The 70,552-nt window shown below is 37.8% G+C and overlaps 6 protein-coding genes across 10 annotated transcripts; 1 reads left to right on the forward strand and 5 right to left on the reverse strand.

Moving 5' to 3' along the window:
- Positions 1-16,033: 16,033 nt before the first annotated feature.
- LOC149962971 (protein maelstrom homolog) lies at positions 16,034-17,311 on the reverse strand. Its single transcript, XM_090164481.1, has one exon. It carries the CDS (start codon positions 17,309-17,311, stop codon positions 16,034-16,036), a length of 1,278 nt encoding a protein of 425 aa, XP_090020607.1.
- A 2,887-nt stretch (positions 17,312-20,198) lies between these two features.
- LOC149962972 (uncharacterized) lies at positions 20,199-25,754 on the reverse strand. Of its 2 annotated transcripts, none has more exons than XM_090170411.1 (14): positions 25,603-25,754; positions 25,495-25,526; positions 25,329-25,422; positions 25,162-25,259; positions 24,999-25,086; positions 24,857-24,931; positions 24,708-24,789; positions 24,556-24,641; positions 23,862-23,900; positions 23,596-23,648; positions 23,432-23,531; positions 23,190-23,363; positions 22,615-22,938; positions 20,199-20,354 (listed from the first exon to the last, which is right to left on the reverse strand). In XM_090170411.1, exons 1-14 carry the CDS (start codon positions 25,664-25,666, stop codon positions 20,239-20,241), a joined length of 1,425 nt encoding a protein of 474 aa, XP_090026537.1. In that variant the 5' UTR covers positions 25,667-25,754; the 3' UTR covers positions 20,199-20,238. The 2 variants fall into 2 exon arrangements, with proteins under 2 accessions (XP_090026537.1, XP_090026538.1); XM_090170412.1 differs by having other exon boundaries at positions 25,329-25,413; positions 25,485-25,526; positions 25,603-25,650.
- Positions 25,755-25,862: 108 nt separating this feature from the next.
- LOC149962973 (exocyst complex component 7-like) lies at positions 25,863-30,667 on the forward strand. Of its 2 annotated transcripts, XM_090180284.1 has the most exons (19): positions 25,863-25,997; positions 26,080-26,245; positions 26,478-26,562; positions 26,633-26,738; positions 26,803-26,920; positions 26,982-27,026; positions 27,089-27,212; positions 27,285-27,354; positions 27,424-27,660; positions 27,740-27,964; positions 28,032-28,091; positions 28,218-28,449; positions 28,514-28,634; positions 28,702-28,797; positions 28,861-28,960; positions 29,021-29,062; positions 29,136-29,180; positions 30,274-30,407; positions 30,464-30,667. In XM_090180284.1, the coding sequence occupies exons 1-19, from the start codon at positions 25,968-25,970 to the stop codon at positions 30,564-30,566; spliced, it is 2,139 nt and encodes a 712-aa protein (XP_090036410.1). In that variant the 5' UTR covers positions 25,863-25,967; the 3' UTR covers positions 30,567-30,667. The 2 variants fall into 2 exon arrangements, with proteins under 2 accessions (XP_090036410.1, XP_090036411.1); XM_090180285.1 differs by lacking the exon at positions 29,136-29,180.
- LOC149962974 (solute carrier family 38 member 10-like) lies at positions 30,635-38,568 on the reverse strand. Of its 3 annotated transcripts, none has more exons than XM_090180282.1 (14): positions 38,411-38,568; positions 37,392-37,509; positions 37,210-37,327; positions 37,010-37,055; positions 35,733-35,826; positions 35,198-35,338; positions 34,209-34,330; positions 34,038-34,140; positions 33,551-33,733; positions 33,258-33,488; positions 33,006-33,189; positions 32,846-32,941; positions 32,709-32,764; positions 30,635-31,946 (listed from the first exon to the last, which is right to left on the reverse strand). In XM_090180282.1, the coding sequence occupies exons 2-14, from the start codon at positions 37,482-37,484 to the stop codon at positions 30,693-30,695; spliced, it is 2,721 nt and encodes a 906-aa protein (XP_090036408.1). In that variant the 5' UTR covers positions 37,485-37,509; positions 38,411-38,568; the 3' UTR covers positions 30,635-30,692. The 3 variants fall into 3 exon arrangements, with proteins under 3 accessions (XP_090036408.1, XP_090036407.1, XP_090036409.1); XM_090180281.1 differs by having other exon boundaries at positions 37,392-37,559; XM_090180283.1 differs by lacking the exon at positions 32,846-32,941 and having other exon boundaries at positions 37,392-37,559.
- Positions 38,569-40,926: 2,358 nt separating this feature from the next.
- On the reverse strand, positions 40,927-48,147 carry LOC149962975 (uncharacterized). Its single transcript, XM_090170413.1, has 4 exons — positions 48,057-48,147; positions 44,073-44,286; positions 43,861-44,006; positions 40,927-41,057 (listed from the first exon to the last, which is right to left on the reverse strand). The coding sequence occupies exons 1-3, from the start codon at positions 48,075-48,077 to the stop codon at positions 43,885-43,887; spliced, it is 357 nt and encodes a 118-aa protein (XP_090026539.1). The 5' UTR covers positions 48,078-48,147; the 3' UTR covers positions 40,927-41,057; positions 43,861-43,884.
- Positions 48,148-56,678: 8,531 nt separating this feature from the next.
- Positions 56,679-61,478, reverse strand: LOC149962976 (uncharacterized). The gene is made up of 2 exons (XM_090170414.1): positions 61,380-61,478; positions 56,679-57,524 (listed from the first exon to the last, which is right to left on the reverse strand). The coding sequence occupies exons 1-2, from the start codon at positions 61,395-61,397 to the stop codon at positions 56,835-56,837; spliced, it is 708 nt and encodes a 235-aa protein (XP_090026540.1). The 5' UTR covers positions 61,398-61,478; the 3' UTR covers positions 56,679-56,834.
- Positions 61,479-70,552: the final 9,074 nt, after the last annotated feature.

A 70,552-nucleotide genomic window follows, 5' to 3' on the forward strand; every position in this document is an offset into this window, starting at 1 on the left:
AACTTGGTATTGGAGGAATCATTGGGGAGTATCGATTTAACATGATTTTAGGGGTTTATAGACTCAATATATAACTTGTCGGGGATTGGCGTGTATGCTTAAACGTAGTTTTCCGTCTCAGGGAATAGTGAGGGGGGGGGGGGGGTTAAGGAGATTTTCACTGTCAGGGGATGTTGTCTTCCTTCTGCTTGCTCTGTTTCTTGGTGTCTCGAATATCGGGTTATTGCAAAGTGACGTGGACGACTTTATTTCTCGATAAAGAAGGGGACGGTGCCCAGGAATGTCCTTTGCCAGTGGGATGATACTTCGACGACAGGTGGATTTGGAGGGATATAGTTGACTCGATCTGCCGATAGTTTTTTCCATAACGGGGAAAACGTTCTTTCATTTAGGTATTCATTTGAAAATTATACGCGATGGGCATTTCGCCTCTTGTGGATTGCCCGTTAATTTTGTGCATTACGCTGCTTTTATGCATCTTTTATTTTACTACGTTCTTGGGACATCGCGGCCTGAGCCCGGACTGGGTTGGGGGTTCCGTTCCTTAGATCTCTCCTAGTTCCGATTCTGTTCGAACTCTTCTGTTTCCTTTGCGCTCTCTGGTTTTGTTGTTCTTCCGTCTGAAGGGGGGGGGGGGGTAGGAGTCGGGTGTCGGAAGTGTATGGTTGGTAGTGGATTTTACTTGCGGTTATACTTTCTCGGGGGTTTGGAAGGCGGCGCTATTTTCTATTGGAGGGGTCTCTGTTTCTACCCATTTGGATGATTTTCTCGTTTTCGTCCTTGGCAACGAAGTTTGAGGGATTTTTCCAGAGCCGAAAAAATGACCTTTCACACTGTGTAAGGCAGGGGTTAGGTCAGCCGTCACATATTTTGCGTGGAAAAGGGGGGGAAATTCGGACGCTCTTTCTTATTTAGAACTGTCGCCTCATGGTGCAATCCGGGTGGATTTTCTATTTTTTCTTGGCACCGGATTGTCTATCAGGGGGAAGGTAACACTAAGGTGGGACACTGAATAGATTCGCTAAATTATGGTTTTAAATACACTTTTCAATTTTATGGGTTTTTTTATTTAATTTTAATATTTAGAATTTTAAAATTATATCCATCTTCTGGGATTTTTCTGGGGCTTTCTAACCATACCACGCATGACATACCAAGTATCGTAGGGGTTAATTTAAGTGTATTGAAGGATTTTTAATTAGTTGGAGATCTTTGATTAGATTTGATGTACATTATAAGAAAATACCAAATATATGATTATGGAATACACAAAACGAATGATTTTTAAAAATACAAAAAAATATAAACCAAAAAACTTATTTATTTTTTTATCTCGCCATAGGGGTAACACAACTTGCCAAGGCGTCTAGGCCTTTGTCAGGTTTATTTACTTCTTTACCTATATCGTATGAAGTGCTAATGTCGGACTCGCGACGCATTAACGATAACGTTGTCGAAGATTGTAGTACGTCACACTCGAAATTGGTGGGGATTTTGCACCCTCCTGTGAATCTAAAACCTTCCTGAGACTGGTGGTTCTCAATCCTTTTTGATCGCGGAATCCTCTTCTATCTGAACGAATCCACGGAAAACCAATGTTCAGGATTTGTGGACCCAAAAGATTATTAACGTTAATAAAGCCATGGGACCCATTTTACTTACCCCCACCCCCGAGCAAGACGGGAGAAAGGGCGTCCGTGGTGGACGTGAATTGTCGCAACATAATTATTTTCTCTAAGTATAAATAAAAACATTCTTGGTTTTACTAAGTGTTTGAAAATTTCAGGAGTTGTTTTTCAGAAATTTTAGGGGGCGCTTCGGAAACTTTTCAGGTGGCTCAAGCGCCGCTTAAAACTCGCTTAAAACACCCTGGCGAGGACACTGTTCAGAATTGACTCACGGATGTAATATTTATTATGATATAGGCATAATAACAATTGAATTTTGGTTTATGACTGTCACTCAGACCCCTCTTTGATTTTGGTAAAAGACATAGCTCTTGATCAGTCCGAAGACAACCAATCTGAAACTGTTGAACATAACACTGTTTCAGCCTACAAATCCTATCCCCTTGACAGCCTACAAATCCTACCCCCTTGATAGATCTTCACCCACTCGCCGTTCAGTTGGTGCCGGGCTCTGGGCGGCCCAGTCACGCATCCTTCAAAATAACTCTTCCTGCCCAGGAAGTGAAACTAGCCTACAGACCAGAAAATTGGGTCAAGGGCATAACGATAGGCCCATTTCGTCCTTCTATCACCCTACAGCACGCCGACAATCCTCCTGAGGCGCCAACGCCCAGTTGTTGACGCGACATGAGGAACCATCCAATCCTCTATACTAACTTGAATTCCATATGTAACAAATTCTACGGTCTAAGAGCATATATTGACGCCCACCAACCCTTCGTCGTTGCAGCTACTGAGACCAAGGCGGATTACTCCGTCTCATCCCTTAAAATGTTTGGTCCTTCCTTTACGGTTTACCGGAAGGACAGGAAAAGACATGGTGGAGGTGTCTGCTTAGCCATCGACACAGCCTACAAATCCTATCCCCTTGATCTCAAGACTACAGTGGAAGCTGTGGCCGCGAGAATTAACATTGGCCCGTCGTGTCTCTGCATTTGCTGCGTTTATCGCCCACCATCTGCTAAACCTACATACACAAAGCGCCTGAACGACCTGATAACTCGCTTGGCTACCATCTCCTCAGACCTCCTTGTTATCGGCGATTTTAACTTCCCATCAATCAACTGGAGTACCCTCTGGAGCTCTTCCTCTGAAGCTACTAGCTTCATTCACACCACCCTCGCAGCTAATCTCTCACAGAGTGTTATGGAGCCCACCAGAAACAATGATTCTGGAGGTAACCTTCTAGACTGGTATCGGATCCCGATCTCATAGACCGGGTCGACCATCTCCCCGGTATCGCGGATCACGACTTCCTTTTGTTTAATGTCAGGAAAGTGAGCCCACCTCCCCGCAAGCCACCACGTAGCGTTCCCGACTTCAACAAGGCCGACTACCCTGCCATCTCGGCGACCTTATCACAAGTGACTGTAACTCAAGCCACCTCGGTTCATGACGCTTGGGCCACTATCAAGGCGGCCCTTCACTCTGCTGTACTCTCTCACGTCCCTTTGAAGAAACTATCCTCACGGCATAACCTGCCTTGGGTAGGTCAGTCTCTCCGCCGACTCATTCGCATCACGAAGCGTCGCTATAATAGGGCTCGAAAATACCCTTCCGCTTGTAACCAGCAGAAATTCTCCCATCACCACTCCATTGTCAAATTCGCTCTTCGTGCTGCACGTACCCATCACATGGACCGAGTGGCATCAGATCTCACTAACAACAGGCGACAGTTTTACCAGCTTGTTTCCCAAAAAGCCAAGCACTCTGGTATCCCTGATCTTAATGGCCCGGAGGGTGCTATCACCTGCGCAGAGTCTAAAGCCAAACTACTGGCCGAAACATTTCAACGCACTTTTCCTGTTCACACATTTGAAACTGTCTCCCTTCTGCCGCCGCGATGTCCTGTAATGCCTCCGATCATCTTCACGGAGCAAGGCGTACAACGTCTGCTGCAGAGAGGCAGGTCTTTTAAGGCTGCGGGCCCTGACAAAATTCCCGCTGCTGTCTTGAAGAACTGTGCCTGGCTGCTCCCCTAACGCGGCTTTTCCAACTCTCGTACGATTCTGGGAGTATTCCGGCTGATTGGAGTACAGCTAATGTGACTCCCGTTCCAAAGGGCGGTGACAAATCAAATCCGTCTGAATACCGCCCGATTGCACTACTTTCCCTGGTGCTCAAGGCTGATGAACATATCGTGGCTTCGGACATAACCTCCCACCTTCAAGCCCATGATGTTCTGCAGCCTTACCAACATGGTTTTCGCAGCGGCTTTAGTACGGAAACCCAACTACTTTGCTGCGTTGAAGATTGGTTCGACGGGCTGGAACGCACTGGACGTGTTGACATTATCTTCCTCGATTTCCGTAAAGCATTTGACTCTGTGTCTCACGAACTCTTAAAAGCCAAGCTCCATTCCTATGGCATTAGGGGCCAGACCTTGCTTTGGCTGGCTGCCTACCTTCAAAACCGGCGTTTCCGTGTTGTTATTCCAGGGGCTGCGTCCGACTGGCTTCCCGCGGCCTCTGGTGTTCCACAGGGCTCAGTTCTTGGCCCCCTTTTATTCGTCATTTTCATAAACGACATAGGGGACCATGTTATCTCCCGACTGTATATCTTCGCCGACGATTTGGCGCTCTCTAGAACCGTTTTCGCCCCCTCCGATGTTATTACCCTACAAGAGGATCTCAATCGTATTCTGTCTTGGAGTGACTCGAACAGGCTACCTCTAAATGCCTTTAAATGCTCAGTCCTCTCCCTTCACCGCTCAGGGCAACCAGCTCACTCTCCCCACTACACTTTGGGGGATGTCGAACTTAAGTCCGTCACCTCCCAAAAATACCTCGGGGTAACGCTATCCTGTACCCTTGATTGGAATCCCCATATCTTGACCGTCACTTCCAAAGCCGCCCGTGCCCTAGGTTTTGCGCGCCGACACCTCTCACATTGCTCCTTCCAGACAAAAACCCTCGCTATAAAAACATATGTCCTCCCCATTCTGGAGTATTGTTCCCCAGTCTGGTCCCCCAACACCGCCAGCGGTATGCGTACCATTGAAACCATCCAACGTAAAGCCTTCCGTTTTGTTGCCAACATCGGTTTCTCTTGGAGTACAAGCATGACGCGAGTCTTGAAAAACTTTAAATGGGATTCCCTCTCGGACCGTCGCCGCGTCAAACGCCTCGCAATAGTAAACAGTGTTATTCACCGCTGCAACGAACCCTGGCCCCGCTTACGTCCGCCATCTCGTCTTGGCGTCGTGCTCCGCGCGGGATGAAATCCGCGGCTCTCATTCTTCCTGGCTTTCGACTCTCCGTCCGCAGGCACTCCTTCCTCCCCTCTTCGGTCCGTGACTGGAACTCTCTCCCGGACTTCCTAAAGTCCATTCCCAACCCCAAACAGTTCCGCAAGGAGCTAACTGAGTTCCTAGAACTTCATATTTAACTCGTTTACATGTAATAATGTAATATAACTCCTTTATTTTGTTTTATTTCCCTTGTATCTCCTTCACATTGTACTGTTTTCCTGTACATTCAAACTGTATATATTTTTTCTCTGTATATGTATAATTTGTATTGTCCACTGTCTTAACGTGATGGGTCTTAGACCTCTTGTTGAGCAATAAAAGAACTAAAGAACTAAAGAACTAAAGAATACGCTGCTGCTGCAACTGGTAGCAGTAGTAATAGGCTAGTTTCCAAAGATTCTGTCTCACCAGTAGAGGATAATTCGCTTCCGGAAAAACCATTACATCCACATCCTTCTATTATACCCCTGCAAGAGTGGAAGTCAAGGGTTTTCAGATTTCAAGAAAAATGGTTTTTCGATTATCCCTGGCTTCATTTTGCCAATTTGAAAGGCCGTTTTTCGTGTTTAGCGTGCCTGTTAGCCGTTAAAAGAAACTAGTATCTGAAAATTTTAGATCTATTAAGGAATCAGATATCGTAAACGGAACACGCTTTAAAAATTGGAGAAAAGATTCTGAAAAATTGTAGTTACACGCGAAAAGTCCTCTTCACCTCGATGCAGTTCTCAAAATAGAAGCTAGTAGAAACACAACCCCAGTTGTAAGGCAGTTATCGAAAGAGTAAGTTAGATCGACAACAGAAAGCGTCGCGAATAGCGTTAAAAGCTCTTCTGGATTCGATTGGATATTTGTCGCGCCAAGGCATTCCTTTCATAGGCCACGAAGAAGGAAAATGGAATTTTTCCCAACTAAACCTTTTACGAAGCGAAGACAATCCCGAACTAAAAGAGTGGCTTAAACGGAAAAAGCATTTTACATCCCACGATATTCAAAATGAAATGGCACATCAAGTTTTGCCAGAGATTGTCTCGGAGATTCAAGAGTGTAAATATTATAGTCTCATCGTTGACGAGACTCGCGTTATTAGTGGGCATGAGCAAGTCGCAATTTGTGTGCGAATTGTGAAAGATTATGAGCCAACGTAGTTGTTTCTCGGTTTATACGAAACGTCCTCTACAACCGTAAACACATTATACAACATCATAAAAGACGCCTTAACTCGTTTTAATTTGTCTATTTCTAACCTCTGTGGTCAAGGTTATGATTATATACGTAAACAACGTGGGAGTGCTCATAAAAGCTTCACCTAAAAGGCAAAATAGGTTCACTGACATAGTCTCAGATCTATCTTCTGGTGAACAAGGCGTCGATATTGGTTTGTCGAAACGCACCTCGCCAAGACCTCTTTGTCCAACGAGATGGACTGTTCGCGTAACTTCGTTGAAAGGCTGGACAATTATCGCGCAAATCTTTCATTTCTTGAAGAACTGATGGCTTCGAATGATGATATTTCTGCGAAAGCTCGCGGTCTTGATGAAAACTTGGTAAAGGGATCAGTTTATTTTTCAAAAAAGCGAAAAATTAGCAACTCTTCTGCAAAACCGAAATATTTCTTAATATATATATATATACAGTAGGCCCCGCTTAATGTAAATCCGTTTAATGTCATCACCCGTTTTTTATGATCAAAACGGCGGGAACCGATTCACTCCTATCTTTGAACATTGGAATCCGCCCACTTACTGTGATCATCGTCCCGCCTATTGTTATCTCGCGATTTTTTTATCAAATGAAATTTTTAACAGTCCGTCGTCCGAATCAGTTCGAGTCTTGTCCGAAATGAGTAAACGTCGGGACCTAAGTGTGGCTGATAAATGTGAGTTGTTTAAATCATACGATGTTTTACCGACGATGAGCCAACGTGAGGCTGCCGTTCAACTTCAGATTTCCCAGCCGTTGTTGAACCGAATCCTTAAAAACAGGTACGAAATTGAGATTGCGGGCTTAGAAAATGTAAACAAGGACAGAAAAAGAAAGAGAGGTGGGAAAAACATAGACGTACATGGTGCGCTAAAAGAATGGTTTATAAACATAAGAGAAAAAGATGGTCGGGTTAACGGACCGATGTTGAAGCAAAAAGCTGAAGATTTTGCAAAACGGACGGGGAAAGAAGACTTTTGCGCGACTAACGGGTGGCTTTACAGGTGGCAAAAGCGACATAATCTAACTTACTGTAAACCACACGGAGAGAAGGGGAAGCTGATCAACCCGCCGCAGATCGTTGGATGCGAGAGGAATGGCCACTTTAAATGTCTGAATTTTCTCCTGCTGATGTCTATAACGCGGATGAAACTGGACTGTATTACCGCACGTTACCCGAGCATACTTACATTTTAAAACATGAAAGCGCAAGTGGAACAAAATCGTGCAAAGAGCGTATCACTGTGCTGTAAAAACCCACTCTGTTTCAAAGGAGTGAAACGTCTACCTGTCGACTACATTTCAAATCAAAACGCGTGGATGACATCCGCTATTTTTTCAGAGTGGCTTAAGTCGTGGGATAGAGAATTAAAACAGCCTACACTACTTTTGGTGGACAACTGCACTGCTTATTTTTCAATCCCATATACTGTTATCACCCGCCTATTCTTATCATTTTTACCTGTTCCCAAGTGATCACAAAAAGCGGGGTCTACTGTATACAGGGTCTTTTTTTGCTCGGAAAAGTGTTTTTTTTTCAAAAACTATTTATAGTACCGATTTCAAATTTGGAAGGTCAATTCTCTATACCGGGGGACATCAGTTTGAGAAATTTGAGCGTTTTCGGTAATGTTTTTCACCAATTTTGAAAAATTATTTTTCGACCACTAGGTGCGAGATAAAAAATTTCTATTATAAAGTTGTAGGCCGTCATCGAAAACCCTTAAAAATTGTTCACTCGACGAAAAACAACTTATTTATCAGTGAAAATTCGAGCTTGAAAAATTTACAAGTTGGTGAAGCCAAATTACGATTGTTTGAAACGATAATTGAAAAGGGAACAAGTCTAATACAAACGTAGTAGAGGTTTCACACTTGAAAAAATGTACACGTTTGGTTTTTAAATGCAGATATTTTATTCACATAAATTCTTACAAAACATTTTCAATAATATCACCATTGGCTGCAACACAGGTTTGTGCGCGGACAATTAAGTTCTCAAACGCTTTCTCTACCATTTCTGGTGTGACGTCTCGGCAAGCACTGATTATTCGTCTAATGAGTTCCTCCCTAGTTTCAATGGGCGTGGCGTATACCTTTGCTTTAACGAATCCCCAGAGAAAATAATCCAGCGGTGTTAGGTCAGGTGACCTTGCTGGCCAATGCACTGGACCATTTCTCCCTATCCACCTTTCAGGAAACTCGTTGTTGAGGTGCTCAGTTACTTGCCGGGAAAAATGCGGAGGGGCGCCATCTTGCTGAATACACAACTGACGTCTTTCAGCCAATGGAAGGTCGTCGATTGCGTCACTCAGTTCGTTCTGTAGAAAATGTAAATACCTTTGGCCGTTGAGGTTCGTCGGCAGGAAAAAGGGACCAATCAAACGGTTTCCAACAAGTCCAACCCAAACATTGACCCGTTCAAATTGAACCTGGTGATGATATTCAAAACCCCAATGTGGGTTGATGTCAGACCAAAGATGGCTGTTTTGATGATTAAAGGGCCCATCTCTAGAAAATGACGCTTCGTCGGAGAACAAAACATGGCGCAAAAATTGTCTATCTTCTTGGACAGCATTTAGTAACCAGTTGCTAAATTCATAACGTCTTTGATGGTCTCCGTCAATTAGTCCTTGGTGGAGCGTAGCTCTGTATGGGTGATAGCGATTCTTACGAAGAATTTTCCACACACGATTTGCAGAACAACCCAAATCAGCAGCGGCGTTAGCGCAACTGTGACGAGGATATGCCACAAAGTACGCGAGTACATTGTTCTCGAAGTCTAAATCCGGTTGACCCAATCCGCGAAACCTAGGTTGCAAGTGACCAAATTGATTGAAATCGTGGATTGCTCGTCTTACTGTATTTACAGATGGTGCTCCATTTGGATGTCTTTCTGCGAAGATTTCAGTCACTCTTCTAAGGTTTTGCGCTGCTTCTCCATAGTAAATGGCAACTATCTCGGTACGCTCAGCTACTGAATAACGAGGCATTGTTCGAAATATTATCAAACACTGATAATAATCTCCCAAAGTTTTCCTTTAAATACCCAATGCATGTTTAGGATTGACCTATAGCCTCGTGTTTTTTAAACTGGATTAGGTAATTCGGTTTCAATTATCGTTTCAAACAATCGTAATTTGGCTTCACCAACTTGTAAATTTTTCAAGCTCGAATTTTCACTGATAAATAAATTGTTTTTCGTCGAGTGAACAATTTTTAAGGGTTTTCGATGACGGCCTACAACTTTATAATAGAAATTTTTTATCTCGCACCTAGTGGTCGAAAAATAATTTTTCAAAATTGGTGAAAAACATTACCGAAAACGCTCAAATTTCTCAAACTGATGTCCCCCGGTATAGAGAATTGACCTTCCAAATTTGAAATCGGTACTATAAATAGTTTTTGAAAAAAAAACACTTTTCCGAGCAAAAAAAAAGACCCTGTATATAAACAGGGTGTTTTTTTTTTGCTTGAAAAAGTCATTTTTTTCAAAGACTGTTTTCTAGAGAGTTGAAATTTGCACTGTACATTATACGTGCCGGGGGACACTCTCTACCAAAATTGCATCTAAATCGAAAACTATTTTCACGTTTTTTGAAAATTTAAATTTTAACCGCTAAGAAAATTGTCAATGAGAAAATTGCAGAGTGTCACCGAAAACGTACAAATAGCGTTGGCGCGAAAAAAATAGACGTCTTTTTCACTGAAAAATACGACTTGAAAAAGTGACAAGTTGGGCAAGCTAAAATAACTTTTTTGAATTCCATTGGGAGAGTAGTATAACTTTATGAAAGTCAGAAATTTGTTAATCTGGTTTTTAATGCAATAAACACCGCTGAAAAATCGAGGAGACAATGGCGAAGAAATTAAATTAATTAATTAAATTATTAATGGCGATTTAAATTACGTAAGATCTGGCGACTTTGCTGGCCAATGTGCCGAACCATTTCACCCTATTCATCGTTTTGAAATACAGTATTTCACATTTCGGGGGTCATGAGGCGTGGCACTCTATTTACCTCTCCGAGGGGACAAAGTCCCCTAGGAGGGGTTATACAATCACCGTGTCTGTCTGTCTGTCAGTGTCTGTCAGGCCTGCGAAAGCGTTCGCATTTTCGGGGCAAAGGGTAAAAACTGCGTTCGCAGTTTCTTGAAGGGTTGGCAAAACCACCGTGTGACGGTGAGCGTTATCGGATTGATTTGCGATGGGGTACGGTTTCGTTGGTCTTTTTCGTCAACGCTCACCGTCGCGACAGTTTTCATTATTGTAATGTTTATGTGTAGGTTGTGAATGTTGAGTTCGTTTCATGACAGTTGTGGGTGTTGAGTTTGTTGCGTTTGTGCTATGATGGTTGTGGATGTTGAGTCTGTTGTGTTTGTATAGGTGTTTTCTCTCCAACTTCTTCTTAATGACTTTGGGACGGACCGAGTGCTGAGTGTTATGCAACCTCTCAACGCCCAATGGCAGGGTTTCCACCAATTGTACACGGTATTCGTCTTAATATCAATTTGCGATTTTTTTGCGCCGGCCGGGAATCGAATCCGGGTCTGCCTCGTGCAAGAGATGTACTCTAACCACTCAGCCACCGACGCTTGTTAAGCTTCGGTGTTTTTCTAAAAAACAGCTTTGGCGAATGTCCTTTACAAAGTTATAACGTTAGGTACTATAATTTATTCTACATCGTTTTAAATATTTATAAATTAAATTAATATTTATAGATTATATTAATCTTATATTTAATTAAATATTTATAAATTATATTAATCTTATATTTAATTAAATATTTATAGATTATATTAATCTTATATTTAATTAAATATTTCAGTATTTTAATGTAAAATTTAATCGTGATCAGGAATTGAACTCGGGTCGCATTGTAACAATGTGGATAGTTCACCGCCGAGCCATTGACTTCCTTAGGGAAAATATTAAAGTAAAGGAACAATTATGATAAGGCGGTTTTTTTTACTAAACGGATGAATACAATATCTGTATATATTGTTTATTGAACTTTGTTTGTTTATTCTTTGGTACGGTTTTTGGTTTTGTTTTAAATTTTTGTTAAATTCTTAACAAAATTTCGTTAAAACACAAAAAGTAGTTCATTGTTACCTTTTAATAACGCTTAGAAAAAAGATAATTATTCAAAACTCCCGCGGAAACTATATCAAAGTAATAATATAGCGCCACCGTGTGGAGAACTATCAATCAAACCGGGTAAAAAATATAATCTCTTCAATTTTTCGAACTTTAGTCAAATCTCGACGGGCCAAAAATAAACACAAAATAAACGTATATAAGGCCGTTGCCGTCAATATAGAAGATTTAGTCTTTCTTAGTTCTTGGCTGTCAGACGAACTACTACAGGACGGGGTCCTGGTGTCAGTCCAAAATTTTGAGGTAACTTTCCGGTTTTAATTAGTATGTTCGGTCTTCGGTCAAGAAAAAGAGTTAAATTGTGTTTCGCGTTTGGAACGTGAGTGAATGGACTTAAGTGTGTATGAACAGTGCGTGTTTAAGACTGAAAGTGTCAAAGTAATTGTTAACTAACTCAAGTCAGCTGTAAGATAAACTTGATTGTTTTTATTTTTTGAATTGGAATAACCTAATTATACCCTTGAAATTATCAACTCAACCTGGGAGGCTAATTAAGTAGATTGGAAGTAATTAGTAGCGAACAGCTCTCAGCTGTTAATTAAGACAGAGTTTATAGTTAGGTAGTTTCAATTTAGTTAAAATTACTCAGTATAATTTATGATATTTACTTAAGTGTAAGTGTGTTTTGGTTTATTTTTCAATTACGATGAACTAAGACAAATCTCGTCTTAGACACTTGAGTACCAGTTCTGTACAATTACGTAGAAGGGATATATATTGTTGGGTTATTGATGAAAGTTAAATCTAGAACGTTCCATAGACTGTTCTGAATAAAAATAAACATTTATAATTTTGTATAATTCTGGTTGCCATTTTATTTTCTAATCACTCGCCCCCAACATTACAGTTCTGGCAATCCCGAATCAAATAAATTTTCGATATAACGGCGACGGGAAATTATTCTCGTAAATTTATTGCGCGGCCTTAGGGAAAATTATTTTAACAAAATTTCGATAAACTACCGTTTAATTAAAATATGCCCGATTCCGTTAAAAATATAAACCAACAAGTGGGTCAAGCCCCAAATATAACCTCTCCTCGGTGGAATTGTAAACCTCCTGCGACGGATTAAATGACTCAGACGAAACAAGCGAGTTTAATTTAAAATATTTAATAAAATATTTCGAGAGCAACTAACGCTATTATACTTTGAAATCGCGTAACGTAAAACTTAAATTCGTGACATCTAAGTAACTGAATAACTGCACAGTGGAAGGAGCGTCGTCGGTTCCGTGGTTTAACGCCTGTCTTTCATGCGGAAGGAGTCGAGTTCGAACCCCGCTCGATACTACCGCAATTTTTAATATTCAAATATATAATACTAACTTAATCAATTAGGCTTCAAAACAAAGGTAACCAATAGAAAAAATAAACAACACAATCAACAAATTAACTTACAATTTAAGCAAAAGTCAATCCAAACACCCACACTAATAGCATACATACAATTCTAATAGCAAGAAACGAACACACCCTACAAAGCACGAAAAAGCGACTTGTCTAAATATTGAAGACACGTCAAACCGGTATCACCCGATTAATATAATTATATCACACATTTTAAGCCGTTAAAAGAATTCGTTAAATAAATTCCGAATGTGACTAAGTTAATCAAACATTAGACAACGACGTACATGCCGACAACTTAAAGGTTCCTAGAAAAATTCTCACAAACCTTGACAATACCAAAAAGTTATTACTCTTAAAAAATAATAGATAACAGCGTACTATGGACGTGAAAAAACCTACCAACACCAATAATACCAAATAAAAGTAAATAAAAACACTCGTTATCTCAACCAGAAAATAAAGAGATTAAACAAATTAAAATAAATCAGAAATATAGTTATTTTTACGCAGTAAATAAAACTAAGTGACCCGGGATCGATTTCTGCTACCGATCGCATTTTACATAAAAATAATTAATTTTAAATTCAATATAATTCACAAAAGCGTAAAATGTTGTTGAAAAAAAATTTACAAAAGTGTAAAATGTTGTAGGAAAAAAATTGACGTCAATAACTTTATAACAGCGTAAAGGACTAGGCCTATCGCTTAGCTGTTTTTGAAAAACACCGAAGCTTAACAAGCGTCGGTGGCTGAGGTGTTAGAGTAAATCTCTCCACGCCGCAGACCCGTGTTCGAATCGGTAATTTACCCTGGTAATTTACGCGGTAAATTACCCTGGTAACAGTAATTTACCATTTTCTCAGGTAAATTACGAAAATGGTAATTACCCTGGTAAATATCAGGGTAATTTACTGTGGTAAATTACCATCGTATTCGTGATTCACTGTTTCTCAATTTCTTTGATCTTTCGGTCTAAAATGTACGTAAAATACGTCGCACAAGATTACAAAACTCAAAACCTAACGTTATTCGCGTTTAAGTGTATTTTTGCATCGTTTAATAAAGTAATTTCACTCCAGCAAACACTAGATCGTAGGCGTAACGCACTAGCTCTAAGAGCTAGGCACCGATGCGCCACCTAGATTCGTTTTGGTAGCGAATTTCCAAGAAGTCGAAGGCCGTGTTAGAATAGTTTGATACGTTTAATAGGAAGAATACTTAATTACTTATGTCTAGCCCTGTTTAAGAAAAATCACATTCATGATTCATCTGTCTTCTGCTAAAATGTTAGTTTTATTTTCACTTGGTTATTCCGAACATCTGAGTTAGTTTAGCGTTGCTTCGAAGTAGTCTAGCGAAAGAATATAGTATTCTTTCTATAAAGTTTTATTTGGTAAAAATGGGTAAAAGAGAGAAAGTAGACCTACAGTAGTTATTCAGAAATATTTTGAGCAACAAACGGTAAAGCCCGGTAAATGCGATTTGTTTACCCAATAAAAGCGTTTCTTCTTTGTATTCCTTGTTTTAATCGTAAAAAAAATAAAATTACGGTAATTTACCGCAACACGGTAAATTACGCTGTAAATCACCGCGTAATTTACTGATTTCCTAAATTACGGTAATTTAAGAACTCTAGGTAGTACCAACTTGTTATTTTTCCTGACCTATTATTTCAGTGACAAAATGTACGATTTTGACCATACCAACTCCATTAAAGGTTTTAGAGTATGCTCTACAACTTACTCATTGAAATTTTTCGTCTACCACCTAGCGTTCAAAAACTACAAATTCTAAACCGTGAAAAATTTCACGATTTTTCTGAAATTCACAAATAACAACGATCTCCACCGAGAGAGTACATAATGAAAATTTCACATTTCTAGAAGGTATAGTGTTTGAGAAAAATGCCTGGGCCGATCAAATGAAGACATCCTGTATATTAACATTCATTACACATATGAACGTTAACGATGGTACATATAGCATCCCCTCGAAACTTTTTGGGGTAAATGACCCCTTAAATACGCCGTTGCTCTAAGTTTGTACCCCCCCCCCCCCATTAAAAAGCTTCCGCCGCCACTGCTTGATGCTGACAGCTAAATTTTTTGAACATCTATGAATCAGTAATGCTTTTCTAATTATTTATATGGGTGCCTACATATATAAAGAAGGCCTGAACATTAAAGAAAATGAACTTCCAAGGAACGACAGAGATGGCGATACTTTCGTCATCCGCCAAACAAAACGAACGGTCAATTGCTTCTAATCTGCGCGCTTCCCGCCATTCGAATGAGCGTTCTAGTTATTTCTCAGATTTCTATACACTCTTTTTCGCGGTATTTTCCTGGGCGCGTCCATGTTTGGTTTTACCAGCTGTATTGTATTGTTATGTATTTTATCTTATTTCATTTTAATTTTGCTGCGCTCCCTAGGGAGCCGCTCTGTTACAAAAGAGTGTACTAGTACGGCAATAAAATAACCTCTAACCCCTTTCAGCCCCATCCTCCATTACAGCTACCCAAAGAGTGGATGCTAGACTCCCCGCTGACGGCAGAGGCAATGGCCGACGATCGGGAGGAAAGTAAGAGGGGTCAAATAAAGGCGCGAAAAAGAGTGTATAATAGGCGCTTAAATAAATCATCCTCCAAGGAAATCACCTAGTATTATTTCCGACAGCCAGGACCCACAAGGTACTGTTTTGTGTTTATATAGTGCTTGTTGAAATAATGGGAACTTTTCACCTGTGAAAAGAACGTCGTGTTTTACGTAAGCTTTAATATGTCAAAAAAAGCTACCTGGTTAAAAGGGAATGATTGTTGCTGCCGTCTAGGAGCAACAAAAACGGCACCCCACACAAGGGGAACGCTACCCGTCAAAAGTCTTGCATTTTCTTGTGTACAGTTTTCATTGGTTAGACACTTTAATGCCTGATGCCGTCGGAAGGGGAAAATTCTGAAATGGTCTTCCCCCCGCCCGTAAAACGCTCAGCGAAAAGGCTCGTCCAATGAAATTTGTACACAACACTGCGTTAGCGTGTTTTAAGGCTAGCTGCGTTCTCCTTGTGTTTGCCGCTCCTAGCTGCTGTAAAGGTGAAAAATTTCCATTATATTAACAAGCACTATATAAACAGTGACTTACAGGTCCTGGCTCCCAGAGATATAACTTCTTGGCGATTTCCTTGGTTGATTAATAACGCAGCAAATTTTGTTATAGCAAGTTTTAATAAATTCAAACTGTACCAAGTGTACTCATGACACTTAAAAAATAAAAATTATTACTGATTTGAAACATATTATTTGCATAAAACAGAAACAATATTTTTGTAAAACCTTTTTACAAAAGTACCAAGCTATCTTGGCTAGGAATGTATAACAAAACACGTCCCTAAATAAAATTAGGAATGATACCTCTGCCACGCCCATATCCCACAACTCGAGAGCCACCATCAATTTGATCAAGGAGAACCCAAGTTGGAAGTGTAAGATCTTGGTTATCTCTTACATCTGCGTTTGCTGCGGCAACCTGCTCTTCAGGGTCAGATAATTCGTCTTCTTCTTCGTTTCCAATTTCACAGGCCTCTTCTTGGGATACTGATGTTGGGCATAAATTTGGAGCATTGGGATTTGATTGCAGCTTTTCCGCCTCTATGCCACTATCTCTTTGCGGCAAATGAGCCTTTGTTAGTTCCAGTTGATATAGCTGGACAAAAGCGTCGGACAGAATGAAACACATTTTTCTGGCAAAGCCCAATGCGCAGTAGCGACTGTCAAGATCTTCGTGAAATGAGCAACGGGTGTTAATGGCAAAATCAAACATATTTTGTTGCAAAATGTCATCTGCGGCTGTACGTGTAGGTAATGGTGAACCAATCAGATTGTGCAAATGAATTACAAGTTGGGCGATATCGGCAAAGACAATGTTGCTTTGGCTGAACCTTTCGCTATTCCCTTGTTCCTCTGCATTCGCTATCAGCCACTTAAAACAACCCTTTGTCTGCTCAATATGGCTTTCATGAGTAAAAATTATGGTTTCTCGCACTCTCGCATTGGTAAAAGATAAAATATTTTTCAGTATCTTTCCATAGTTGCTTTCGACAATCTCACCATCCAACTCGTTTTCAAAGATCGGTATCATGTGAGATTCTTCACTATGTTTTTTGGCATCAGCCAAGTACCCCATTGGAATTTTTCCTGGGTTGATTAAAACGTGGTACGACGCTTTCATACCTTTTTTCAATGAATATTCCACAATCGCAAGTTCATTTGGAAGAAAATCATCTTCTCTTGTAGCGACTAAAACATTAAAGGTAATTACGTAGATTGAAGTATCCAATATCTGGCTAGCATTATCATACACAAAACTTTCAACTTTCTTAATCATAATTTTTTCCATTTGCTGCTTTTCCTCTTCTTGGGCAAGGAGTGTAGTCAGTGGAATACCGTCAGAGCTGTATCTACCTACGTTTAATTCCTTCCTAACCTTCTTATAATCTTCCTCCATTCTCTGGTAAAACAACTTCTCCTCTCTAGACAATTCTTTATACCTCGGAATAGCAATGGGAGCGACAGCTCGCATGGATAAGGTTTTCCCACTTTCAAGAAATTCTTCTTGAACATCTTTCATGAAAAAGTATAAAGCATTTTTGGGTGTTTTCTTCGGCATTACTAAGATTTCTAACAGTAGCTATTTCACGCTTTTAAAAATAAAGGCTACACGTTAAATCTCCCCGATAACGAACAAAGAAATGAAAAAGACAACAAAAATGGATAAACAAAAACAAAATTTGGACGTTGGTCGCAGTTCTAGTTACAACTGGAAACATGGTTGCCATCTTACAATCAGTTTCTGTCACTTTCTGTTAAGGGGATCACGGCCAACTTTGATTACGCGCTATAGCGGCCAACCCATTCGCCGAAATTCTGTGAGCAAGTAATATTCCGCTAGGGGCGCTTAACTCATACAGATACCTTTTGCTCGTCGTTTAACATAAAAACTTCAACGGATGGGTTGGCCGCTATAGCGCGAGATCAAAGTTGGCCGTGAGGGGACTCACTAGTCACTACACAATAGTTTTGGGCCACAGTATGCATGGACTATATCAGAATGTTTCCGCCTGTACTTTTCAAGTCAAATCAAGAAGCAATTAAAGAATTCCTTTTAAATATCGCTACGCAGCGAAACAAATTTTATCAGAATTGGAAAAAAATTCGTCATGATTTACCCACTTAACTGAGCTGTTCTACGATTTTTGGTCCATGCATCTTTTCAGAACTTTAAGTGCCCGACTTACTACCAATAAAATTTGTAGACACACACTACTCTATAATAACAATAATATATTTATTCAAGAATGCCTTGCGGTAACTAAAAATATGGGTGTATAGGCTTCGAACATAGGAAATATAGTGTTATCTGCCTCAATATCAGTCAACTAATTATGTGAAGAAATAGCAGACGACTTTTCAATTTCTATGTTTTTAGGTGGAAACTTTCAGCTGTTGTGCAGATAAAAATTTTAACGAGCAGACGGCGATACTTAAAATTTAGCGATTTTTAAAACTTTAAATATGCACGAAGCCTATAGAGTGTTGTCGTCTGAAACCCTGCGACGTCACCATTGTAATTTGCCTATTGATAAAAAACGGTAACTGTCATGGCGGCCACTATTAACACTACAGCTGTGACGTTCCAAGTTTTCAAAATCGTATCAGACGACAACACTCTATAGCATTTAGCCTCCGTTACCATCCTCGCCATTGAATTGGGAATTATACTGCTAGAATTACAATTACTATTTCGGTTGCCATGGTTACGCGGACTTGTTCTGATAAGACTGTACGAAATTCATCTTTATAATTATGCGGTAGCGCCATCTATATTTTGTAAAGTTATATGGATAAAAATAAATAATTATTAGCTAACTCACCGTAACTTGAGTTAAAAAGGATCGTGTTGACAGAATAAAATTATTTTTAAGCAACTTCAAAGGTTTGTGTGTTACGAGTAATCATACATTTCAATTTCGCATCAGATTCGCGAAAAAATTCAATTGCAATATAGTTGCCACCACTAGAGACAGATGCCGCCACGGTAGATCGATAAAGTGGATAAAGTCTCCTTTATTGAACGAAATTGGTCCCACGCTAGCCAGATTTAGTTGTACCTCTATTTTTTCCCAACTCAATGATTCTCCCATACTTACTAGAACCAGTTTCGAAGTTCGTTTGCATTTTTGTTAAAGAAAATATGCTTTTGATCACAAAACGTAACATATAGATGGCGATCGTCTGTGCGAAAAATTACCAAGAAAAATCTAAAGGCGACGAAATTACGCTGCGAGTATGAATATAGAATCCTGCCTTCCCAAATTCTTGCTACCTCAAATAATTCTTGTTTTTATTACGGATAATGGTTGTTGTGGAAACGATCCGCTGACACCTCGTCCTACTCCCCCCTCCAGCCCGAGAGAGGAGAGGGGGTAGGATCAAAGATAATATAAACTTCCTACCCTAGATTCGAATTAACTGCCTCGCACGTAGTCAGTAGCGTTTACCCACTTCCTGCCGGAACTCCGAAAAAATTGGCTCCATAGTTAACAATAGGTGGTTTCATTTCGCTTGTTCCGGGATTACAAAAATTAAGGCTATGACGTCATTTTACTCCGATTCTGTGGTGGCGAATAGTCTGAGTTGGAGTAACAACGTTTTTCCAAAATGGCTGCCTGTGCCTTTTTAGCAGATAAATTCTGGCTAGCAGACGACAAAAACCTATTTACTCCCTTAACACCTCCTTTTCAGAAGGAGTAAAAAGAGTTATTCTCATCCCCGGAACAGGAGAAGAAAACGTTTTAAGGTAAAAAGAGTACACTTTTACAAAAAGTTTACTCTTTTTACCCTAAAACGTTTTATACGCCTCTAACTTTTAGTACGAGAACAGGCGAAAAGAAACCACCTATTGTAACCCACTATAGATGACCACGGCCAGCTTTGAACAACGCGTCATCAAAGTTGGCCGTGATAGTATAATACAGCGACCAATGGAAGTCGATTTTCGGAGGTCACGAGCTGGAAGTGGGTAAACGCTTCGTTACCAAACTATCAATCAGAAAGTTCTCAGAATTCGAATCTAGAGTACGGAGTTTTATGTTATTTTTGGTATGATAAATGTCAAACACACCTTTCAATTGCGCCGATTTGAATTTCTTTAAAGGGTATGATCATACTTGCAAACTATGATTCCGAGCAACTAAAATAGTCGCAACATTTAAGGGCAATGCAAGTGGCCTGGCACAGGTTTTCGAGAAAAATGTTTGGGGGAGCGAATTCAGTTACAGGCTGCTTTCCTATTCTACCCCTCTACACAACTTTGGAGTTTTCCTACTTCTTATGATGGATAAATGGCGCCAAGTTTCGGAGTATAATAAATTTATCTCTTTTCTTGTTTCTACCATGGTCTTCTCAACCATTTCGGCTCGTAACTGAAATATCGAATTTAAGTAGCCACTATGTTTGTAGGTTTTAATTGAAAGAAAATCATTGAAAGTACTTACAGATGAATTTATTTTTACAATGAAATTACAATTAGTGCAATTAAATAAGCCCTTGCATTTCCTTCATGAACTGCTCATATGTGTCATCTTTCGTTGGAGCAGATACAGCAGCAGAATTCCGAGCGGATGAGGACAGTGGATCTTTAGTCTCACTTACTACAAATTTTTTTAAAAATTATATAGTTTTAGAAAAACTTTCAACTAGTCTAACAACACTGAAATAAAATGTCTGCTAGTTTTATCATGTGCAACTTCTACTAGGTTAACAGTTCCAGCCCCTAGCAGTCAACTCAAAAAGTTTACTTAAAGGGAATATAACCTCAGGTATTTGGTGTGGAACACCAACGTTTGCAGCTCTGGCCGCTCTTGCCTTTGGCTTTAAAAAGTTTGGCGCCACTGTACAGGCATATTTGAAAAATTGAAGGGGTCTTCCATAAAGATTGCTTTGCGGGTTATATTCCCTTTAACTGCTGAATTAGCCTTTTTAGTTTACATAGCACCACGTAAAAACTGACACGAGAAGCTCGTAAAATGATGGATTTTCATATACTAGGGAGACGTTTTGTTTGAATCCGGCAGTATATTAGCTTCTCAAGTATAATAAAAAGCTAATTTTAATTTACTAGGGCTATTAAGAGGCTACTAAAAAAAAGATAGCCAGATAAATAAAAGAACCTCCTTTTAGGACTACTCATTGTTGAGGTCTTCTCTAAAGAACATAAGCATTCTATAATAGCCTAGGTCTTAATACCACTTTGCTTCAAAGTTTCAGGGTATTTCAATTATATAAGTTCAGGATTTTCCCATTATATTAGTGAGTCCTTCTATGGATTGCTTAGTCCATAGCCAGTAAGCCGTCCGCAGCGTGGCGAAAGTAAGGAGAGGAAACTCCGAAAAATAAGGTGATCTCGTAACTTTATATTAAAGGACCAATGGCAATTAACCTTTTGAATTTACATATAGCCACGAAGCGAAAAACGCGAGAAGATCATTATGAAAATTGTTCTAAAAAATTCGAAATGTTTTTATTTTTTATTCTTAACAGTTTTTTAATTCTTAATGGCCATTAAATAAAAATTCAGAGCCATTGGCGTAGCTGAGAATTCAGAGCCCCCCCTAGCAAAAATCTCTATGAGGCCCCCTTTTTTAATTTTTTTTTTTAATGGTTAGCGCCCCTCCCCCGCGCCGCGGGCCCTGCGAACCATCAGCTACGCCACTGTTCAGAGCTGAATAATTTTTGCAATTTTTGATTTGTATTTTGCTAGAATCAGTTTCTTAATTTCTTAAAGGCCTAAAAAAAAATTTCACTCCACTTAATATATTTTTCAATCAGTGGCATAGCTAGAATTATGGTTAGAGGATTGATGGAAGGGCGTATGTTGCTACACCACTGTCACCAATGAAATTTGAACTCATCCAACAAGTGCTGACGCTTCTGATCAAAATTTAAACTAATGAAGAGCTCTTGCCACCACCCTCCTATGCATCGTAACCCAGCCACATAAATTAATGTAATTAAAAGTTGCTAGCTGATTTTATGATTTTGAAATTTCTTATCTAATTGGCCTTTTAAAGCAAGTGTCGGCTAGATGTGAAGATGTTGAAATAAAAAAAGGGCAGGTACTTAAAGGTACCCCTTGCATTAATTCGCTCATTTTTAAATTGATCAATAACATAAATTACAGTAATTTTAAACCATATATTTTATATGGGATATATAATTTAGATCAAATTCCACTAAATAGAGTATAAGAGGTCTAAATATAATACTCTACAATGGTTCTCTGAAGACGTTATTGTTTCGATATTTTGAATTTTAGATTCATGGCCATCTCTAATAACAAGAGACATGGAAGAAAAAGAGTCTGCCTCGAGAGCCCTCCCCTAGCTTCTACCATAGGTTTCCTAAAAACTTCCAACTTCTCCAAGATGCCTCTTACCCCCCATACCAGCGAGCCAATCATTTTGTTCAAATTCAAATCGAATTATTTTTAAAAGTAGTACCCACTACACTAACGACCCTAGTAAGAATTCCGGTGAATTCACGAAAAATGCATTTCAGCATGACGGAGAAGTTGGAAATTTTCATGGCACACGGAGGCAGACTCTTTTTCTTCTGTCTCTTGCTAATAACGGGGGCCTTTTCATAATACAGGTGGCAATGATAGAGCCGACAATTGCTTTAAGGCCAATGACTGTTAATGTTAGAAGTGAAGAGAAGCACATTGTGAAAAACTAAATGAAAAGAGACAAAACGGTTTTAAGTCTCTTTTCATTTACTGTTAATGTGCATGATAATTTAGGATTAATAAACCGTTCTGAGACCATTAACCCAAGTAACAGCACTTCCAAAAATAAACTGATCTAAAATACTAAACAAAATAACAATTTAAGAAATAAATAAATCAAAACTCACGTAATCCAGTCTTAGTACTTCCTTTCTTAAACTTATCCTCCCTCTTTATCCTTAGGGTTGTGGGCATAAATTTGGTTAACTCAGCGCTAAGACTTCGAAGTTGGGGTTTCGCTTCAATAATCGAAGATCTTTTCTCATCATCCATGCCAGAAATAGTAGAATTTTTTAGTCTGTTTTGAATAAGATTTGGCGGGGCACTGACTACATTTGAACCTGGATTTGCAGATTTTCCAGCATTCTGTTGTACTTGATGATGCATCATGTGAGAGACATTAGATGTCACCACCAAATTATGTGGTCTCATCAACCGTGGTGGTGGCATTCCTGTTAATTGAAGCATATTTGATAAAGCATATTTCAAAAATGAAAACATCACTCTGGTTTTTTAAAAGTTGCGCAACCAAATTATTTTATAATAATAAAATAGTAATTCCCTGTAAAACTGTTAACACTGAACCATGGGTGAATTAATATATTAAAGCTTACTAGAGTTTGTAGTCGGGGTCCCCAAACGATCAATAGTTTTAGTAACAAATAGTTCTACAAGAAACTACAAAATTTGAAATGAGTCTTACCAGGAGGAGGTCCTGGTGGTAATCTAATTGGTGGCATTCCGACGCGAGGAGGTAATCCAGGGGGTGGGCCTGGAGGTAGTCCTGATCTTGTGGGCAACGCAATACTGGGTGGGCCAATAGCAGCTCTTAAAGGAGGTGGCCTAAACATCATCGGCGGTGGACCTGGTGGAGGACCTGAAATATTTTTGGAAAGTTAGAAATGGTGTAATTATTAGCGGCAACTCTCAGAAAAGCAAACGTACAAGGAGGAAGTCCAGGTGGAGGGCCTGGAGGTAATTGAGGAACTGGAATATCCGCAGTTGCGACAGACTGAGAACCACTTTTTTCTTCTTTCTCTTTATCCTTTATGTAGTACATACAACTGGTTTAATGTTAAGTTTCTCAAAACTAGAAAAAAATTCCGTACCTCTTTACTTTTACTCTCTGCTTCATCCGCAAAACGTATACGACGAGTTTTAGCTAAATATTTAAACTAGTTAAAAACATCTGCTACTCAAATGTTTCAAAAATATTTTACTATTACAATATTTTAAAAAGTAATATTTCATCTATTTCTAAAATTATTTTTACACTGCTTTGCCAAAGCGATTACCGTTACAGATAAAAATGCTTTTGATTTCATTAGAATACAAAAAAATAAGAGTTTGAAATGTACAAATTATAAACATTTACCTTTTCCATCGCTTGTGTCCATTGCATCTACAGCAGACTCTAAATAGAAAATATAAAAAAGATTCAGGCTGGGAAACACCTTTAAAAATAAATACTAATACTGCGTTCAGTAACTCTAAAAAAGCTCAGCGCTGAGCTCAACAGACAGTGGTTTTTTACTGAATGGGTTTTTGGACTTCCGGTTTTGACGTCTCGTTGCCCGTCCGCTGAGCAACGAAGTCATCAGCTGTAAGAGCAGGTTTTTCCGTTGCTCAACGGTCACATGACGTTGCAGCACAGAGTAATGCTAGCTGCAGACGCCGCAACAGACAATATTTGACCAAATTTACAACAAGCGTAAAAAGCATTCAACAAGATCTCAACGAAAATAATTTTTCAGATACTTCGTTGAGTTACAGAACGCAGCCATGCATTTTTGTTTCTATCAAGTTTGCAGTTTGCACACAATCTTGCACTTCTCTATTTTGTGAGGAGTGACAATGTGAAATGCTTGATTGACAGCTCAGACTGTTCTTGAATAGAATATATAAATCAAACATGTAAATGTACAATATCCAGAGCAGTTCATGCAGTAACTCAAGCTGTCCGAGCTGTCAATTGTCAGAAAATTGAGTGCATGAGAAGATGGGTGGCATTTCGCTCTGTTCTCAGTCTTTAAAACCACAAAAATATTTATTATCAAATTTGTATTTACCTAGAGTTGCGTATATATCGTCATCTTCATCATCTGACAGAGCTGGTGGTGGTCCTAAAGGCACACCGGGAGGTTTACGAACACCACTATTACGAAAAATATTCAACATAAAGGCATTTTTATCATTATGTTTAAAACAAAGTTATAATTACGAATATAAAGCTGGTCTCTTCAAAATTGAATGAATATTGGTTTCTTCAGGCATTTCACTAGGTAAAGGTATTTGTGAAGGAGCTAAAATTTTAGCGTAGCATAATTTCAATAATTTTACAAAAAGTGATAAAGGTTTTGAAAATTATACCAATGATATCTCCCATGGGAGCGTCAGGAAGTGGAATTTGATCAACTTGAACTTGTTGAGCGAATTTAACAGATTCTACATAAAATAATGAAATTAGAAATACTCTAGAAGAAATCTATTTTATATATTCAATAAAAAGTACCATAGAATCTAATCATCTGCTGTCTTCGTTTTTCATATTCAAGTTCCATACGCTTCAATTCTTCCCATCTCGTGTGATCTTCTTTAAACTTTTTTTTTTAAAGAAAACCATTTTTTACGCATTGCACATGGCCTACACTACTTAAAATTTAGTAGCTACTTACATAAAGTCTCATAACGCGATTCCATGTGTCCTTTAGTTTCTTCCTCTTATCTTTTAATACCTTCTCATTGAGCGGAGGAGGGCAAGTTACATTAAATTCTAGAGGAATTTGTGACAAAATATTCAAAGTAATTATCTAACAACTTAATGAGATCATTTTATTTATACCCATTTGATCAATCTTCTCTAAATCTTGAATAAGTTGATTCGGATCCTTTCCTTTCAGAACAGCGGCTCGGACCATCTGCCGTTGCTTTTTGTTCTATATGACATTTAACATTGTAACATCGTTATGACAAACTGTAAAGACTGTATAGGTAAAACATGTACTAGCCTTTTTCAATTCCCTTTTTCTTGCCTCCTTTCCTATTTTAAAATTTCAAATCCAAACGTTACAGTCAAGGCTTAAAACTCAAAAAAGTAAAGAACTAAAATAACTTACTGGCTTGATCGGTTGGATTCATAAATTTACCACTTTTGGTGGTACTAATTGACCGTCTTCCCATTGTTAATAAATTAATACGATCCCAATAATTTTAATTCTGTAAAGAAAATTACAGTTCCCTAACGCTCGACTTCGATATCCAATCCTTAAAAAAATTTAATATTTTTTACCACCGCCAGATGGAATCATGGAACTTTTTACGGTAACCATTCCTGTGACATCTGGCGGGGGTTTTGCATATTATATGAAAACCAAGGCTTACAAAATGTCAAAATCTGGGCGTTCTTGACATGACACTACTCTTAAAAAAACAAAAATTAAACTTTTTTGGTAAATTAAGTTTGTAAATTACTCTACACAAAATGGAAGAAGCAAAAGTAAAGTTAGATAAGGTAAAATTTATGATGTTAAGCAATCCTAGGTCTAAGCCATTAGACTAGAATTCTACCACTGCTAATAAATAGCTATTTTCAGGAAATGTATAATTTGGCATTACTAAAGGAAACTATGCAAAAAAGCAATCAACTGGCCAATGGAATGAGTGGTATACTTACCTCTTTTGAAGATCGACTTGCAAAACTAGAGAAAACAATCCTCCCAGTTTATCACGAGACTGAGAATCTTCAGCGTCGGCAAGAAAGTAACGTTGACTACTTCCTGGAACCATGATTAAACATTGGTGGCTTTGGTGGTTTTCTCTGTATAAATATTTGGGCATGACAGGGACAACCACCGTTAAAAGGAAGATTTCCGCTAAATAGAATATTGCTTATTATAATAAGCAAAAAGTCTATTTTTGCTTTTGTTCTTCTTTAAAGTCAGCCACTGAAATACCACAAGCAAATTTTCAGACTTAAGTCAGTTTTATTTAGATATCGAAAGCACGCTGAAAAACCTGGATATTGTTATACAATACTTTTCTATACCTAAGCGAGTTGAACCGGTAATTCGTGATGGGTAACTTTCAAATTTAATTTTCTTCATATCACCCTCACATTTTTTAAAACAATATTAATTTTTTTTCCAGTTTGAATGACAACTTAAACATATTCTTAAAAAGCATGGATGATCTGAGTAGTGCCAAAGAATTTTTCTCTAAAAATAGGTCAAATAGTGATGAACTAGAAGAAATTGTAATATAGCATAAGAAAGGAATCGTAATAGATATATAAATATAGGTTATATTTCAAAATGTAGACATCGCTTTATAAAGCTGGTGGTAATGCCTTACAAAGAGAATTTCGAGCATTGTTGTCTAGAGCAAGCAAACCAGTACCACCTATCGTCTTGTTGGATTTGGTCAATTCTGATGACGGTATAATATTCATGCTATAATGTCTTTGGCAATAATGTTATAATAGAATTGTTGTGCTTAGAATTAACTCAAGAAGAAGATAAGATGGTTCTAGAGCAGCTACCAGGTACTGTTAAAGTACTACACCCTGTCTAAGAATTTGTAGAAAATCTCTTATTTTCCGTAAAGAAAAAGTCATCAGGGAGCTCACTCAGATTGCCAATTGGCTTCGACAAAATCGTAATGAAAATGAAGATTACACTAACATATATTCAGCAATACGATCACAGACATTTCAAAAATCAATTCAAGGGTATAGCTTTTTATTTCAAACTAATGTATTAATTGCTAGATACATTGTAGCTAATTACTTGTAATTAATTAGCCTGAAGGAGCATCAAAAATCAAGTAGTGGCAATAGCAACACGATGGCAATTCATAATTCACCCATGCTGGTAATTCAGAATTATTGGCTACCTATTTGTCATTGATGCAAAAACTAATAGACCTGCTTTGATTTTTAGGGTGGTCGAAAAAATTTAGGACGTGATACTCCGTCTAAAAAGGCGTCAAAAAAAATTCAACAGGCCTTGATGAAAAAAGCAACAGCGGCTATCATGAAATACTCACCTAATGTAGAAGCATCTGCTTTTGGTCACAAGCTGCAAAACGCTTTAATGTCCGAACCTAAGGATGAGATTACCGATCAAGAAATTGAAGCCTTTTTGACCTGTGTGACTGCTTTGCATAAGCTAATGCAGGTTATTTATTTTTATGCTTTTTCAAACAACTCATTCAAATTACTTTACAATACAAAGCACCAACATCATTTTTTCACAGAGTGAACAACAATTGATGCAAGATATAATACCAGAAGATCATCAAGTTCCAATTTTTGAGCGAATCATCCAACCTGGTGTTGATAGTGTCATTAGTGAGGGGGATGCGCTAATTTCAAGGGTCAAGAAATGTGTCGCCAAACATGACTTCTCAGTTGCTTTGACTTTGTTTCCAATATTAAGACACCTTTCTTCAATGAAATCCGAGTTTGAATTGTTGTTAGATGTAAGAATAAAAAGAAAAAATTTTTATCCTCTAGAAAAATTTTAATTTTAAAATTATTTTACTATAGGTTGAAAATTCACCGACTCGTTCAAAACTTCAAAGCTTACTAGTAACAACTCAAATTACCGTTAGTATTTTACTTAAGTGTTTTCAAGTAATTTCAGTTCTGAATGCATAAATGCAAATCCATGAAAAGCTACATTAACAGATTATTTAAGCATTTTTTATCAAAAATATGTTTTTTTAAACATAGATGAATAAAGCCTTAGAAGAGTTTATCGAGAACATAAAGAATGATCAAGAAACGAAAATGCCAAAGGATGGAACTGTTCATGAATTAACAAGCAACGTAATGATTCTTCTGGAGCAACTCCAGGATTTTGTCGACATGGCAGGGGTTGTTTTATGCATTGCCGATACATCTAGTGTAAAGGCACCCAAAAGTAGCCAAGACTTGAGTCGATATTCTTTGGCACAATACATAAGTGAATTTTAATAAAATGCCATTTGTTAAACCTATTTTTTAATTACCTTAAATACTTAATATAGCTCGAGTATTAGCTGCATTGGGCTTGGCATTACAAAACAAGAGTGAAATATATAATGACCCATTTCTGAAAGCCATTTTTCGTTTAAACAATTTAACTTATATTCTTAAATCTTTACAGCGGTAAGTGCGCGTAACAAACATTTTAAGCAACCAAGTCCAGTTGCCGTAATGAAATCTTCTCTTTCAGTTCATCTTTGTTAAGGATTGTTTCAGAGTTTAATAATGACTTAGAAAGTCATTACAATGATGAAATTAGAGAACAGAAACGAGTTTACTCGCAAAGGTTAAACGGGAATTATGATATTTTTATAAATCCATGTCTGAATGCTATGTTTTTCTAATTTAGTTGGAGTCGAGTTCTTCATTATATCATGGAAGTTGATAAACCTTTGTCTCAACAAAGAACAGCGTCTACAAACACATTATCTCAAAATTCATCAATGAAAGTAAGGTATATTTTCCATGAGAGTGATTCAAGATTTTAAATTCCCTCTTGTTATACCTAGTTAAAGGACAAGGAGAAGCAAAATATAAAAGATAGGTTCACAGTAAGTTGGTTTTGTATTTAAGACTCTGACAAACTACGGCTAAGAAGGCATAACGCGTTTATTTTTCTTTTAGTCATCGTTTAGGCGTAAAGAAAGAACTATTAAAGATAGGTTCTCTGTAAGCTTAATTTTTCTCTGAAAGTGAAACAGATAACTTGAATTTTTCAATGAAATGTCCCTATTAACATGTTTATCTCCTTACTTTTTGCTGTGTTCAAAGCATGACTTATTTAAATTTTGACAGTCTTAAAATTAATTATTTTGAACCATTGACTATTGGGTGCTTGCTGGTATTGTCCTAGCTAAGCCACGCCTTGAAACAGGCGACATGACATTAATTTGACGTCACAGATCACGAAGTAAAACGCCACACGGTCCTGTGAAATAATCACATGACCATCATGGGCGTCTTAATGTCATGGCTGACCAAGATGCGTTACCGTGGCAACAAACCGAAGCAACACCCACGAGCAAGCTACGAATTATAAAATGGAGTTAAACCCTTACTGAGTCAAGAGCCCATAATTATCTGGAATGACATTTTGGTGTCAAGACTTTAGTTTACACATTTTGTATTATAAAACTGATAATGAAGTTTCCCACGTATAGCACCAACAAATTTAGTGCTGTGAATAATTACAGATTTTTTTTTAACAGAAAAAATTCATGGAAAATTAAAAAGCTTTTAAAAGTAAAACTAACGCTTAATAATTAAATCAAAACATAATTAAGAGTATCATAAACACCAGGCTAAGCATTACGGGGCTGCACTATGGTCCTCTGGTTGAAATGCGCACAACTCTTTTCCATCTCCCCGTTTAATAATAATAATAAGCAATATAGTGGGCAGGGCTCTAGGCAGCATGAGATAGGAACCCAAAACTAAATTGCCACTGAAAAAGCAGTCGCCTCACCCTAATGCCAGCCATGATAAATACTGTTTCTGAAGGTACTTACTTCAAAGTTTAAAATCAAAATGATTTTGGCTCTCGAGTTTTCAGCTTTTCATCTAGTTTCAAAATATCATATAAAAAGGATTATAGCTATCGTAGAATCGGTAGATCTAAAGGTGTTTTGGGTTTATGACCCGTTTAAGTGTACCAAAACGAACCCTTTGCCCCATCAACCAGAATGACTAATAAGTTTTTAAATCTAACCATTGTGTTTTCACTTTTATAACCTTACAAAAAGTACATAAGATTATCTACTAGGGATTCAACAAAGAAATGGAAGAAGTCTATCGAATCCAAAAGGGTTACGCTATTCCCACAGTTGAACTGCGAGAAAGTCTAAAACGTGATAACAAGGGATATATCTTACCCAAATATCAAATCTTTTATGATAAGTAAGTTTAAAACGAATCTAGAAAAGACGTTTTAGTGAATACACTTGTCATTTCAGATACGTAAATACAGCTTTCACTAAAAACCCTGACAAGTATTTGAAATATACCCCGCTTCAAGTTTCTGAACTAATTGATAAGTTTTTTGATGCAGCGGCATAATTATTTAATTTAAAAAACCTTATTTAAATTATGTAAACCTTGAATATATAAGTATAAAAAATTAGCTGTTCATTAAATAAAACATTATTATTTCAAAAATACTTTACATGTCTTAACATTGATAATTCATTTCTTATTCTTCCTCTTTTTGTGATATGATAAGAGTTTCCTAATATCATTTTTAACGGCCGCAAAAGATATTTTAGGTGGGTTAATCTCTGCCACATCTGGCTTGGATATGTTGAACACAACATAATTTGGGTCAACACTGACCGATCTCTTTGAAACTTTACTTTCTTTAGTGTTTAGAAAACTGTCTGATAATCTCTTGGCTACTGGAATGTCTAATTTTGTTTTGGAAACTCTTTCTTTTTGTGGGATCACTTCATTATTCGATTGTGACTTATACTTTATATTTTGGGATATATGAATATTTGGGTTTTGTGCATTATTATTTGAAACAGGTACATTCACTTGTTTTCCATCCAAATTTCGACCAACAACTACAATAGGTTGTTGGGGTTGATTGTTAGTGTAATTCTTAGGACTATTTGGGACTACATTTTTTATAGGAACTGGTAATTGTTTAATCTTTTCGGGTGAAAGCTCATTTGGCAAATTACGAATTGGCTTTGGCTCTAAATTGATAGAATTTGCAGGAACACTGTCGGGTTTCTGTTTTTTAATTTCAGTTTCAGGTTTAATTATTTTAGGTTCAGTTTTGAAATTATTCGTATCCAAGTGAGGTGCTGCAACTTTAGGGACATTTGGATTGTTAGGTACTTTATCAATGGTTCTCGGTTCCAGATCAACATTGTTCTGCTTTATTTTATTGATTTGTTGGTCATTAATGACACCATTCTGGAGTGAATTTTGATCAGGCAAGGATTTATGATTGGCAGACTGGCTCTTTTCCGTGTTGACCACTGGCTCTGCGAGTTTCTTTTCATCTTCAATTCTGTGACTTTCCTTGTGTTCCTTAAGCTCCAGTAGCAATTTACGTTGTTCTTCGAGAAGCTTTTTCTGTTCAACTTGTTGTGCTTCTATTTTTCGCAAGAGCTCATCTTGTTTTTGAGAGGCCTCTTCGGCCTTCTTTTCGGCAGCAACTGCCTTTCGTTCAGCCTCAATTGCTTTTTTCTCAGCTTTCTTTTCAAGTTGATCAGAACCATTTTGAGTTACTCGGCCATTCTTGAGCTCTTTATCTTCCTTTTTCAAGGCATCTGGATGAATATCATTTAACACTGGGTTTTGAGGAGACACAACTTGGTTCTTGTTAGAAGCTTTAGAATCATTTTCAACATCGTTATTTTTAACATCTAAAATAGGTGGCACAATGTCTTTGGGTTTTTCTTTTTCCTCTAGAATCACAGCTTGTTGAGGCTTTAAATATAATAGTTTAATTTTAAAATGTGTATTATTGAAATACCCATCCCCAACCTAAATTTTCTTAGACTACCGAGATAACCAAATGAGGGTTTGGATATTTCTATTTAGAGTATTTTGCATTTTAGACTGATTTTAAGAATTTGAAAGGAGATAGAGTTTACAATAATTTCAGCAAAATTGACATAATTACCAAAAGAAAAAGCACAAAATAGATTAAGAGTGTGTTGAACTATGTACACAATATGTGGTCTTTCCTATCGTATTTGGTCTGCATAGCTGGGGGCAGTGTTTCTATCTAATTATCTTTCTAAGTTTTTGCGATTCCAACCAGGCAACTCCCTTAAGGTTCTACTTTTCAACTTCACTACCTCCTTCCCTCACAATTTATACACAAATTGGCTTAAGTATTATACAAGGACCCTGAACGCAACATTGAAAGTCAAAGATCTCCCAGTTTTCATCCCCAACCATGTTGGGATGGGAAATTTTTGAGGCCTTGCAACAAAAACAATTCCCAATCCATTAAAATAGTTGAGCCACAAAAAAATTGTTGAGCATGCACTCCCAACTCAGTTGTTTTGGTGTTTTTTCTCTCCATACCTTACGTACGATATCAATTATAGTTTTGCTGTGTATTTTCAATTTTAAAGTCGAATTTCAAGGGATTTAAAATTTTTCTGGGATGAGCAAAAGATTTGGATAAATGTCCAATTTCCTGGTCTTTTTGACGTTAAAAATAAGTAATAAAATAAAAACCTCATCTGGTTCCTGGGGAATCGGTGGTTCTTGCCTCTTTTCACTTTCTTTCATATCTATAGATGGAAAAAAATTCATTTAAAATTTTTCAAAACAATAGAATCCTAGAAAAATTTATGAAAGAATATAGATTGTACCATCTTTAACTTTCAAAGGTAAATCATCTTTTATCGGTACAAGTTCTAGTTTTGGTTCAAGTTTGGGAATGTTAGGTAAAACTTGATTATCGCTAGCTAAATTTACAATGAAAAATGGTAGTTTCAACATTCAAAAATTTTACAGCAAAATAAATATTACATTTCAAGGGAATATTAATTTCAATCTTTGGCAGAGGTTTTTCATCCACTAGTTTTGGTAATTTGGGTGAAAATGGTAAAACGTCGAGAGGTAGCTTTAGAACTGGCTCTTGAGATTTCGCTGATTCGTGTAATGTTGAGTATGAACATGCGATAAGAATGAACATTCCAATACAAAGAACCATCTTTTAAAATGGCACCAGCATTTTAGAATCAGAAACTGAATGGCTTAGTTTAGATTTTCAAAACTTACTTTAGCCAGTATTCGTTCATTGGTGTTTTTGTTAGTCATACGAATGAAAACCATTGCAGGCAAAATAAAAGAGATCACAGCTCCTATTGTGGATCCCAAAATTCCCAATACAAACTCAATATTTGGGATCATAATAGCAGTGCCAACTGTTACAGCAACAAGTAGAAATGTTAGTAAACGAAAACGATGATCTGGAATAAAGTTTCCAGGCATGTCATGGATGCTAACTCCCTAGATATATTAATAAAAGTCAAAGAATGATTATGACACAATAACCAAGAAAATAATCTTACAGGTTTGAAAAGTAATGAATGTAGACTAGAGCGACATGGAAACAAGCACAGCGGGAAACTAACGACTATAGTCATAACGAAACAAAGTTTTATCACTTTGGTCAAATCTGTGCTTGGAAGTTTGACTAGAATATTTCCAGTTATGGTTTGGTTGTAGAAAGCTACATAACCAAATAGACCAACCTAAATGGTGTTAAATCATTTTTTAAGAATTGTCAATTGTAAATCAAATCCAACAATGCATAACACTACTTGTAATGCTTATTTTGATGCAAAATTTCATATAGTATTTTGTTGCAGTAAATTATTTCACACTTTTACATTGTAGCTCTAGCGTTTGATTGACTGTCACAAAAATATGGTTTTTTCATAGGGAAAAAATTGATGTTGTACAGTCTTTTTTGCATAAATAAATAAGGTACACAGGATAATCATCAAAAGTAAAGTAGCGTTATGTCTTTCTGAGGAAATACACAGTAAAACCAACCATGGAATAAACAGCACTGCAGAGATGAACAGCAGAACTGACCACTGAATCCATTCTTTTTAAATTGGGATCATTAAGGGTGTCAAATATTTCGAAAAGCTGTCTACAATTATACGTATTTTTAATCCCTTTCAAAATATTGGATTATGGAAATGCATTTAAAAAGCTCACGTTTGACAGGATAGCGCCATAGCGAATATTGGAAGGCACGATAACAACCCAGATGGTTGCCACCAATTCATTTCATACATAAGTTTTTCATAGGAAAAATTTGGTAGTGCTTCTATTAAAATCTAAAATATGTAAAGAATTATATTTCAGTACAAACTATATCTTCCAAAACAGAAACTGTTTGCCAGTGGGAGATTTCCTCGACATGGAACTTTTTGATAAAAGGGTTAAATGGATTTAGAGGTACCATAGACAGCACAGTGTCATGGTTTACTTTAAATTAAGCAGATTCTAGCACTTGGAACTAGAACATCCTCTTGAGATCAAATGGAAAATTTTGGTGACCAATTGTTTTGTGGTCAGTCTCTGATGGTGCCACCCAATGCAATACCCATAGAATTAACCCATATGGTATATGATAGGTACATACGAGCACCCCTAAATTGAGCACTGATATTGAGTTCAAGTTCATGCGCTAGGCTCAAGACTTGGACCACCTTGTCGAGGAGCCTGCTGAGCTTATGAATTCAAAGTGCAATTAAGTTAAGACTAATCAATCATGAAGGAATCAAAGTGTGCATTCTTCTCTAAAAAATGGAAAAAGCCTGAGAATGATAAAGTTCTATACATACATGGAAAATTTTTAATAAACTTAGAAATTTTATAATTTTGTTAATATTTTGAATATTAGATCAAAGGAAAGTCAAAACCTTGCTGGAAAACTCGTTTAATATTTAAAATTTGTTAAGAGGATATCTCATTAAAAATTATGCTATTATTATAATTTGAAAACAGATTAAGGACTCTTAAGCTTAGAAAAGGTTACACTTTAAACTCGCAAGCTCAAAGGAGTCAAAGCCAACTTGCTAGCTGAACACAAACTTGAAGGTTGATATTAGCATGACACTAATTTCAAAAATGGGAGAACATGCATTCCAGGTTAGCTAAATATTATCCCACTGGCAAACAATGTCTTTTCAAAATTTTACCTTCAAAATAAGGAAAACGTAAAAACAAACTGAAAGCGTGCTTAAAACGGAGAGACTGTCTACTCTTTTCAAAAGACCAAGAGGTAGACCAACAAAGAACCCCAAAAATAAAAGCACCTCAACTCGTAACTTTGGGGTGTTCTATATTGAAGAAAATTTGATTACGAAAGATCTTAAAAATTGCTTCCCACGCAACTACTTGAAATAGACCGATTCACAAATTTCATCCAGGGAAACTAATATTTAGAGGGAAGCCCATAGAGGTTCAATTTTAATGCGTTTATTTGTTCTAGATGGTGCCAAATTAAAACTATAACATTATTATAAGCACTTTAATGTAACTCATAAAAATTTCGCATAAAAAAGAATATCAAAACAAGATATTTTTCAGTTTTGAGATAATTTAAAATTTAAACGTTGTTGACTGTTTAGCACCGTTTTGCTAGACATTGGGTATTTAAAAATCAGTCTCTGAGGATCACCTTCCTTATCATACATGTATCGGTCTATTTAATATATATTTATCTATAAATACCTCAAATGAAAATATATCTGATGCTAAGGGAGGTCCCAAGTCACCGACAACGACAAAAAACGCTATGCAAGTTCCCAATAAGAAACCAATAATTCTAAAACATTGCAATATTTGTATAAAGAAGCTTGTAAATAAACGTATATTAATAAAAAAAAATCCAAGGGTTCAGACACCTACGGGTCTAGAAAATTAAAAAAACACACACAAAAAAGACCACGTTGTAATAATCTTAACAAATATTTTAATTTTTGAAATGTAAAGCGATTTGAATTGGATTATTTTGGAGATTTGGTATAAGTTGCCTGTTACTTTAAATAATCATTCAAAAATTTAAGTGAAAGTTAAGATAGAAGATATGTAATATTCATTTATCAATGAATTTTTAAATACATAGGGATGTGAAAATTATTTAGCAACACCAAATATTTAAATTGAATACCATTAAAAGTTTGCGAGTATTCGCTTTCACTCGTCAAGTAGTCAGATATTCTAAAATGGGGTGGAAAGAATTTGGTATTTTTAATAGTTCCCAAATTGTTCAAAAAACTGCCAGCTTTTCGTTTATTGTTGAATATAAAGATCGTTAACAGAGAACATCATGCATGTTTAGTGGTTCTCTTTAGTGACTCAGGGTGGTATTCTGCAACCCTACACTTTATAGGTGTCATGATGAAAGTTCTCTTATTTAAGCAATACCGGACTAACAATATTAGGTGCCCTGTTTCCTTAATAAAAAATCTCTATTGTTAGTGATACAGTCCTATTAGACCACTGGTTAAAGTGACATGTTCTAGATTTTCTAGACAAGCAAAGTAAAATCAAAATCAAAGCAAAAACGTTGAGGCCACATGATTGTGTTAATAAAAGTAACAGTAAGTTCCAGTTTGAGTTTACTAAAATAAGAATTCAAAATAACTACTAAAATTATTGAAATTTGCTATCATATAGCATTTGTTTTTAAAATTATCATTGTTTTATTACAAAATTGATAAACCGTACGATATTTGAATCACTATTTGATCAATTAAATGTCAACGAGGATAGAAAAAAATTGATATTCCATTCAATTGCGAAAAAAAAGTAAATTGGTGTTTAATCAGTTAAGTGGCTAAGACTTTTACTCCAAAAATAATTAACCAAATTATTCCACGTTTTAATATTTGATTTGGTAATTGTCAAAAAAAGGTATTTGGACACCTCTAAAAAAATTGTTCTTCTAAGATATGATAAATTTAGTAATGTCTGATCCCTTGGCTAAAAGCAAAAACAAACAATACCCTAATTCAACTGCAAACTTTCCCATGGTCCCAAAAGTATGGAATGCTAAAAAAAATGATTAAAAGTACAGTTTCAAAATAGCATAAAAGAATAACACTAAATATCTATTTACATTTTTTTAAATAGATGCCTAAATCTGCTCCATAGCAAAATAATAACACTACAAGTTACGAATGATATTTATATTAGGAACACAGACCTAGGAATTCAAAGTTTCTTCTGCGTCCCATAATGGCTGCTTTTAGTAAAAGGTGACAAGTAGCTTTGGTCAGAAAACCACTTGACAGTATCAAAAGTGCACTGAGAAGTATTCCACACTACCGGCATAATTTGTTTAAGACCAAATTTATCCTTTTTTAAATTTTAGATTAATTAACTTACCTTGTGGAAGCAATATGGCATGGCTAAAATGCTCACACCAATAATGCTGTTACCTAAGTTGATCACGCTGCGAAAACTTCCGTCAGTACTCATGTTAGGTGATATAGTTTATTAGGTCCTACAAAAATTGTTACACATGAGATATCAGATATGTGGTTCAATTAATTACTGTAATAATATAAATTCCCATGGTGTAAAACACGGGAGTGAGATTTTATTTAAGTTCAAAGATATGGGGAGAGAAAACATTAAAGAGGACGAAAAGTTTGATTTTTAATGTTTCCACTGTTTAATTAGACTTTGGAATTTTGGATTACAAATGCCCCATTGGAACTCATGCAACAATCAAACTGCGGTTTTTAATTTTAATTTTCTAATACTTCCTGGACTCCATAATGATTAATTTGTAAGAATAATAACCCAAGTTAGGCATTCAAAAATTTGCTAAAATCATTTGAAATAGACAAGACTTATGTCAGGGTGGGTAACTGTGCATGACGGATGTGTAGCTCCATTCTTTGATTAATTTTTTTTTTAATTTAAAAAGTTACAAGCATCAAAATACGTCAATTACTGTCCAAGATATTTATAAAATAATAAGCTCATTTGGCTGTTTTCGAGAGTGACCATGTCTCTGCATGATACGTGAGTAGGTGGAGAATAGCCACCATGCCACGGCTAGTCACTAGCATCGCTACAATTACTATTATTATAAAACTCTTTTAATCAGCTATGAGTGCATTAATTCTCTACATCAAACATGCTGTTTCGAACGAGTATAATAAATGGAATTTAAGAAGATAAAGTTGGTGAGTTTTCTTTTCTAAATTGAATGAATCTCAAACCAAATTGTTTTTAATCAAACCACCCACATATTTCAATGCCTCGGGTAAATTTTTTAACAATATAAATTTAAGACTATGCCAATTATTATTATCTTCTAAGGATTCCAAATATTGTTAAATTCTTTATACAGTGATTAGAGAAAAATTTGTAGCAAGAAAACGTCTTTTACTCACTTGACTTTTATCAGATACGTTTTGTGCCACATGAAAAGAACGACTCAGTTTAAATTAAATAAAACCACTGATAAATTACTAAATTTTACTACAGAAATATAATTGAATTAATTTAACATGATAACTATTTAGCTTCAAACTAAGTAAACACTGTCGATTTGAAAAAGATTGTTTTGAAAATATTGCTATGGAAATAATTATACGTCAAGTTAGCGTTGCGAGTGCGACGTAAGCAGAATATTGTCTGCTACCAGGCGGCCAACTTTGCTTATAAGTCAAAGACCTAGGTTGGTCGTAAGCTACGAAGAGAAAGCCACTAAATTTAAATCAAGATACGCAACTCCCCATAAGTCTATAATTTTGTTCAATAAGTTTGTCACCTTGGGGAATATTTTATTGAGAGCTAGTAACGGTAACCTCATCACATGAAGAAAATCTCCTCCTAGCGAGGGGCTGTCAAAGGCTAAGTGTGACGCTTTAGCAAGCGGACGCAAAACTACGATGAAGCCCATAATGCAGTCTGTCTTGTGAATAACTCTCTGCTCTCAATAAAACTTTTGCAGGTGTAGAATAGGAAGTGTCACACTATGTTCTAATATTATACACTTATGAACTCTCTTATAAGCTTTTTCTATTTGACTCTTCGAGATTCAAGCCGAATCCGACTCTGACGTGATTGATCTCAATCTGATTGAGATAGATATGGACATAGAAATCTCATAGGTAACTAGAATGCTGCCGTGTAACTGGCAAATGGCCCAAACGCCGTGGCAGACGACGCCAGATCTCAGCCAATCAGAGCGCCAAGAATTTAATGTCACCGGAGAGAATGACGTCACCTATCTCCCGCTATAGTAACGGAACCAAGGAGTATTATTATCCTCCTTGGCGGAACCACTCTACGGCCTCTCATTGGCTGAAGGTTCAAAGCGAACTGGCGTCAATCTCGGCCGTAGGCGGCAGCATTCTAGTTACCTATGAGATTTCTATGGATATGGAACTTATTTCGAAAATTTTAGTGGTTTATTCCCAAGTTAAAACTGAACACGCGAAAAAACTGCAGTGAGCGGACCAACCACGCTTTCAAACTTGGAATAGGGAGATTAATCGATCTCAGAGCGTTTGAAACGCTCTGTTTGAAAGCAGTAAATTTAATGGAACACACGAAAATTAATCTGAGTATCAATGGATAGGATAGGTGGTGCCGTTTTGCATTTTACGTCATATCTTATCAACACCAAACATTGCTCGTTTTGACGGCCAAGAAAATAACTTGTAAAACTTAGAAAAATAACTCTACTAGTACCATATGTAACATGCCACTGTACCTTTATTCCATTCAAAAATCTTCACTAACGGTTTGTTTCACCACGAACCAGTAAAAAGGTGGACTACGTTAGATTTAAACATTTTTATTCATCCTAGTAATTTTGGAAGTCACCCTATTGGCTAGTAACATATTTATTTAAGCCAATGGAAAACCTCTAAATTGAGTCGGAATTTTAGTCAACCCAATGTAGCTTTATTGAAATTTATAAACTCGCTCGGTTTGTGCGGATGAAGTTAAATTATGAGTAATTTAGAAAAATAAAAGGTTGGGGAAAATCACCAATAAGTGATTGCTTTCCGTAAATGGAACAAGTCTTCGAAGTGGGATATTCCACTAGCGTTATTAAAACAAATATCAAGCCTAGAAGAGTTAGGCCTAGGTTCAAAAGAATCTTCAAAGACTCCAACCTTGTAGATGCATGCGCCAGAAAAGCTCAACCTGAATTTCAACTATTTTTTTCAATAAACCTACTTCTTTTATTTGACAATGCAAATTAATTTTAGAACGTGAGTCTCCGAGAACTTCATCAACTTGCAAATTAATTACATTAACAGAACTTGACACTATATTGTAGTTCATTTTAGCTCCTAAGCCTTGGTTGTTCAAACCGGTTTGTTTACTAAAATAATGGCCGTCGGTTTATCAGACGTAGAGCTAATTATACGACGGCATTATCGGCATTTGAGATTCGATGACGTCAAATATTACGTAGGGTACGGATGACGCAATATCTGTGAAACAAACCGTTATTGAAGAAATATAGCTAGTGGCATACTTATGAGTAATTATGTTACATATGCTAGTACCAATAGTGACATAATTATGTCACTTTTGCTAGTACAAAATCGGTTTATAATCATAAATAAACGGATTTTCTGTTAATATTTTGACCTAATTTCATTCAATCAAAAAGATGAGTGTTAAAATTTTACGAAATATATTTTGCGGGAATTAGATCCTGGCAATGAAACTTATAAGTATCAAATAGTTTCCTATATCAAAACAATTTTGAAGCGACCGCACGTGACAATCGTCAATTCGTCATAATAATGAAACCCTTCCTATCCTGGTGAGTCGTGGTGGAAATTAATACATTCAATGATCAGAGCAGATCCGAGTATGGAGCATGAAATGGTGATCTGGTGATCTAGAGTGCCCGAGTGCAGTTGTCTTTTAGAATTTCACATAAAATTAAAGCGCTAAACTTTATTTCAAATATTTACAATAAACGAAATTGGTAATTGGCGTAAGGAAATGATATGACGACAGTCGTCTGTGTGCTTTGTATGGCAACTGCATTCATGATCCCTCAAACCTCTAGAAGAAGAAAAATGTGTTGTAAATTTATAAAAAAAACAAGGCGATCAACATAAAATCCGCACTAATTTTAAACTTAAATCCAAAAAACTAAGTACGCCAGCTAAATACCGTAAAATGGAGAACCATATGTGGGAATTTAACAGCATTGCTCATTTTATTTTGTGCCAGTGTAATAAGCCTTTCTATACGAAAGTGCTACATAAAAACAAGTTCAGCAAGCGTAACTTATTTTATAGAAAGGCCTATAAGCTTCGTGCGTAGTTTAAATTTTGCTCAGAAGTATCGCCGCCTACCGACCGAGTTTTAAATTGAATATATGAAAGCGGTCTGCTCGTTCAAAATTTTCTCTGCTGAAAAGTATATAAGATTTTTTTGTTTAACGCAATATAGTAATCCGATGATTCCATATTAAAGGGAGCGGAAATAATTAAATTTAAGGTTAGATAAAGAATTTTACTTTAAAGTAAGTGACGGCTCTATCATTGCCACATGTATCTTCGAAAAAAAAACGACTTTACTGGAGAGAGTGCTGCCATCTATTTATGACAAAGGAACCCAAAATTTAAAATAGTCAAATGATAACGTCTTCAGAGAGCCATTGTAGAGTATTATAATTAGACAACTTATACTCTACTTACAAGGAGACTACCCGAGGTGTTACACACCGAATTTGTTCAAACTCGGGGGATTGGTAGACCTTCATGTAACTTGAAAAATCCTAAAGGGGTTTGCCATGGCAACGAAAAATGTTTTTGACAACATAAAATAACATGGGATTTTGACCGATTTTCCTGTGAAAATTATTTAAAAAATTGATAAAAATGTGACCAATTTTGATTTTTTTCGTCAATTTTTATAAATGTTTTTATAATTTTGGTATTTTAATTTTTTTTTCAATTTTGTAAAATGTTTCCCAGGGGGGGGGGGGGGACCCTTGGAATCGGTCAAAATCCCATGTTATTTTCAATGGGAAAATTTCCATTTTAAGTTGTCAAAAATATTTTTCGTTGCCATGGCAAAACCGTTGCCTATTGAATAAAATCCCTTTAGGATTTTTCAAGTTACATGAAGGTCTACCAATCCCCCGATTTTGAACAAAATCGGTGTGTAACACCTCGGGTAGTCTCCTTGTTAGTGAACTTTAACCTAAATGATACATCTCATGTAAAAATATTGTTTATAATTGGTGTAATTTATGTTATTGACCAATTTACAAACGATACAATCAACGCGAGGGGTACCTATAAGAACCACCTATTTTATTTAGACGCTAGCGACATCTATTGAAAAAAGAGCTACTTCATGTCGAGCCGTCACGTTAACAGGCATTGGTCGAAAATGGTGCTAGATATGTTAAAATCCTCTTCTTTAAACAAACAAGCGTATTTTTCTTTAGAATAGGGGATAAATTTGAGTTTTAGACTATCTTGGCGTTAGTTCCGGTATTTCCCACCAAAGGAGAATGGCGCTGCAGACCGGACGAATTTATCGTGGCCTAAATAGGAAGGCTCGTTGCTCTACTTTAGCCGCTTCAAATTAAGTCAAAAAGTGCTTTACAAATCCCGATCAACTACGCTAGGGGATGTGGTACAAATTGACAGGAGTGACACCAAGTTTGTACGAAAAGAGACAAAATATGACGTTATTTTATGATTTTTGTTTTTTTATCCTGATCAGTGAGTCCCCTTAGGTATTTGGTCCATGAACTAATGACATAAACCAATAATAGATGTATTCATAACAACTCTCCGGTCCTTATCAAATATTTAGCTTGATAAACGGTCATTGGACAGTGTCAGAAACTGATGAAAATGACGTACGTCGACGTCACTCCTCGACCTGGGATCCAACGGCGAGGAGAGACATAGAGGTTCACGTTTACGTTATTTTATTCATTTGCAGAAGTATAATATTTACTGGTATAAAAAGCGACATAGACCTACTTTTGCGCTTTTGGAAATACCTACTGAAAGTTTGTCTCACCATCGACTACAAATCCAACTAGATGGCAATGTATTGAAAGTTTTCTCTTTGGTCTATTTGGTTAATTTGTCTTGGCTAAATTTTCTCTCTTCCCTTCACCCACCCGTAGAGATACGTTCTAAAACGCGCTGAAGAAGCGAAAATTTAAAATATTGATGACGTGTTGTTTATCTCCTCTCCTAGACTCTATTCTTACTTCGCGACAAGCTCTCACACTTTTGCTTCATATGTCGTTTTTGCTGGTATTTGGTGCCTTTAGTGATATCAAAGATAATATAGCACTGAGTACCCTTGATTCGAATTCAGACTGTTTTCCTTTTGACGATTTTTAAACGAAACGATTACCCACTTCCGGCACGTGACCTCCGAAAAATCGGCCACCATCGGTTTCTGGGAGACGCTATCTAAAGTTGGTTAACAGGGTAGCTGTGGGGCTAATTTATTTCGGAGTTCCGGCAGGAAGTAGGTAAACACCATTGACTGATTTCGAATCTAGGGTAAGAAGTCTGTATTATATTTGGTGGTATAAGTATGCAAAATTGCGTCTGAGGGGGTGCGCTTTGGGTGGATAGCTGTGCCGGATCAGTGGCGTAACTAGAAACTTTGGGCCTCAATGCAAAATGGGCCCTGCTATATTTACGCCAGTGACAGTTCACCCGTCGTGGTGGACGGCTAAGCTTTCGGGTCCCTATAAATTAGACGGGCCCCGATGCGACGCATTGGGTCTATTGGCCTAGTTACACCACTGCCGTGTTAATTTGTGCATGGTATAAACCACTTGATAGGAACTGACCGTATAAGTGAAGGTTATAGATACCTTGATCAAAATTATGAGAGAGGTTTAACCACCGTATCCTCTATGTACACCTCCACCACCGCTGCTTCCATAGCCTCCTCCAGCTCCGGCACCTCCATAGCCTCCTCCAGCTCCGCCACCTCCATAGCCTCCGCCGCCCCTGTGTCCTAGAAAAACGTTTTCATACATTTTAATATCTACTTTAAAAATAAATTCTGTAGTATTTTGAATACCTCCTCCTCCAAATCCACTTGTTCCGCCATTATATCCGCCTCCAAATCCACTAGTTCCACCTCCTCTGTGTCCGCCACCGCCTCCTACGTAACCCCCACCACCTCTGCTACCACCTCCACCACCTATATATCCTCCGCCACCGCCTCCACCACCTCTATGGCCACCTCCGTATTGTGCGGTGCATAACGCCACGACACCCAGAACTATCAAAATCTGAAAGTTGAGTTGAATTCCATTAAAATTAAACAAAATAAATATCTACTAAAAAGAAGTTCAAACCAATCGAGGTTGCATGTAGTATTAGTGTCATTTATTTCTGGTAGTATCATAGATATAGGAAATATATATAAAGGTCTATATAAAATATTTCAAAGGGAGTGAATACGGAGGTGACAGCTAGCAGAAACTCGTAATTGCCATTGTCTCCGGCTTAAAAACTATACTAAAAGTCACCAACAGATGGTGTCTAAAGACTACGGCCTGCGGAAAGGTCAAGCACTTAGTACTAAAATGCTAAGAGAGCTCGCGCTCTTGGTCACGTGTCTTCCTCGGTGTCTGCTAGGTGTCAATTGACGGATTTTGAAATGACGTTTTAGCGCGCGACACTACAGGTACATGTCTTGGGCACACAGCCTTCTTTGCGTGCTTTTTTGACCATAATGCTTGTTTTCCACTAGCGCGCGTCATAATGTTATTTTCTTTACGCGCGTAAAAACGTTTGAACGTTTCAAAGCTGAGAAACGCGTCGTTGCGCGCGCCAGTGGAAAACAAGCATTACATGTAGAGGTATTTTCACGCGCAAAATGAATTTTAAAAGCCGTCAATTCCGTATTTTATGTTAGGCTTAGACGACCCAAAATTTATCTAGACCTATATATACATTTCTTATATCTATGGGTAGTATCATGAAGAGCAACTCTCGAAGCGTAAGTTTGTCTGCTTTAAGCTTGTTTTCCACTAGCGCGCGTCATAATGTTATTTTCTTTACGCGCGTAAAAACGTTTGAACGTTTCAAAGCTGAGAAACGCGTCGTTGCGCGCGCCAGTGGAAAACAAGCATGATAATTCAAAACGTAAACATCGTTGGCGTAAAAGAGTGCAACGAAAAATTTAAAGCAGACGAACGTTCACGACAAAGTATGCAAGGACGGGGTGAATCTGTGCCTCCCCATATACTTACGGTCGTTAGTACATTAATTCCATTGAGTTGGGAATATTAATTTAGAGGTCCAAAAACTGTCCAATCAAAACATCGGATTTCAGTATTTCACGAAACAAGTTAAAAAAAAAAAGAATACTGCCGTCTGCGTCCAAATGACGGGAAACCTTATTCATTCTACCCGTGGCGCTGTCTATCACCATAAGCCTATCAACCCTAAGTTTGAATCGAAAGGCAGTGTTGGTTCAAGCAAACGACTGTCGAAAGTACAGCCCTAAATCCACCCGGTGGCGGAAAAGAGAAACGTAACGCGTCCCGCAATGCATGATGCCAGCTGCTTTGGTAGGTGCATAGAGAAAGAAAGGGGGAAGGAAGTAGCTTCAATTTATCTATACCAGGTGCCGATACTATCGCCTGATTTCTTCTTTTTCGCCCGTCCAGTGGTGGTACAAAGGGCGCTATGCGCGTTTCAAATTTAGAGGTTATAGGCTTATGCTATCACCAAAAGTGACATAAGACCCAAAAGTGTGTCAACTCTACCTTTGCGTCCGTTAAAATATTTACCGAGAGCTAGTCTCACAATAGACTACATAACCTACTAGTTGGAATAGTACTAGCAACGGTTTATTTAGTCTATAGTCTGGCGCGATTTTATCTCTTCGGTTTATTCTCCCGTAGACATACGTTCTAAAACACCTCACTCGGTGGCGCTGGAGTGGAAGAAATTTCAAATTTTGATGACGTATTTTCAACCCCCTCTTCCACTCCCTCTTTTTACTTCGCGACAAGCTCTCATTAAACGTTGTACCGTACTGACACACTTTTGGGTCTTATGTCGCTTTTGCTATCACTCAATGGTTCGTTCAAATAAGACGCGTTTTCCGGCAAAAATATTTTTTTTCCAAAAATAATGGATGGCGCCACGGGTCATATGATAACGTTTTTTCGTCATTTTAGAGGAGACGGCACATTCGTGATTTTCAAAAACTTGTTTCGCGGGGAGCAGATTTGATTGGATCTCTAGATTAATATTCCCAACTCAATGGTGCTAACGGCCAGAAGTGTAAATTTAAAAAAATGGGCGAGCAGACGAAAAATACATAGCGCAAAATGGACATTGTAACATTTTGAATTAGGTCTCGAGGGTGTGCAAAACCTACCCCAAAATCACGCTGCGCCTAGGTGCAAAAGCCTCCTTGATGTAGAGATTCAACTACACAAATATTTAATCGCAGCGTTTAGTTCAAGACTTGAGCAAAAACGCTGCGATTAAATACTTGAGCGTCAAGCGCAAACTTGACTTCTTGCTTTGTGCCTTGTGTAAACAATAATAATCAGCTAGGCTAATACCCAAGGCACTACTTAGGCCCAAGTCATCAAGTTACTTTTAAAGCCATTAGTTCAGGCAAAGGCAATTTAAACTCGTACCCTAGATTCGAAATCACTCTCTCGCGCGTTGCCGATAGCGTTTACCCACTTCCCGCTGGAACTCAGAAAAATTCGCTCCATGGTTTGCGCCTTACCGCAACCGACGGAGCCCGATTTTTCTGAGGTCACGTGCCGGAAAAGGGTAAACGCTTCGTAACAAAACCGTCAATGGGAAAGCTCTCAGTATTCGAATCTAGGATTCTAGGGTACGAGTTTAAATTATCTTTGATTCAGGTAGTCCGGTTACAATGCGTAGGAGGGTGGTGGCAAGCCCTTCATGCTACGCGAACCAACAGATCCCTACACTAACTATTACCTTAAGTGTATAATATTGTTACATAAGTGTGACACTTCGAATTCTTCACATGCAAAAGTTTTACTGACAAGGAGACGACCCGAGGTGATAATCACCGATTTTGTTCAAAGTCGGGTATAATGTACACCTCCATGTAACTTGAAAAACCTGCAAGGGAAAAGTTGCGACGGGCTTTCGTTTGGCCATGGCAACCGAAAACGTTTTTGACAACATGATTTGGAATTATTTCCATTGAAAATAACATGTGAATCTGAAGGATTTTAAGGGTCCCCCAATTGACCAAATTGCCTTTAAACTTGATTAAATTTAATTTTTTAAATCAATTTAAATGCATTTTTAACGGTTTTGAAATTTTAAAATTTTTTCATTTTTTAAAAGGTTTCACAGGGGGGACCCTTAAAATCCTTCAGATTCCCATGTTATTTTCAATGGAAAAATCCCAAATCCTGTTGTCAAAAACGTTTTCGGTTGCCATAGCAAAACGAAAGCCCGTCGCAACTTTTCCCTCGCAGGTTTTTTAAGGTACATGGAGGTGTACACTATACCCGAGTTTGAACAAAATCGGTGATTATCACCTCGGGTCGTCTCCTGTGAGAGCTATTCGCAAGACAGATTGTATTCCGGGCTTCCTCGCCGTTTTGCGTCCGCTTGAGAACGCGTCACACGTATAGCCTTTGAAAGCGCCTCGCTAGGGGGATATTTTCTTCTTGCGATGACGTCACTCCGTTACTAGCTCTCAGTAAAATATTTCCCAAAGTGATAAAGTTATAGAATAATATTATAGACTTACGCTATTACCAATTACCTTAACAGGTTTTAATTACACCTTTCACCAATGAGTAGAGAACTTTCAAACTCCACACAGAAGAAATTGTTCCGAGTTTTCACACAGTGCTACAAGCTGTGATCGAACCCGGCTCCTCGGGTTGCGAGGCGAAAGTGCTAACCACACCGCCACCCCACCTTTAATATCAATTATGGATCTAGCAAAATTTCCCAAATCCGATAATTTTAACCCTAATTTACATTGCTATAATACAAATGTATTGGCTTATAGATTAAAGAACTAAATATAACTTACAATAACGGCGGATTTCGTCATAGCTGGGTTTGAAGACAACTGTCTCTGTTTCGCTTCGCAAGTATGGCCGCTTTTATATATACTTACTCCGAGAGAAAATGACGTCATTACTATATTTTTTATGTACTTTGGTAATAATATAAAATTAGCTTGGAGTAACTACTAGCGTCTGTGAAAGGGTTTCTTTATAGATGGTACCATCCCTCCTCATTATAGGGGCCGACAAACCCCCTTTTTTTAGTTATTATAAAATTTCTAAAGCGTTGGGATTTTTCTTACGTGCTAAAGTTGTTTCCAAAGAACTTGATTTTCAAGGCTTTCTACCTTAGTTGAATTTGAAAGATTTATCGATACGAATTATATTATGCCCATCTGTGTTTGTTCGGTGTACAGCTCAAAAACTAACTTAAAGGGACACATCGGAGTTACAATTTAACCAGTTTCACGCGCTTATTTCGAGAATATGATTCGTCATATCTGCTATCTCGTGAGAAATACTGGTCGAATTTTTTAACGGTGCCACATAATCGTTTGAATAGACCTTTCCATAAAATGTTCGTTACGGTAAGAGGGGGAATGAAAACTGTACTTTTTACAAGGATGAGTTAGATCAACGTTATATATTTACTCCTTGTTTTTCCCCACGCTCGATTCTTGAGCTCGGGGTGTCGCCTGCTAACGAGTGCAAGTATTTACAAAACACGGCGGATTAAAATTAATCCAAGTGATATTGTTAAATTTGTTATATCCAATCAGGAATGTATTTATTTATACTCAGGGAGAATGAATATGTCGAGATTATTTTTAGCGTTTCTCCAATTCCACCCGTTGGGCCCCCCGGTATGCTCCTCCGCTTTAATAAAATCAAATAATACTGCAATCTCATTGGTTCTTAAAAATTACGTTTTTCGACGCGTTTAACGCTGCAGCGAGGACCGCCTCCTTCCCCCCCCCCCCTTAGCGTGACGGGGTTAGGGGCTCAACGTGTCCGTCGATAGTCTCGACATATTCATTCTCCCTGAGTATAAATAAATACATTCTTGATCAAATGTTTAAAGTATAAAAGTATTTCGTTTACTTAACTAGTCATAAGAGAAGAGGATTTAAATATTTAAAATAACAAAAAATTTCGATGAGGTTTATCAGTAATGTTAATAGTCATTGACAGCCACAGTAGTGTATCAGGTAAAGATTGTTGTTTATCATAAAATACTAGCTAATAAATATCTAACTATTAACAATTCTTTCACAGAGTTGATATGGGTATTGCAATAATAATTTATTTAATTAGTATCGAAAATAAATTAAAATCAGTTTGAACTCCGATGTACGCCAAATTTACAAATGTCGAACTTCTCGCCATTTTAACTTTTAAGGAGTAGTAGAAACAATGGCGTAGCCAGGATTTGGTTTCGAGGGGGGCACACCGTTGAAAAAAAGTAAAAAATAAAAATATTTGTATGTACGACCCCATATTAGTGAAAATCTCCAGTAACCTTGGTACGACCCATTGAATTGGGAATAATATTGCTAGAATTACAATTACGATTTCGGTTGCCATGGTTACGCGGGACCTGTTCTGATAAGACTGTACGAAATTCATCTTTATAATTAGGCAGTAGTGCCATCTATATTTTGTAAAGTTACATGGCTAAAAATAAATAATTATTAGCTAACTCACCGTAACTTGAGTTAAAAAGGATCGTGTTGACAGAATAAAATTATTTTTAAACAACTTCAAAGGTTTATTTGTTACGAGAAATCATACATTTCAATTTCGCATCAGATTCAATTGCTGCAATATAGTTGCCACCACTAGAGACAGATGCCGCCACGGTAGAACGATAAAGTTGAATAAGTCTCCTTATTGAACGAAATTGGTCCCGCGCCAGCCAGATTTAGTTGTACCTCTATTTATTCCAAACTCAATGGTACGTCCGGAACAAGCCAATAGTTTCATCAAAGATAATTTAAACTCGTACCCTAGATTCGAATATTGAGAGCTTTCCCATTGACGGTTTTGTTACGAAGCGTTTACCCTTTTCCGGCACGTGACCTCAGAAAAATCGGGCTCCATCGGTTGCGGTAAGGCGCAAACCATGGAGCGTATTTTTTCTGAGTTCCAGCGGGAAGTGGGTAAACGCTATCGGCAACGCGCGACAGAGTGATTTCGAATCTAGGGTACGAGTTTAAATTATCTTTGGTTTCATTTAGCGTAAAAGTGTGTACACCTTTTGTTCCAGAACAAGCTAAAAGAGCCCTCCCTGTGTGAACGTTTCTTTCTTTACTGTGATAATTCACGTCCTTAGGCCTTAACCGTCTTGTTTTCCGAGTATTATAATTTTTTTTGACATCGTGAGTGCCTATGTCTGATGGATGGCCACGAATAGTTTGAAAATCAGCGTCTATACCTTTATATTAAATTTTGAAGATTTTAGATATTTTTGGTTTTTACAAATTCAACTTCATAATAATGTTGCAATGATCGCATAAAAATCCTAAATTATACATTAAACCAGATATAAGAGCTTTAACTATTCGCTACTAAAAACTATGGCTACGCCCCCTTTGGTTGACCATTGAAACCTAGAAAAGTAGAGGCTAAAGCATACGCTTTTAGTTTTTATTCGTAAATTTAACTTTACAAATAATGATACTTGCATTTTAATATAATTTTTGAATCGTTTGATTATATTTGGATAAGTTTATTTAAGAAAAAACGTTCTTATCACTTTTAATTGGTCTGTAGCAGACGCTAGATCTTAGGCGCAACCTTGGAGAAGCTAGCGCCGCGCACCTAGACTCGTTTCGGTCGCGAATACTAAAGTCATTAGGCGGTAACTATTCGCTAGTTCTGGAGTAATTTTTAGGAAACAGCGAGCAACTTCAAAATACAGTTTGGCTGTTATTGTATGGAAGAAGTTGGTAGTTTGGGGTAAAAGGTGTACTCTTTTCGTCCCAAAGCGAACGAAAAGTTTTGGCCTATTAAGTCACTGATAACAGATTTCGCATAACCAAAGGCTTAACTGCGCAACTTTTCAGAAATGCATTATCTGAAATCGGTTTAATTCTAGTTCTTATAGTTACCAAGAGTTGTCAAAACGCATTAGGCCTATAACCAAAAAATTACGAAAATAATCCGTAGATAATGTATTTATTTTTAGTGCGTTGAGGCGATTCTGAGCGTTGCTCCCGATTCGCTCCAACAGTGAGCTCCTTAGCCCTAAACAAAATCAATTTAATCCAGTATCTCATTTGGTTCCCTAAAAGTGACGTCTTCCGTCGCGATTCAAGCGCACACTGCTGACGTTTTTCCATCCCCCATTTAGGGAAAAATTCCTGGCGTATCGCGTATGGTAAGATCATTCTGACGGCTTTGGCCCCGCCTACGAGATAAAAAATCACCTCTGCGCACGCTCCCCTCTCACGTTGCTGTTTGTTAAGTTAACATAGTGACGTCAAAAGAAAACGTCAGCCACATCGAGACGAAAATCTGCCGCGATAAGCATTCCAAGTCTGCTAAATCAAATAATCGAATTTTCAACTTAGCTAGCTTAGCTCCAGTCTTAGGCCTTCCAATTTTAGAACCAATTTCAATAAATTGGATTGATTTACTACGGGCCAAAGAAATATGGGAACCAATTAATAGATTCTTGGTTAATTTTGGCTTAAACGCTAATTAATATAGTTATTGTTCCACCCACTGACCTTTCTCAGCATTATAGTTACCTCGCCAATTAAAGTTTAATTGTACTTTGTGGCAGCTAGGAGCAACAAACAAACACAGCCCCCCCACTCAAGGAGAAAGCAACGTCGTCAAAAGTCATGCATTTTCTTGTGTACAGTTTTCATTGGTTAGACGCTTTAGCGCCTGCTGCCGTCGGAAGGGGAAAATTCGGAAATTGTATTCCCCCTTTCCGTAAAACGTGCAGCGTAAAGGCTCGTCCAATGAAATTTGTACACAACACCGCGTTAGCGTGTTTAAAGGCTAGCGGCGTTCTCCTTGCGTTTGTTGCTCCTATGTTAAAGCTTCAAAAAGAAGCCAAATACGTTTTAGCGCGGAGGAGTACACGTTTCGACGAAAGCACTGTAATCGGGAAGCGAAATCTTGAAAAATATATAGACCCTCATAAAGGAGGTCGCGCTAACAAGACTTGCTACACTATTTACTGTTGGTAATACCATAAGTCTATAATATTGCTCCATAAGTTTGTCACTTTGGGGAATATTTAACTGAGAGCTAGTAACGAAGTGACATCATCACAATAAGAAAATCTCCCCCTAGCGAGGCGCTGCCAAAGGCTACGAGTGACGCGTTAGCAAGCGGACGTAAAACAGCGACGAAGCCCGTAATGTAGTCTGTCTTGCGAATAGCTCTTAGTAAAACTTTTGCATGTGAAAAATAGAAAGTGTCACACTTATGTAAGAATATAACATACACAGTTGGAAGGAAAATGTTTAATGGGTTACAAAATTAAAAAATCCTATCCAGAATTTTGAGAAAATCACGTTTTTTTCAAGTCAAGGATTATTTAAATCAGAATGAGAAATGTATTCATTTATCTATACATTTGTTAATCTCTATGACTGCCCAAGTGTTCCTAATTTTACCACTCAATAACTTAAAATTGCTTTATTCAAACATTTTTCCTTCTCAAAGTTTTGATGTTTCAAGGAGGGGAATTTACGCTCTAGCCTCTACTCCACCGCCACATTTACCCAAAAATTTTAAATTCCTATAATCCTTTGACTATTGAGAAGGTTACAATGGAAACGAAATCTCACGATAGCGAATCACGAGCTTAACTATAGATATGCCAAGGCCAGAACCTCCTCGTTTTGAAAATACGTTTATAGGGCCACACCGGCGTTTGAAAAATTCAAACGCCGCGCCGGCGTGGCCCTTTAACTTCCCGTTTCCTTTCTAAATTCAAACGCCCGCGTGGCCCTTTAACTTTCCGTTTCCTTTCTAAATTAGAACGCCCGCGTGGCCCTTTAAATTCCGTTTCCTTTCTAAATTAGAACGCCGACGTGGCCCTTTAAATTCCGTTTCCTTTCTAAATTAGAACGCCGACGTGGCCCTTTAACTTCCGTTTCCTTTCTAAATTCGAACGCCGACGTGGCCCTTTAACTTCTGTTTCCTTTCTAAATTCGAACGCCGACGTGGCCCTTTAACTTCCGTTTCCTTTCTAAATTCGAACGCCGACGTGGCCCTTTAAATTCCGTTTCCTTTCTAAATTCGAACGCCGACGTGGCCCTTTAACTTCTGTTTCCTTTCTAAATTCGAACGCCGGCGTGGCCCTTTAAATTCCGTTTCCTTTCTAAATTCGAACGCCGGCGTGGCCCTTTAAATTCCGTTTCCTTTCTAAATTCAAACGCCGGCGTGGCGCTTTAAATTCCGTTTCCTTTCTAAATTCGAACACTGGCGTGGCGCTTTAAATTCCGTTTCCTTTCTAAATTCGAACACTGGCGTGGCCCTTTAACTTCTGTTTCCTTTCTAAATTCGAACACTGGCGTGGCCCTTTAACTTCCGTTTCCTTTCTAAATTCGAACACTGGCGTGGCCCTTTAACTTCCGTTTCCTTTCTAAATTCGAACACTGGCGTGGCCCTTTAACTTCCGTTTCCTTTCTAAATTCGAACACTGGCGTGGCCCTTTAACTTCCGTTTCCTTTCTAAATTCGAACACTGGCGTGGCCCTTTAACTTCCGTTTCCTTTCTAAATTCGAACACTGGCGTGGCCCTTTAACTTCCGTTTCCTTTCTAAATTCGAACGCCGACGTGGCCCTTTAACTTCTGTTTCCTTTCTAAATTCGAACGCCGACGTGGCCCTTTAACTTCCGTTTCCTTTCTAAATTCGAACGCCCGCGTGGCCCTTTAAATTCCGTTTCCTTTCTAAATTAGAACGCCGACGTGGCCCTTTAACTTCCGTTTCCTTTCTAAATTCGAACGCCGGCGTGGCCCTTTAACTTCCGTTTCCTTTCTAAATTCAAACGCCGGCGTGGCGCTTTAAATTCCGTTTCCTTTCTAAATTCGAACACTGGCGTGGCGCTTTAAATTCCGTTTCCTTTCTAAATTCGAACGCCGACGTGGCCCTTTAACTTCTGTTTCCTTTCTAAATTCGAACGCCGACGTGGCCCTTTAACTTCCGTTTCCTTTCTAAATTCGAACGCCGGCGTGGCCCTTTAAATTCCGTTTCCTTTCTAAATTCGAACGCCGGCGTGGCCCTTTAAATTCCGTTTCCTTTCTAAATTCGAACGCCGGCGTGGCCCTTTAAATTCCGTTTCCTTTCTAAATTCAAACGCCGGCGTGGCGCTTTAAATTCCGTTTCCTTTCTAAATTCGAACACTGGCGTGGCGCTTTAAATTCCGTTTCCTTTCTAAATTCGAACACTGGCGTGGCCCTTTAACTTCTGTTTCCTTTCTAAATTCGAACACTGGCGTGGCCCTTTAACTTCCGTTTCCTTTCTAAATTCGAACACTGGCGTGGCCCTTTAACTTCTGTTTCCTTTCTAAATTCGAACACTGGCGTGGCCCTTTAACTTCCGTTTCCTTTCTAAATTCGAACACTGGCGTGGCCCTTTAACTTCCGTTTCCTTTCTAAATTCGAACACTGGCGTGGCCCTTTAACTTCCGTTTCCTTTCTAAATTCGAACACTGGCGTGGCCCTTTAACTTCTGTTTCCTTTCTAAATTCGAACGCCGACGTGGCCCTTTAACTTCTGTTTCCTTTCTAAATTCGAACGCCGACGTGGCCCTTTAACTTCCGTTTCCTTTCTAAATTCGAACGCCGGCGTGGCCCTTTAAATTCCGTTTCCTTTCTAAATTCGAACGCCGGCGTGGCCCTTTAAATTCCGTTTCCTTTCTAAATTCAAACGCCGGCGTGGCGCTTTAAATTCCGTTTCCTTTCTAAATTCGAACACTGGCGTGGCCCTTTAAATTCCGTTTCCTTTCTAAATTCGAACACTGGCGTGGCCCTTTAACTTCTGTTTCCTTTCTAAATTCGAACACTGGCGTGGCCCTTTAACTTCCGTTTCCTTTCTAAATTCGAACACTGGCGTGGCCCTTTAACTTCTGTTTCCTTTCTAAATTCGAACACTGGCGTGGCCCTTTAACTTCCGTTTCCTTTCTAAATTCGAACACTGGCGTGGCCCTTTAACTTCCGTTTCCTTTCTAAATTCGAACGCCGGCGTGGCCCTTTAAATTCCGTTTCCTTTCTAAATTCGAACGCCGACGTGGCCCTTTAAATTCCGTTTCCTTTCTAAATTCGAACGCCGGCGTGGCCCTTTAAATTCCGTTTCCTTTCTAAATTCGAACGCCGGCGTGGCCCTTTAACTTCTGTTTCCTTTCTAAATTCGAACGCCGACGTGGCCCTTTAACTTCCGTTTCCTTTCTAAATTCGAACGCCGGCGTGGCCCTTTAACTTCCGTTTCCTTTCTAAATTCGAACGCCGACGTGGCCCTTTAACTTCCGTTTCCTTTCTAAATTCGAACGCCGGCGTGGCCCTTTAACTTCCGTTTCCTTTCTAAATTCAAACGCCGGCGTGGCGCTTTAAATTCCGTTTCCTTTCTAAATTCGAACACTGGCGTGGCGCTTTAAATTCCGTTTCCTTTCTAAATTCGAACACTGGCGTGGCCCTTTAACTTCCGTTTCCTTTCTACAAAGTTGATGACGCATTTTTCGTCATACAGTTGGAAGTGACGTAATTTACCTCATAGGCTAGCCCCTCGTGAAGATTTCATAAAAAAAATGCTTTTATGGCATACTTATGAGTGATTATGTTACATATGGTACCAGAGGGTAGTCACTTAAGTAATCACGCATACAAATCATAAGTAATCACGGTAATTCACTTAAAATAATTACTGGAAATCACTGAAAAGTTGTGAGTAATCACTGGTAATCATCGATTATTTTACGAAAATCAGAAATCGCGCGTAAAAAATATTTACGATTCACTACCCCCTCGATATGGTAATACCCAGCGTCATCTGAAACGAAATTAACTTGGTCCCTGAATGTAGGCTTTATCCTCTGACGAGAATAATCAAATCCTGCTCGGAACAAAATGACGATAATTTGGCTTCACCGGCAAGACATTGATTAATTATTACCTACCAATACCGAAATAATATTTTGAAGGCCTGTCTTTTGTGATTGAAAATTAAATTATATGATTCTAATAATTTTTCCACCGGCGAGTCAAAAGGTTTTCATTCAAATGGAGAAGAATAAATGCTTTCAAGGTTGCGTCAGAAAAAGTAGTTATTTATGCTTAGAAAGAATGACTACGTTGAGATTATATTTTCAGCATTTCTCCCAATCTGCCAGACGCTCCTCCCCTTCGAAGACAATCAAATAAGCCCGGTACTTCATTGGTTCCCTACAACTAACGTCTTCCTAAGCGAACGAAATAGACGCGGGTGACTTGTTTCCTCCCTCACTTAAGGGAGAAGGAGACTAGATCATGGTGCCCGTGGATCGTCTCCACACAGTTAATCTTCCAAATGGGCGATACTATAAAGTCAAGGGGGGAGGGGGCGAAATAAAAGGTAATCACGTGACTTAGTGTGCACTAGTGCGCCATCTATAATCAGAAGTACATACTACATAAAAATTCTTAGAATTGTTCAATAACAAAAAATAAAGCTGGGAGACCATTTTAATCGTATCCATAATAGGTACATAATCAGAATTCTTAAAAAAAAAATACAATCGCACCCGAAGAGTTATTGAAAAGAGCGAATGCGTGATTTCATTCGTGGGGGAAATGTGGTGACGTTTATTCTCGGTATCTTTCACTGGGCAGCAATTCGACCAGGCGATCGTCAACGCCTCCCAAAAAGATGTCCTTGATGGGAACGGTGTCGGACCCAGACAATCCGCTCGCGACTTCGTTTCTTTTCAACTTACGAGCGTCCAGTTTGCCAATTACTTCTCCCTCGACCGCCGCGGCTGCTTCAGCTCCACCCGCTACGACAGCCACTTCGTCTGGTGCCTTAGCAACGCCGGTGTCTTTGGTGACCCCGGGACCCCCGGCACCAGCCACGGTGCCTCCCGTACCAGCTACAACGCCGGGCCCGTATCCGCGAGGAAAACCACGCCCGTAACCATGATGAAAGCCGTTCCCGTATCCGCGATGAAAAGCGGGCCCGTAACCGCGATTATAACCGGGCCCGAAACCGCGATTATAACCTGGCCCGTACCCGTATCCTCTATGAAAACCTGGTCCGACTTCGGCTACTTCTCCTGGGGCGACCTCGGCCGCTATTCCTGACGTTGCTACCACTGCGGGCGTGCCATCAGCCGCCGCAACCACTCCTGGAACGATTGGGTGAACGAAGTGCGGGTCGTATCCGAATCCGGGTCCGCCGTAGCCGTATCCTCTCCGACCGCCGTAGAATCGTCTTCCTCCTCGTCCGTAGCCATATTGGGCCTTGGCCGCCAAGAAGCAACAGAAAACCAACAATATCTGTCGGTGAAATAACCAAATGATTACTTATCCTGTAGTACCTGGTTTAGGAGTAGGAGGGACTGTCTCTTCTTAACGAACTAATTAACATACATTTTATTATTGACCCCCCCCCCGACCCCCGTACGCCACCAAATATTAATTTCCTACCTCTAAGGAAGGAAAAGGGAAGTTGGCCAGTTCTGGTGTATTTCAAACAAAATAACCTAAATCTGAACACACTGCTATATTTTTTTGGCCGGCTACGTATTTTGTTTGCCTGGCAACGCTGTTTCTCCACATTTAAAATGGCGGACGTTTGCGGCAATAGTTCTTTTTATAAAATAACCTTGGCCATCTTGTTGAAATGTTGCCTCCCCGCTTCAGCTGTGGATCCGTTTTCTCTCCCACTAAAGAGCTTATGAACTCATTCTTAGGCATTGGCTGAACTATTCCAGGGCAACATTTCAACAAGTTGGGCAAGCGTAAAGACATTTTATAAATCAACTATCCCGTGGGGGCTCTGGGACAGTGGCACAGGGAAAAAATACGGGGACCACAGAAATAAAATGGTCGATAAATATCAATCAGGGAAAAATGTCTCATTTTGGTCCTAATTCAGTCTTTTTACAGAAGTTATTTTGATATTTCATCTTAATCTCACTTGCATCTTCAATAAGCATTAAAATAATTTCGATAGATTCGTCCAAACTGAAGATCGCCTCGTCATGTACCCTGTATTACTGCATTATATTAAGTTATGCTAGATAGTCTAAAATACCTTCATAATGTATGTGGCCAAGAAAGACTTAATAATCTAGCCATTTACCTAGAGATATCGCGTTAAATTTGATTATCAATGAATTAATTGACGGGTGAGATATTAGAAATAACACTTTTTTTTAAATATTTTTTTTTAAAGATTTAAACTTGTACATTTTTTTGCTTAAGTTTTAAGTATATGAATTTTTTATTAAAAATACTGAGCCGGGGTCCCACAGGAATTTTGCGCCGCATAAATATTTTCTTAAACAGAACGGCGGCTTTTTATTTAAAATTATCGACTAAGAAACAAAATGTTGCGTCCCAGACTTTGACCAAAAACGAATTCATGCAGGTAGTACGTCAAGTTGATAAGATTTCTTACAAGAAATGTAAGATTTCTTGTGATTTCGCGAACTTGACGGTTTTTAAAACCGGAAGTAAGAGCGATTGACGTCAGAGATATTGCAAGATTAGTAAGGTCACTTTCGAGGTAGTTTTAAATAAGAATTAAAGATGGCGTCGAATAGCGGTGAATTATTTAACAGACGATGATACGGGAATAATTTATAAATTTAAAGTTCCACCCGAAGAATTTGAGCTAATTTTGAATTTAAAATATATCTTTATTGTTCTTCGAGGCTTTTTCAATATTAAAGCAACATTTCGGCGTACTATTTATGAAATAGCATTTGATGACAAGGCTTAATGATATTTATATTAGTACGCTAGTGTCATTAGAATTCTTAAGCCTTGGCGTTATTTTGAGCTGCAACATGCATTATCAGTAGCACATTAAAAACACTCTTGTTTGACTTAATTTTTTTACGAATAAATTCGTAAAAAATTTCGATACTATTGAAATAAAAAGTATTTCAACGAAAGAATCAAACAATTCTCTTCGTTTTCGTTGATTTGCATTCTCTGACACAGCCGCCATTTTGTTTGGGACTTCGCGATCTTTTCAACTTGACGCAAAAATCGTGAAATCTTATAATAATAATTTTTATTGCTAGACCGTTTCTTATAATAAGGAAAACATCTTCTGCTAACGTTTCACACGTAGCCTTTGACAGCGCCTCATTATTGGGAGATTTTCTTCATGTGATGACGTCACTCCACTACTAGCTCTCAGCACGGCCAACTTTGATCACGCGCTGTTCGCGCTACTACGGCTAACACATTCGTCGGAATTCCGCGAGCAAGGATTTTCCCCCTATAAACTGTACTATAATGTGTAGGAGGTCAGCGCCACGCTCGGTGGTTATATTGTCTTCAATGTAAATACTATACTAAAAATAATAATCCGCTAGGGGCGCTGACGTCATACACAGCTTTTGCTCATAGGTTAACACAGAAACGTCAACGAATGAGATGACCGCTGTAGCGCGAGAAATCAAAGTTGGCCGTGCTCTCAGTAAAATATTCCCCAAACTGACAAACTTATGGAACAACATTATCCCCAAGGGGACGAGAATACGCTCGAATTTTTAGACGTCACCACAGTCGCTTTGCGGCAAACTCCAAGAGTTCGTATCGATGTTAGGGCCCCAAATGAATAGAGACGGCCGCACTTTAAAATCGGAGATTTCTAGGTCATTTGAAACGCTGAGAAGCTTACGTTTGTTCCCCCCTCGTTCAATAAAAGCGCGTCCGTGAGAGAAACAGCGCTAGGCGATTTCTCGTCCATTGAATTGAGAATAGTACCGCTAGAATTACGTAGGTGCGTTCGGGAATCGTGGTTTCGCGAAACAAATTCTGGAAATTTTGAGCTGGCGTACTCAGCCGTCAACTCTATCATTATATGGTGGCGCCATCTATCACTTTCAAACTAAAGTAGTAAAAAATAAAATGTTCATTTTCAAATTGCGCGCCTGGTGTGAAGGCCCCCGCTATATACACCAAAAACTTTTAAACCTTTATTTCGACCCCCAACAAAACTGTATAGGATATAGTTCCCGCGGCCAGCAGCGGATGGCGCCACCGATAAATTTTAGAGTTCTCAATTTTAAAATTTTGCTTCGCGGAAGGCGGATTGAAACTGTAATTTTAGCGGTACTATTCCCAATTCAATGTTTCTCGTCCCCTAAGGGAAATACAGGGTGTTTCAAAAGTTTATGCCGAAATTATAAGAAGTTGTAGGGGTTGAGTTGAGAAGTATGGCTGTTTTTCCCCATTTTCCTACGATGAGTTAAAAGAGCGTAAGTAGGCTGCAACAAGCGCCAAACCAAGCAGTGGGGACTTTAAATACCATTTAAATTTGCTTTTTTACGCTGGTTCCGTCGATTTGTTTACAAAGTCCCTTTTTACCTATCACACGAACCCAAACCTTAATGTTGGCATTTCCCTGCTGCTTGGTTTTGCGTTTGTTGCAGCCTACTTCCAGGGGCTACTAGGCCACACTTTGAAGCTCTTTTAACTCATCGTAGAAAAATGGGGGAAAACCAGGCATAATTCTCAACACACCCCCCACAACTCCTTCACATTTTTGCACAACCTTTTGAAACACCCTGTATACTGTCTATGGTGGTACCAGAGAAAAATGATATTGGCTCATATTCTCAGGTTCCTAAATACATTATGTTATCACTAAATATAACACGAATACTGAAAAACTACAATAATTAATTAAATATGGAATTTACATTAAAACCATGGTTTTAAAATAACATTTAATAGGTGGTATTGACGATAAGATGGCGGCCATTGCTCTAAGGTAGATAGTTATGGGGGAAAGGGGGATGACACTAGTCTTCCACTACAGCGATGATGACGCCACGAGAATACACCCTATACGCTAACTAATCACGTGGAACCCTTCGCCTGGTGTTAATATTTATCCCTATTACCGACGACCTACGTGGAGCCAGAGTTAATAATTTAATATAGTATATCTCTTACGAGAAAAGGATCAAAATTTACCGAGTCTATTATTTCGCTTATAGATGTAAAATGTAAAAACGAAAAACCATATTTCCCCGATGAAATAGTGTTAGAAAATCAATATACGTTTGTAGACACCACACGACCCAACAAAAGTTAAAAGAAAATTTAATTCGAATTAAAACTAACCCGATATTTTAATCTACCGCTAAAAACCCACATTTTTCTCACCTGAATTTTTAGTCCCATTTCTGATCACTCAATAGCTAGACGTATATCCAATATAGGTGAACTTCGTGTTTTAAATTATTGTCAGTTAGAGGCTGTGGTTTTTATAGTTTCATCTCGGTGTAAAAACCCGCAGTTTTGCGTGAAACGACGCTTTGCCAAGTCATTAAGCAATATTTATATTCATATTTATTGGAAAAATCTCTCGTCTTCGAGCTCGTTTTTGAGAAAAGGTCGAGGTGCTGCTGCTTCTTATTATAATACCCTCCCACATCATCAAAAAGGCAAAGAGGATTTCACCCTCGATGGCCTTGAAAATAACGAGCGCTCTTTTAAGCGGTCACCTGCGGCAATAAAAGGTTTTCGGGCAAGACGCGTTCTTGTTTAGAGCGAAAGCTTTTGAAATGAGCTTCTGTGTCGGTGTCAGCCAAAGGTAGGGCATAGCCATTTGCCTATACTTGATTTACAGAGAGGGCATAAAAAAATTCAAGTAAGGGCCTCCAAATTCTGAAAGTATTAGAACAACTTACAGCGTTTTCCATTTGACTGCTCTCGAGCGCTCTGGGTCGCTCTGATCAACATTTTATGTGCCATTTGCGTGCTCGGATCTGCTCCGATCAAGATTACCGTGTTCCATTTCCCGCTCTCGGCTGCTCCGAGATCACCGAAAACCGATCTGCCGATTTCGACAGATCAACGGATCGAGATCGAGACGGAGCCAATTTTTGCGTGTTCCTTTTAGATTTTTTGGCAAAATGGCAGATCAAGACGCGAAAATTTAAATTACTAGCAGACGAAAAACAACGTACCGCGGGAATATTTTCATGGAATGTTCCATTTGCGGTTTTACTCTAGTCAATCGGGGTGAGATCTATGACGTCAGAGAAAGATTCGGAGCGAATCTCGAGCAATCAAATGGAAAACGCTACCATATATATTATAGATAATTATATCCTGCTTATTTTTTGAGTGAAGTAGAGTACACGACGGCGCAATATTCTGTTTGGAAAAAAGTACACCTAGGATAGGATTAAGGCTTACTATTTCGGCTTTGTAATTGCAACGATAGACGAACTATTGTCAATGAATGCATTTGGTTGTCTGGTAAATAAGCTTCGTGCGTAGTTTAAATTTTGGTCACAAGTATCGCCGCCTACCGACCAAGTTTCAAATCGAATATATGAAAGCTGTCTGCTCATTCAAAATTATCATTGAATTTCAAAAGTCGTCTGCTTTTTCTTCACATATTTAGTTGACGGATATTAAGGCAGATGGCGCTATATTTCCTAAGCTCGAAGCCTATAGGGGCCGCCGCCTACGACCAGTTCGACAACCTCAAAACGAGTCATGGTGCCACCAATGATCGACACCGAAGTTGTCTTCATAAAAGCATAAGTAAAGTTATCTGTCAAGAGGCGACATGGTTCAAGAGATGTTTTAAAGAGGCAGTGTAAGGATAGGGGAAATTTGGAAGAGGGTAAAATGAACGTGAAAGGTTGGGGAGGTTTTCAATGTAAAAAAATAATTTTTTTAAAATGTTGATTAGTGATGGATTTATTGGATAATATTGTTTTAGATAAAAAAACACGTAAAAAATTATAAAGTGTAATACATAATTGTAAAGTTCAGTAGGTTTGTAATAACGGCTGACGAAGGACCGCGGTCCGAAAGCTACCGGAAATAAATTTTATTTTATTTGACCTCCATGCAGTAACAGAACTTTTATTAAATTTTACATTAAGATATTCGACCATGGAACAAAATTTTAGTATTTATAACATAAAGATAATAAGTATGTCAATTAGCAACAATTATCACCGAACTGATTTTCAGAGCTATTGCGCTATCAAGGTTTAGTTCTCAGCACAGAGCCCCGTATAGTGCCCAAATATGCACAAGGCGAAATATACTATTACCAAGGATGATAATATACTACTCAGTTTGGGTGTAAGTCCACGTTGGAGTTGGTCAAGAATGTCAATATCGAAAAAAGGTTGGGTCCGGATATTAGGTTTAAAATAAGAACTTGTTATTATGTTATTTATGATAAAAGTCTTATTAGGCGAGACTAATAAAGTTAGTCAAAAGATGGCGTTGGTCTACGTCTGCCATTGCGGTGCTATTATTAAATAAGTGTACCCTTGGAGTAGAGAAGTTGACTGGAGGGGAAAAGAGGGTGGGAAGTCTGTAAGCTCAACGTTACCCAGAATCCTTTGCTCCGCGGTAGGGGCGCCTTAGTGTCGCCCTCATTCGGGTTTTTATGGAAATAAAAATGTAAATATTCGCCATGCTTTAGTTTTGAAGCTTGGGGTAGTTTAGAATGAATTTTTTATTTCCGATTGTATTAGTTCTTTTTATAATAGATTGTTTTAATTTAAATTGTTTGGATACCAACATGATCACACACAAAATGAATGTAAATTTTGTTCTATTATCTAATATTGTACTATAAACCAAGGCCTAACAAGTTTTGTTCTCTTTTATAAATTAAAATTATTAATTGAATAACTTTTGCAATTTTTATAACAGCAGTACTTTTTCATTATGAACAATTCTAACTATGTCAATGGCTAAACTATATAATACCGTCTTTAACATGATTTTAATTGTAACAAATTTGCCATTCAAACCTCTAAGTTCAAACCTGTAAGGTTTGTTCGGCCTTGGTTCTATAAAATCACGATCAAATATTCACAACACCCTTCGAAATAACTCTCTTTTTCGTCGCTAGAGTAAGGTAAAACGTAGGCCCCTACCAAAAACGTAGTGCATGCTGGGAGGGATTAGGCCGAATTGATGGGGGAAGAGACTCAATGTTACAGATATGGGAATTTCCCCTCCAGTCAACTTCTCTACTCCAAGGTGTACCCACACAGATACAATGATCTAGCAATTGGCAAACTTTGCTCACTAAGGAAAATCCAAGTGATCATTTACACAGAAAAATAAAGCTTTTTCTGTCCAATCCTTAGTTTTCAGTTACATAATCATTTTTATTATTATAAATAATAGATATAAATATTTAATTTTTGTTCCATGGTAAACTTATTGAAAATTGTTAAAAAAAATATTTTAAAAAGAACTGCTACTGCATGGAGTTATTAAAAACATAATTTATTTAAATCTTTTTTTGGGAGGTTTCGGACCGCGGTCCTTCCTCAGCCAAGCGTCGATTAACTTAAATAAATTATGTTTTTAATAACTCCATGCAGTAGCAGTTCTTTTTAAAATATTTTTAACAATTTTCAATAAATAATAGTTATTTTTTATTATTATAAACAATAGTTTATTTTTTATTTTTATATAATAGTTTATTTTTTTATTATTATAAATAATAGTTTATTTTTATTATTATAAATAATAATTTTTTTACTATTATAAATGATAATTTATTTTTATTATTATTATAAATAATAATTTGTTTTTTATAATAAATAATAATTTATTTTTATAAATAAATATGTTGACGATTCATTCGATAATTTTATGATTATGTTGACGATTCGTTCGATAATTTTATGATTATGTTGACGATTCGTTCGATAATTTTATGATTATGTTGACGATTCGTTCGATAATTTTATGATTATGTTGACGATTCGTTCGATAATTTTATGATTATGTTGACGATTCGTTCGATAATTTTATGATTATGTTGACGATTCGTTCGATAATTTTATGATTATGTTGACGATTCGTTCGATAATTTTATGATTATGTTGACGATTCGTTCGATAATTTTATGATTATGTTGACAATTCAGTCGATAATTTTATCGTATGTTGACGATTCGGTCGATAATTTTATCGTATGTTGATAATTCGGTCGATAATTTTATCATTTGTTCACGATTCGGTAGAAAGTGTTTCATATGTTGACGATTCGGTCGATAATTTTATCATATGTTTATGATTCGGTCGATAATTTTATCATTAAGTTAATGATTCAGTCGATAATTTTATTATTATTTTTATGATTCGGTCGATAATTTTATCATATGTTTATGATTCGGTCGATAATTTTATCATGTGTTTATGATTCGGTCGATAATTTTACATATGTTGACGATTTGGTCTATAATTTATCATTAAGTTGACGATTCAGTCGATAATTTTATATTTTCAACGAGCCGGTCGATAATTTTGTCCCATACCAACGAGCTGGTTGAGAATGTTGTCACACGTCAACGGGATTTACAGATCCTGTAAATAAAATGTCGCGAGATGTACATTGCCTCCCCACGACGAGCTTGTTCATTCAACAAAAAACCCCAAAACGATTGTCTTATATTCCGGAGGAGTAAGTTGATTAGCGCTTGTCCGCAAATTGGTCCTAACTAGCTCGTTAATAAGCAATATTAAGGGGGACATAAAAATTAATGTTGTTTTGATGACATCCTTGTCATAATTACGATATGAGACGAATAAAATTGGACTTTCCCTCCATATTAAATCCACGCCGAGATCCTGTTTAGATCAGCGTCTATATTAATATATTTTATGTCTCGATGACACTTCGCTTTAGGGCGTAGCCAGACCTTTAAATATCAGTGTACCAATCAAGAATTACTGTTTTAGTACCGTCGATACAAGAGAGGTGGGTGAGGAAAAACGTCACCGGCGGGCTTTCGCCTCGAAGGGAACCAATCAGATACGGGGCTAATTTGATTGACTTTGAAGGGGAGGAGCATCCTGTCAGACCATGAGGTTTGATTGGAAGACACGTCTCAATGGTTAAACCATGAATTTATTCATATTCAACCATGAATATAAATCTCCTATACTGGCGCCATCGCGTTCAAAAAAAGGCTGAGCTTTTACACCCCACCCACAGTGGCGTCACAGCTCACAGCCGTCGGCCTAAAATTTCGCGTCCATAACTATTTTGAGTCCGTTTGATAAGAGCGATTACGGGTAAGAAAAACGCGAAAGTTGCGCTTGAAATTAGTTTTAGTTTATCTAAATTAAATTTAGCGAGTAAAGAATTAACCCAAAAGGTTATTGCTAGGTTAAACCACAAACTGGCACAAAAGCTCAAACATCTAGACCATTTTGGTTTACGTTTGTTAACAGATGTGATTCATGTGAATGAGAAACAAAGTCATGACTGTGATATAATTTTGACTGATTTGAAAATGATATTTCAAAAATTCAAACAGAATTCCTAGCTGTAGCCAAAGATATAAAAATTATTCAACCCGACTTCAAATGATGCTAAGCCTAGGTCCGATAAGTTACGTAAATGAACTAATGAGTGATTCTTAAAATGATCACAAGAGGTGGAAAGAATGGCTTTCAAAAGATTCACGTTTCAACTAATCATATTGGTTGAAATTGACAGTTTAAAAGCACTTTCTAAACCATAATTAATTTACAACTTACAATGTTAGTGAGTCTAAAAACGAAACGCAAACATAGGAGCGAAATTGACTCATTAATAGCGATTTCCACTGGGAAGCTCCGAGAGCGCCCCGAAATCGATTTCGACGTCACAGCTCGTGTCGAGATTTCCAAGGATCGCGGTCGAGCGAGTTTCCCAGTGAAATACAACCTCGTTTTAAGAGCAACTATCGGGGCGAGCATTTTCCAGTGAAATACGCGGAAATTTATGGCGGACAATAATATTGTTTTCGATAAACTTTATTAATCATCCATGGTTAAGCCTAGGCGTAAAGGAGAACTTACTTCATTTTCGGAGTAGGAATATACCACATCCTCTATATATCTTATTATTTTAGGCCTTTATACTATTTCCGGCGTTTGCCTTAAAAGAATTGCCTCTATTTCTTCGTCGGAACTATCCGAAGACGATTCTATAAACAAATAAGCAGCCCGAATATTTATTGTCCGATCTAGTTCCGCAATTTTTAAAAATCACGAAAACCGCTCGAAATCTGTCGATCCGTCGAATTTCTCGGATCAAAATTTTCGCTCTCAGAGCGCTCGCTGTGAGAGCGAGATTGCCAGTGGAAGACACGGATCTCGTCACGAGCTGCTCTCGATTTCCCAGTGGAGGACGAAATCTCACCACGAGCGCTCCCGGAGCGCCCGAAATCCCCCAGTGGAAATCGCTATCAATGTTTTTTTCCCGCCTGCTCTGGGTTTTTTGAGCAGGTTAAAAAGTGTAGCCCTATGACGTCATTTTACTCCAATTCTGTCTTGACGAAAAACAAAGAGTTGGAGTAAGAAGGAAGTAGTTAAAGGTTAAAGGTTATTTATTAGCCGTAGCAGGCATAGTTTTGTTTTAAGATGGCGACCGGTGGTGAGGTCATCAATATGTAGTTCATTTTTATCATTTATTTAATAATAATAATGATCAGCTGAGAGCTAGGCTAATACCCAAGGCTTCACCTAAGTTGATTTTGGGAATTTTTTGTTGAAGATTTGTCAACAGCGTCCTCTAATGCAAATAAATAGAAGTTCGTGAAAAAATAAGTTAACGATGAAAATAATTTAATATAATCTTTTTATTTACTTTTATAACTAAATAAATATTTTAATAGCAAATATTTATAAATATCTCTAATTAATTTATGTAGGTTGCGCTCCCGTGCAATAACTATAAAAGATGTAGCATTTTTTATAACAGCTATCCCAAAGCTCGGGTAATCCAACCTCATAAAAGCGTTGAATAACCTTGAAAAATTACATTCTGAATTGACGCATTTAGACAATACGGCTGTCTCATGGCTAAACCTTTTAATCAACACGAACGTAATTTTGAGATATTTGACTTATTAAAAACCTAAGTTATAAGATTTTAACGTGGTTTTTAATGCGAAAATTATAAAATCCAAAACCATTTTTTAAGTCATAAATAGTTAAATATTTATGACTTTTACCTGAAGCCTTTACAGTACTTTTGTACATGCCTTAGTAATACTGATGCCATGGGGCAGCCGAATATTTGTTGCTATAAAATACGGGAGGTCACGTTTAAATGTTTTTTCTGGTTCTAGCTATTATTGTTATTGAAGATAGAGAGAGCGCGCTCTAGTCGATAAAGATTTTGGAATTCGAAGTCCACGTGCGAAACGCGCGTGTCAATAAAGTAAAGTGTTTTATTTTACCTATTTCAACGACAATTACTCGCAGTACGGTGTCTAATAATAAGCCGATCCCTCTGCCTAGATTGAACCTAGGAGGGTGAAAGTGGACTTCTGGAGTGGAAATCGGGGTGCAGCATGAATGCCAAACCTCAAACTCGTGGACATTAGATAAAAACTTATAAAATTAGCAACTTTTTAAAATTTTCTGCTTCGGTTCTTTTAATCGGGCTGTGAGTCTGGAACACTAGGGAATGTTTACTTGTTTTAAACGGATTATTAATTTAAAATGCATTCTCATTTGGTTTCCACTATTAAAATCCGCTCGGAGTTTTTTCGCGACTAAAATCATTTACTGCCTGCGAAATTAAAAAATAAAAGTTTAGAACAACTGGCAGACGAAATTCAAAAAAAGTAGTTGCTCTGGCTGTCATGGGATGGCGCTAAAAAGGTTTGTGCAGAAAGATCGTCAGACTTGTAAATAGTGTATATTTTTAAGAGAGTCCACTGGACCCGGACCCCTCCGCCGATCTATTTTTTCGCCGAGTCCAGGACTCTTCCCTCTTTCTTCGCCCCCCCCTCGTTTAAATATATATTCCTCCATATTATATTCGAAAATAAATGGCACCTAACCAGGCAAAGCCTATACAATTTTTATTGTAATTATAAAAGAGACAGTCAGTAATCGAACTACAGCATCAAAGTTTACATATTTTCATATATAATCGTGATCGGGTAAATTAAAATGCTCGTAATTATTATCACAATTAATTTAACCATTGAAGTCTTCATTCCAAACCCATAGAGCTTAATTTTTTTCTACCTTTCTTCATTTTAATAAAGCAAAATTTTGGTCTTCAATGGCACTGTTACAATTACTGTGCCTAATGGAATGCAGAGCAAGACTATTAATTATGGACTAATAATTTCCATAATTCGTTAGTCTTAGACTAACGAAGTCTGGAAATTATTCCCCCCACGGGCCACACCTGTTTAAGTTAAAAGAGGTTTTTCCCTGGTAGGCCCAAGTTTTCCAAATTTTTCATTCGTCATTGTCAATTTTTACACCACACTCCCCGTTCTCGGCTTTCCGTTGCAATATGCAACGCGTTTTGAAATTTTTAATGTTTAGATTTAACAGTCGACAGCCAGATTTCCCGCACGGTACTGATGAGTTCCAAATAGAACGAAACCGGTCTACCGTTGGAATTTCTGGCTATTTTATTTAATTTTACTTTAGTTTATTACTCGAAGATCTATTTGATCCGAGTTTCGCGTTTTTTGCTCGAAGACCTATTGGGTACGAGTTAGTAGTAAGTTTTTTAATTTCTTCAAATTTGTTTAGGATTTAGCTATATTATCCCTTTTAATTATGGACTAATCTACTTTTTCGCGTATTTTATCATCTAAATTTTTATAGGCCTCACAGATAAGTAGATATTCAAGTATAAATTATCGAAATTTTCAATCTTTTTACACAGCTAAGGATATAATTTGAGGGAGTCCCGTGGACTTTTTACCCCTTCTAAAGACATTTTTTTAGGAGTCCCGTGATATTTTTCAGGGGTTTTTGACGCGTGGACTGCCGCTATTTACAAGTCTGAAGATCGTGGAGTCCGAATTGGGGGAATACAATTTTATATTCCAGGATGCGTAGTCTTCATCTTCCTAGATTGAACCAAATGTAAATTCCTGTAATTATACTAGCGCCATCTCTAGATTCGTTTGTGAACAATTTCTAGAATTGCGGGAGATTTGACAATTAGTAGTTCAGCAATGACGCTAGAGATGGCGCCACGTATATTTTACGTTTCGTGAGCGTTCTAATAATTTTAAATTTTGTATTTTCTATTTCTAATTATTTTGCTTTGTTAATTTAATAACGTTTCGTGTCTTAAGTTGGTTTTTTGTTCTATTGATATTGGAAATTTGTTTAAAAAATATTCTACTGGTTGGGATAGCACCGGGATTACGTTGTTTTGGAGGACGCTTTGAATATGGCGAAATATCGTTGAGTGCCGTGTCCAGTAGAACCTCCCAAGGGTAAATTCTTCCTAGGAGATCTATATTTTGGCAAGTTTGCCAACTTGTTTTCCTTTGCAATAAAGACTGGTGGCAATTTATTCCTGGG

The sequence above is a fragment of the Leiobunum rupestre genome, chromosome 1 (assembly GCF_980474605.1).
Source record: "Leiobunum rupestre chromosome 1, qqLeiRupe1.1.hap1, whole genome shotgun sequence".
In the NCBI taxonomy this organism is placed as follows: domain Eukaryota; kingdom Metazoa; phylum Arthropoda; class Arachnida; order Opiliones; family Sclerosomatidae; genus Leiobunum; species Leiobunum rupestre.

Bases quoted from the DNA above. Each gene is read 5' to 3' on its own strand.
- LOC149962973 (XM_090180284.1), top strand. From the start codon at position 25,968: ATGGAAGAAGCAAAAGTAAAGTTAGATAAG. The intron at 26,246-26,477 runs GTAACGTTGACT...AGTTTTATTTAG, and splicing joins TCTTCAGCGTCGGCAAGAAA to ATATCGAAAGCACGCTGAAA. The intron at 27,027-27,088 runs GTACTGTTAAAG...TTTTCCGTAAAG, and splicing joins GGTTCTAGAGCAGCTACCAG to AAAAAGTCATCAGGGAGCTC.
- LOC149962971 (XM_090164481.1), bottom strand. From the start codon at position 17,311: ATGCCGAAGAAAACACCCAAAAATGCTTTATACTTTTTCATGAAAGAT.
- LOC149962972 (XM_090170411.1), bottom strand. From the start codon at position 25,666: ATGGGAAGACGGTCAATTAGTACCACCAAAAGTGGTAAATTTATGAAT. The intron at 25,527-25,602 runs GTAAGTTATTTT...ATTTTAAAATAG, and splicing joins GAATCCAACCGATCAAGCCA to GAAAGGAGGCAAGAAAAAGG. The intron at 25,423-25,494 runs GCTAGTACATGT...AATGTCATATAG, and splicing joins GAAAAAGGGAATTGAAAAAG to AACAAAAAGCAACGGCAGAT.
- LOC149962974 (XM_090180282.1), bottom strand. From the start codon at position 37,484: ATGAGTACTGACGGAAGTTTTCGCAGCGTGATCAACTTAGGTAACAGC. The intron at 33,734-34,037 runs GTTGGTTTTACT...AACACCATTTAG, and splicing joins GCAGTGCTGTTTATTCCATG to GTTGGTCTATTTGGTTATGT. The intron at 33,489-33,550 runs GTAAGATTATTT...TAATATATCTAG, and splicing joins ATTCATTACTTTTCAAACCT to GGAGTTAGCATCCATGACAT.
- LOC149962975 (XM_090170413.1), bottom strand. From the start codon at position 48,077: ATGACGAAATCCGCCGTTATT. The intron at 44,287-48,056 runs GTAAGTTATATT...CTCAACTTTCAG, and splicing joins TGACGAAATCCGCCGTTATT to ATTTTGATAGTTCTGGGTGT. The intron at 44,007-44,072 runs GTATTCAAAATA...ACGTTTTTCTAG, and splicing joins AAGTGGATTTGGAGGAGGAG to GACACAGGGGCGGCGGAGGC.